General features: G+C 45.8%; 2 protein-coding genes across 6 annotated transcripts in view; one reads left to right on the forward strand and one right to left on the reverse strand.

Annotated features, from left to right (window-relative positions):
- Positions 1-1,508: 1,508 nt before the first annotated feature.
- On the reverse strand, positions 1,509-50,745 carry LOC309542476 (TGF-beta-activated kinase 1 and MAP3K7-binding protein 1). 5 transcript variants are annotated; one of them, XM_082241294.1, is made up of 13 exons: positions 50,263-50,741; positions 32,457-32,694; positions 26,910-27,055; positions 12,068-12,204; positions 11,619-11,772; positions 11,326-11,412; positions 7,952-8,090; positions 7,508-7,621; positions 5,409-5,520; positions 5,152-5,296; positions 3,650-3,872; positions 3,074-3,230; positions 1,509-2,148 (listed from the first exon to the last, which is right to left on the reverse strand). In XM_082241294.1, the coding sequence occupies exons 1-13, from the start codon at positions 50,359-50,361 to the stop codon at positions 1,941-1,943; spliced, it is 1,959 nt and encodes a 652-aa protein (XP_082097420.1). In that variant the 5' UTR covers positions 50,362-50,741; the 3' UTR covers positions 1,509-1,940. The 5 variants fall into 5 exon arrangements, with proteins under 5 accessions (XP_082097420.1, XP_082097419.1, XP_082097421.1 ...); XM_082241293.1 differs by lacking the exon at positions 50,263-50,741 and adding an exon at positions 49,882-50,067; XM_082241295.1 differs by lacking the exons at positions 26,910-27,055; positions 32,457-32,694; positions 50,263-50,741 and adding an exon at positions 15,100-15,233.
- Positions 50,746-70,086: 19,341 nt separating this feature from the next.
- The window catches only part of RPL3 (ribosomal protein L3), a 7,723-nt gene continuing 6,180 nt past the window's right edge, over positions 70,087-71,629 (forward strand). The window contains exons 1-2 of the mRNA XM_082241350.1: positions 70,087-70,232; positions 71,281-71,473. Of these exons, the coding sequence (XP_082097476.1) occupies positions 70,230-70,232; positions 71,281-71,473 (196 nt within the window). The 5' untranslated portion in view covers positions 70,087-70,229. The remainder of the gene's footprint in view (positions 70,233-71,280; positions 71,474-71,629) is intronic.

Raw genomic sequence — 71,629 nt, forward strand, 5'->3', positions numbered from 1 at the left:
GCACATTGCTCAAGCCCACTTCCCCCCTTGGGCTCCAAAGAATTCGCAAAGGGATGCTTGGCTCCACCCAGCTGTCCCTGTACCATTCAGGAGAGGCAGTGGAGCGGATTTCTCACCAGGACTGAGTCAGCGAAAGCAGTCAGAGGCCGTGAGCCAAAGCGTTGGGGCTAGTCCAAGTTTAGTAAGGTGCTGCCAACTGCGTCCGCATGTGCCACTCGCAGGAACTGCCACCCACGCAGGCACTGAGGGCATGTTGCTCTTGCACATTGCCACAGTGTGGGAGTCCAGCCCACTCGTGTGATCCTGACCCTGCGGCACGTGCTGCTTATCAGAATATTCCTGATCCCAGTCCAAAAACACCCACTCTCCCCAGTGTTCCAGGCAGGTGTTGCTAAAGCAACCTCCAGCCTTCCTGTAAACTGCATCGAATCCAGCTTCAGCATATTTTGCTAGTGCCACTTCCTGGCTCTTTCTCCTTCTGGCCTCACCTTTCTGCGGGATTCACAAAGTTGGTTTGGTTTTTGTTGCAGTTAAATTTAGCTTTTTTCCCCCCGCGACACTTCCACATCATCCAGTAACAAAAGTTCTCTGGGCAGTTACAGTACAGGAGGTGCAGGAAACCTGCATCTCTCCAGATGTTGCTGGACTACAATTCCCATCATCCCTAACCCTTGGTCATGCTGGCTGTGGCTCTTGGGGTCAATTGATGGCATCTGAAGGGGTGCAGGCTAGGCACCTCTGCAGTAAAGGTAAGAACCGTAAAACACAAAGAATAATGAAAATCTAAGATTCTTTAAAAAAACCAAACACCTTGTAAAACAAACCAGAATAGAACCAGCAAAGAAAATTAACAGCAGTTTAGAAACTCTAAGAAAAAATTAAAACTGTTTTATTTATAATGAAATTTATATCCTGCTCTTTCGTCCAGAGGAGCCCAGGGCACTTGGTGCCATGAAGTCTACAACAGTAGCTCTCTGTTGCCGTTTTCCTGTTAGCATGCATGCATGGTGGGTCTGCTAAGCTGCTTTCCCAGAAGGAATTCTTATGTGATGACTGTCTGAGAGCAACAAAGCATTTCCAAAACCTGTTTATGATGATGGGAAAAAACATGCCACTTCCTCAAAGGAAGTCAGGAGAATCTTCTGGACACCCAGATAGGAGGCAGAGAGGTTAGATCTGGCTCCAAATCTTTCTAATGTTGCCTGTTTCACCCGACACTGATCTTCGATACAAAAGGAAGCATTTAACAGTGGCTGTGGCATCTTGGGTACCAAAGCAGAAGACAAAACCCCCACCTTCCATGTTTGTTTCTAACAACTGGAAATGACATTTGGATCACCTGTAGATGATGCATTAGAGGAGCTGTCTGTGTTTTTTTGACTGTGCATGTTTGTGTCTGTCTGCCTGCCCTGTTCCATCTAGGTCTTGGGCCCCAAAGACAACTAAAAACATAGGTAGCTGAGGTTAATACCATTTCTTAAACTCACATCACATAAAAGGCCAGAGCGTTTGCTATAAGTTACCATTTATTCTGCAGAACAGAGGTATCTTTCATCGACTTAACACATCAGTATCATGAGGCACACCTAAATCTCCAGCAGCAGCTTATATGCACACAAAGTACCTCTCCTGCCAGACATCTGAGTTGTCATCTTCTCCGCAACAGAGCAACTGTCTGTAATACTGGAGGTGCAGGAGAGGTTGGTCACAACCCTCTCTAATGCCCACAAGGTTTCACAGTGGAAGGGACCTTTAGAAAAGGGACGTGTTAACATGCCCTGACAAGTTGAAAAGAAACAAATGCTATGAGCAACCAGTCCCAGCATTAACCTCATCCCTTAATGGCAGAAGGTGGGCTGTCGGGCGGTGAACTGTTCCTGCCTTGCCAGGCTCCATTTCCCCCCACCTGAAAGGGGTTTGGAGGGATTGGTCTCTGCGCATTATTGCACGGTGAGTGCTCCCTGCTCACTGTGGTCCATGTTCCAGAGGCGGTAGAATTCTGCAAAGTCCACGTAGGGCTCCACACGCCCATCTTCATCCGGCTGGAGGGAGTGGGAAGGGCGAGAACGGAAGAGGCCCCCATCTGAGCTGGAGCTACTACTCTGGGTGTGAGTGTTGGTAGACTGGAGGGTCACTGTTGGGCTTTGACTGCAGGGAGGGAAAGAGAAGCAACCTTCAGTCACCACAAATGACACAGCAAATGCAACCTGAGGCCTCTCCCCTCAACTCTGGGGAATCTGCAGCCCTCCAGTTGTTGTTGGACTACAACTCCCATCATCCCTGATCTTTAGCCATGCTGGCTGGAGCTGACGGGAGTTGCAGTCCGACATCATGGGGAGGGCCCAGGTAGACAAAGGCTGTTACAAAGCATCACAGACAATCCCTGTTGCCTGATGTGAGCACCTGTATCAGTACACAAACCTGCAAAATGCAGGCTTGAGGCACCCACTGAGAACATCTTTAAGTGTGAAGAGGGCATTAAAAATGTAAACGCATATACAGTCTACCAATAAAAGCCTCTCATCTTGCACCTGTGTGTAACACAGAGAAGTTTCTCCTTTCTTATCCAAACCACTTCTGCTTTTTTATAATGATGAAGAGGAACTTTCAGCAAATACTGCTAATAGATTAGATTTTTCATTCTACAACTATACTGGGTGGGTACTTTTTTTTTTGCATGCTCATATTTTTGTCCCTATCCCTGAACAGCCAAAGGAGGTAGCACTTAAAATCAGCCAAGAGCAGTACCATTGCTCTATTTTTCTGGGCAACCCACTCTTTCTCTGGGGAGCAGCTAAAAGGCTTGTTCTTAGCTGAGCTTTGTCCGATATGAATGACCTGGTTATGTTTTCAAGGGGGAGGGACAGAACACTCTTGCTCATCATCTAAAGAGGGTTTCTGAGATTAGGCCATTGGACCACAGACTGCCTGCCCCTACCATACGGGTTTAAAAGTGAAACGGCTAGTAGGCCTCCACTGCTAGGCCTAAGAAGCAGCTAACAGGGGAAGTGGAATGTTGCCTCCAGCAAAAAGGAGGGCAAAAGGACACCTGGTCTGAGCAAGGGGCACTTACTTTGTGAGGGTGGGCGTGGCTTCATCCAACGTGGAGCTACTGTGGGTGCCGTTGACCATCTGACCTTGGGAAGGCATGACAAGGGATAGTGTAACACTGGTCTTGCTTGTGTTCTGGGCACTGGAGTACGGCACCGACACAGGATAAACTCTACCTCCTGAACATGCAGAATAAAACATTGTAAGCACTAGGAAGGCCAAGATTCTCAGAAAACTCCATACCTCTGTCACTCTACAAGTGGGAAGAATTTCCTGGAGCATCAAGGACAAAGATCACTCTCCAAGACAAGGATGGTGAATCTTTTCTGACTCATTAATGCTCAGTCATCTCCAAGGGCCACATGCAAATAAAGAGCATGGCCAATATACCCAAGCATCCATACACACATACAGAGAGAGAGAGAGAGAGAGAGAGAGAGAGAGAGAGAGAGAGAGACTACAAATACAGCACCAACAAGCTCACCATAAATGCAGGCACACCTGTCTGCCTATCTATCTGTCACACACACAGTTGGACGGAACAGTTTTGATCTGCCTTGCGCCCTCTCCCATACAAGCACACTGACCTCCCCCATACCTTGCGTCGGAGTCAGTGTGGGCTGGCTCATCTCACCCAGCGGGTACCCGAAATTCCTCACCAGCAGCGACATGTCCTCATGCCGAGCACAGAACTTGGACCGTTCCCCACCACTGGCGTATGTGTCACAGTGAATGCGCTTCACTCGATCCACAACTGCTTGAGCCACGGAATCCAGTGAGCTCTGTTTGGCAAACTCTGTGGCAATCATGGCTGCAATCTCCTAGAAAGAGAAAGAGTTGTCAGGGGTGGGGAAACTGGAGCTGCTGCTTCAGATGTTCTCCCAGCCATGTACAGAAGCAGGCCCTGCGCAGCTGGGCTAATGTTTAAAGGACCCAACCGCCCGGTTGACTGGGGCAGGTGTCAGCCATGGAAGTGGCATCCTACCAGGTGGAGCAAGTCTGTGCTGACTGATTCCATGGGGAAGAACCATGCAATGTGGCCCTGACCATGTGCATGGGCCCTTCAAATATTCTCACAGAAGCTGCTTGGAAGCTTCTGATGGATAAGCATCTCCCAAACAGCTGGGAGAACATCTGAAGGGCACCCAAGTAATCAGCCTTAGGGGAAAGGCTGCAAGACGTCACCCTCTAGGGTGCCTTTGTTCGGCTACTTGAAAGATGCATTGTGCTTAAATGGTGAAGGCATTCATTGCATTCCTACAGGAGGCTTTCACGTCCACCCTTGTGGGTTGCAACTTTTACATTTGCTTTTTGGGGGGGAGGTTAAAGCAGCATTAAATAAATACTACGGAGGACGTTCCCTGTCCTGCAACTGGAAGTGAAGGAAAGGAGAAGCCTGCAGTTTTTTATGGTGGACTTGAATGTAAGGATAAGAACGGAAGATCAGGAGTTGGATCATGCCAAAAGCCCAGCATTCTCAAGGTGGCCAATCAGATGCCTATGGGAAGTCCAAAACGTTCTCCCCACCTGTGATTTCCGGCAACTGGCATCCAGAGGCATCCAGCCTCCAACTGTGGGGGCAGAACATAGCCTCTGTGGCTAGTAGTTATTGACAGACTTATCTTCCTCCATAAATTTGTCTAAACCTCTTTTGAAGCCTTCCAAGTTGGTGTCTGTCACTGACTCCTATAGAAGGGAATCCCATATTTCCGCTATTGGATCAATGTTCAATAGATGCAGTAGGCAGACCAGAACCTAGTGGCAGAGCCATTGACTGGGGCAGCGGGAATGGAAAGTAGAGGGAACATTTTCTGCAGGAACATGATTTCACTTCCCTGAAAAAAGTTGTCCCTAGGAATCCTCTTCGCCTCTCCGGCCTTCTCCTGCACAACGGATTTTATGTACTTATAACTATTAGCCTTGCCCATCTCTGTAGCCTAGGGCTACCCAGAGGGGCCTATGAGCACAGAGAGCTCAAACACTCTGCGGTAAATTTCAAATCTAATGATGGGTGCATCTCAGTACGCTGTTTAGACACAGTCAACCTGAAGACCTGCACAGGATTCCAAGGCCAATTTAAAGCTGCTCTGGCACTCTTACCTGATTGGCTTGCCCAGGCCCATGAGCTGCTTCCAGAGCTTTGTAGAGCCCTTCTGACATCAGAACCAGAAAGCCCGTGACTCCATCGAGTGGGTGCCCTCCGTGGATTTCAGGCTCTGCTATGATTGGCTTAGATTTCGCAGCACTGCAAAGGGAGAAGAACTAAGTTAGCACTGGACAGAGCGACAGAGACAGCTATGTCTTCAAAAGCAAAGACAGGAAAGGAAAGTAAGACCAAGTATGGGGTCTTGCCTCACCTCAGCAGTTCAATATCACTATAGCCATATTTGACTTTATAATCCCCAATGCGCCGGGTGCTCTCCTGCCCGCATATGGTTCCTACTTGTTTTATTTTTGCTGCATCCAAACCTGCAGATAAAGAATCAGCTCACTGACTTCAGGGCAGATGCTAAGTGTGTCCTATAGTTACATTCCAAGGCAAGAAGAGGAAGCCCACCCCACCCTCAGCTAAACAGGCATTTTGACTGAAACAAAAAGGGGATGAATGAGGGAAGACAGAATAAACTCAACTAAGGAATGGAGGACAGTGAGGAGCGTTTCATCTGTAATATATTCACACAAGAAAGGAAGTCTGCACACGCATTCAGAAGTGGTCAGGGTGCACTGATGCAGCCTGAGATCTTTTACACTTGGCAAAAACAGAATTAGACAGCCAGCCAGATGAATCTCCACTGCACTCAACTCTACTGTGTCACAGCACTTCCTTAGAAGAAAGAATCTCAATTTCTTTAATAGGCACTGGACTCATAACTGAACTTGCTATGAGAACGATTCAGTATCAACCGCCATCTTGGCATAAGCTTTCTTTGGGAATCCAGTGTAGGATAAGTTAGCCTCAGTCAACAGGTAGATTTCATGTAATAATAATAATTTTATTTTCCTACACCCATGTCAACAGAGGATTACATGTCCTGCATCTGACAAAGTGGAATCTAGTTCATGAAAGCTTATGCTATTAAAAACTCATTAGTTTTTAAGGTGCTAGAAGAGTCTGCTTAAGTGCTGGCTCTAGGTTTGGGAGGGAACATGGGCAAGACACTCTTCACAGCCCCCCTGTTACAGTGAGTTTTGCAAATCACCACCAGTTATCACAGCTGCTGCTGCAGAAAGCCAGTAAGCAAGCAAGCAGTAGCATTCACAGCTCCACTACAGTGTGATGCAGGTGTGCTAGTTGGCTGCAATGGTGAAGAGAAGAAAGTTTGGAGAGCTCTCCTTGGTGAGCCCCCTATTGCATCATGGGCCTCAACAGGATTTCAGTTTGGACAAGGATTCCAACAGAACTAGTCTCATTACCGTTTGGTGAAAAAACTGATGCAGATGGCCAAGTATTTTGAAGAGTAAAAAACTTGATTAGGGCAGCGAGTAAGCCACTGTCCTATTTTGAAGCATGCACCAATTATTAGCAGCTCGCCCTCTAGGGGGCAGTTAATGCGCAACAACCCATGACTGTTACTACAGTGGATAAGGCATGGGAGGGGGGTTTTTTTGCAATCAATGCTTGTGGGCAACAATACATACCACTCAGCTCAGCATGAAAGCCAGGGTGGTTTGGAGAGCCTGCACTAAAGAGGTTAAGTTACTCAAAAGCCACAGTTTGGGGCCCTCTTTGTGTCAGAGGCAGAGCTGTAGTCAGTGGGCTGTTGCAAGTAAAAAATGGGGTGGGAACTGTTGGTAAAAGCATTGGCTGTTTAATTTGTACAGATTTTTTGTTTGTTTTTACCTAGAAAGTTAGTTAAATTGGAAATATTAATGTTTGTTGCTGTAGTTTTGCTTGTTTACCTTACAACAGAATTGTTTAGTTGCTGTTTACATCTATTTATATAATTTTGAAATTTTTGTATATTGTTTGTCAGTTTTTATTTTTATTATTTGTTCTGACTCAATTCCCCACCCAGATTCAGTATGAGGAAAAAATAAGAAAGCTACCTCATCCCTCAGTTATTGATCATTTCTGATATCCAGCATGTATTCCCTGTTATGGGGAAGAGGAGACATTAACACTGTAACTTGGTCATTTAAACACTCCTGTGTTTGGTAAACACAAAAGCCACCAATGATAGTGATGTGCTAGAGAGGTGGGGAATTCACCACAAAAGTCTCCTCTCTGGCAGCCTTTTCTCTATTGCACGGCTGAGGAACCCATGGGCCTCCATACATTAAGGAACTGCACCACCCATCTTCCTTGACCCTTGACCACACTGGCTGCGAATGATGAAAGTTCTGGCCCCATAACATCTGGAGGGCCACAGCTAAAGCCCCCCCTGCTCTGCTGGCTCACCAAGGCCCGTCCTCTCCCAGACTTACTTCTCTGCTGCTCCAGGAACGCAACACTCACCCAGCTGGGAAAAGCGGAAGAGCTCATCGTCATTCTCTGTGGTGTGGTCCATGTTGAGTTGTGTCACTTGCAACCCGTCTACTGTAGATTTGCACAAGAGTGCCCTGTTTGTTCCTGTGGAGAAGGAGTGCATTTTGTAAAAGTGGAAAGGGGGACAAGTGAGGCACCTGAGGAAATACATACACTTATTAAGTGCAACCCAGTACTACCCCTCTCCAGCAAAACCTAGAAGCAGTGCTTGTCAATGCCAGCGTCTCATCTCTCCCGCTTCCCTGTTGTATTTACCCAGGCAACTAGGTTCAGCGGCTCTGTAAGGATGTCAGTGAAGCATTACTCTTGTACAAAGCGGCTAAAGTAATCCAGATGCAACTGCTCTAACTCTTCATCCTTAAGTGCTGTGACCAGGAGTGCCCAAATCAAAAACGGCATTGAAGAGGAACACACCTACATTGGCGATGTAGAGCTTGTTGTTGAGGATGACTGCCACAATAGCCATGGCCCCTCCAGAGATCTCCTTTTCTACAGCCTTCAGCCGTTCCATGATTTTCTGGTACTGGGAAGGCAACTGGTGATGGGGCACCCCCTAGAATACAGGGTTGTGGAAGCCTGTGTAAAAATTTATCAGTGCAGCATTTCTGAAGCCTTCTCTAGACATACCAAAAACATTTGATCCCACTTTTTGCACATCTCCACCCCAGGTGTATAGATACCTGCCAGCTTCAGGCATCTGGTGAACTGGGCACTAGTCTACGAAAGCTGGTCTCATAACAAATGTAGTAGCCTTTAAGGTACTGCAGGAGTCTGTCATTTCCACATTAAAACAGCTGTACAGCATCATGACAAGCTCTAGGCAGATGACTCTTAAACAGGCATAGGCAAACTGCGCCCCTCCAGATGTTTGGGACTACAATTCCCATCATCCCTGACCACTGGTCCTGTTAGTTAGGGATGATGGGAATTGTAGTCCCAAACATCTGGAGGGCCGCAGTTTGCCTATGCCTGCTCTTAAATAATACAGAACGTAATTCATTGAACATAGATCAGCCACTCCTTAAAATACTTTCATCAGGGTTGTGAAAGGATTTTTTTTCTCGCCATACAGGCACGCTTTATAGGTGAAGTGGGGACTAAAATTCACTTTAGTGATTTTGAAACCAGGAAACCAAAGGAGTGGTATCCCTTCTGTATTATTCAGCGAGCAGTACAAGGATGCAGTTTAGTGCCTATTGTGCAAAATGAACAGATGAGGTGCACTGCACTGTTTCTCACCCCAGACTGCAGTAGCCACATCAACTCTGGCCGGTCCCAATTTTAACCTCTCTGCCATTAAGTGTTTCCGAGACCACCACCAATTCTTCAAAAAGCACCAATGAAGGTGGGAGTTTGAAACATGAAATGCTGCAAACGGGACTCAGTCTGTTCTGCTGCCACCTGCCTCCCAACACACACTTTCAAATTTGTTCAGCAGGCTCCAAGGTCCTTCCAAGAAGAAAATGCACTGTTACCGCTTCCTGAATTCAATGACGTTTCTATTATTATTATTATTATTATTTATTATTTATACCCCGCCCATCTGGCTGAGTTTCCCCAGCCACTCTGGGCGGCTCCCAATCAGTGTTAAAAACAGTACAGCGTTATATATTAAAAACTTCCCTGAACAGGGCTGCCTTAAGATTTCTTCTGAATGTCAGGTAATTATTTATCTCTTTGACATCTGATGGGAGGGCGTTCCACAGGGCGGGCGCCACTACCGAGAAGGCCCTCGGTGCTGGATCTCAGTGTCCGGGCTGAACGATGGGGGTGGAGACGCTCCTTCAGGTATACAGGACCGAGGCCCTTTAGGGCTTTAAAGGTCAGCACCAACACTTTGAATTGTGCTCGGAAACGTACTGGGACCCAATGCAGATCTCTCAGAACCGGTGTTATGTGGTCCCGGCAGCCACTCCCAGTCACCAGTCTAGCTGTCGCATTCTGGATTAATTGCAGTTTCCGGGTCACCTTCAAAGGTAGCCCCACGTAGAGCGCGTTGCAGTAGTCCAAGCGGGAGATAACTAGAGCATGCACCACTCTGGCGAGACAGTTCACGGACAGGTAGGGTCTTAGCCTGCGTACCAGGTGGAGCTGGTAGACAGCTGCCCTGGACACAGAGTTAACCTGCGCCTCTATGGACAGCTGTGAGTCCAAAATGACTCCCAGGCTGCGCACCTGGTCCTTCAGGGGCACAGTTACCCCATTCAAGACCAGGGAATCCCCCACACCAACCCGCTCCCTGTCCCCCAAAAACAGTACTTCTGTCTTGTCAGGATTCAACCTCAATCTGTTAGCCGCCATCCATCCTCCAACCCCCTCCAGGCACTCACACAGGACCTTCACCGCCTTCACTGGTTCTGATTTAAAGGAGAGGTAGAGCTGGGTGTCATCTGCATACTGATGAACACCCAGTCCAAACCCCCTCTTGATCTCTCCCAGCGGCTTCATATAGATATTAAAAAGCATGGGGGAGAGGACAGAACCCTGAGGCACCCCACAAGTGAGAGCCCAGGGGTCTGAACACTCATCCCCCCCACCACCACTTTCTGGACACGGCCCAGGAGGAAGGAGCGGAAACACTGTATGACAGTACCCCCAGCTCCCAGCCCCTCTAGACGGTCCAGAAGGATGTTATGGTCGATGGTGTCAAAGGCCGCTGAGAGATCCAGAAGAACTAGGAAACAGCTCTCACCTTTGTCCCTAGCCCGCCGGAGATCATCAACCAGCGCGACCAAGGCAGTTTCAGTCCCATGGTGAGGCCTGAATCCCAATTGGAAGGGATCCAAATGGTCCGTTTCCTCCAGGCGTGCTTGGAGTTGTTCAGCAACCACCCGCTCAATCACCTTGCCCAAGAATGGCAGATTTGAGACTGGGCGATAGTTGGCCAAATTGGCCGGGTCTAAAGATGTTTTTTTAAGAAGCGGTTTAATGACCGCCTCTTTCAGCGGGTCTGGGAAGGCTCCCTCACAGAGGGAAGCATTCACCACCCCGCAGAGCCCATCGCCCAGCCCTTCCCGGCTCGCTTTTATCAGCCAGGATGGGCAAGGATCAAGGAGACAGGTGGTCGGTTTCACTTGTCCAAGCAGCCTGTCCACATCATTGGAGGTAACAGATTGGAATTGATCCCATGTAACAGGGCCAGACAGAACTCTAGCACTCTCCCGCCCTGGCCCTGCTCCCACGGTGGAGTCTACCTCCTTCTGAATCTGAGTGATTTTATCTGCAAAAAACTTTGCAAAAGCATTGCAGGAGATCTTGGGGTCCCTACCAGGCCCCGGTGGTACAGGTGGTTCCGATAGATTGCGAACCACCTGAAAAAGTCTCCTGCTGCTGTTTTCTGCAGATGCAATGGAGGCGCCGAAGAAGGCCCTCTTCGCCGTCGCCATTGCCACTTGGTAGGCTCAACGTTGAGCTCTAGCCAGTGTCCGGTCTAATTCAGAATGAGTTTTCCGCCACCAGCGCTCTAGCTGTCTCAACGATTGTTTTATCACCCTCAGCTCCGGGGAAAACCACGGGGCTGTCCGGGCTCCATGCAATTGGAGAGGGCGCTTCGGAGCCAGACAGTCAATAGCCCTGGTTAACTCCACATTCCAGCGTGCCACCAGGGAATCAGCTGAAAGGCCATCAACTAGGGATAAAGCATCCCCTACCACTCTCTGGAAGCCAATTGGATCCATTACGTGGCGGGGGCAGACCATCCGAATCGGTCCCACCTCCCTGCAGAGGGGAAGGGTTGTGGAGAAGTCCAGTTGCACCAGGAAGTGATCTGACCATGGAAGAGAAGTTACCTCTGGCAGCTGGGACTGGAGGCTGGCCTTCTCTGCTAGTGCATCATCAATGGACTCCAGGAAACTCCTTTCCACCACATCAAAAGCCTGAGGAGGCCCAGAAGGTAGGCAACACAAAAGTATGTATTAGAACAGAAGCTTTGAACTGCTAACTACACAGAATCTCCCAAACTTATTTCTCCCTGCATAAAACATCAAAACTTCGCATGTCTTACAAACCACTCAGGAGCTTTTAATTACAACAAGAAGTACCAATTTATGACTGATTTTTTCCAAAGAAAAAACTCCATTACCTGCAGCAGTATTCTGCGCACATCAGCATCATCATGGTCTGCATTCAGCTGGCCCAACAGGAGCTCTGCGGAGAGTCTTTCCCCCACAAAATTGGTGATCCGGTTGCCATCATAACCATTGAAGACCCCATAGAGGTAGCAGTCATTTTCACTCCTGCCAAAGAGGGTCAGGATGGGAAGGGACAATTAAAGGCATGGCATTCAGCCTGTGATCTGGGAGTAAAAACCTGGCCCACAGGTCATTCAATAAATTAGCAGTTTCTAATGTGATGCCCTGCAGATGTTGCAGAAATACACCTCTCATCATCATTGACAAATTGGTCATACTAACTGGGGCTGATGGGAGTTTGGCCTCCCCTACAAAAAATATTGCTGGGTTAAAGTGGGCTTGTTGAATGAATGCCATTATTTCTGTTGCCCTGCTCCACCCAAATCTACAGGCTGCTTACCTGAATTTCAGCCAGTTATCCTCTAAGGGGTGAATTTCTGTCCCCTTTCCATCTGTGGTATAGGATCGGTTAGGAGCTGAACCCACACCGGAGAGCTGGCAGAGAGGCAAATCATCTGTCCAACTTGGTTGCTGCTCCTGGATAACAGAGTAAGAAAGAAGCCCCAATGAACTTCTTCCAGCAAAAGCCACAAGGATAATGACTATACATCAGCTGAAGAGTTAGCCTCCCAATTAGAGTGCTACTTTAAGATAGCTGACAATCTCTTATTGAGTCCCCTTTCCCACTTGCAGCTGATCCCTTTGTTGCCGTTCTTTTTTATTCAGTTATATACTTTATTTTACCTGCCCACACTTCTCCTCCTGCTACTTCTTTGCTAACTCAGCTTCCTTGTCTTCCTTCACTCATACCTCTCCCCACAAATTAAGCACACACAAAATTCATTTAGCATTAGGTTCCAAAAGATATGTGAAACATATTTCAGATACATAGCTGGTTCTGCAGAGCAAAGCCAGATACGTTTGATGCATTTTAATGACTGTAACTAGAGAAGTAAAGCTTTCTTGCCACATAAATGCTTCTCTGTGCATAATTCGGATTATTTTGGTACATATTTCTAAACACTTTCCTTGTGCCTTCTAAACAGCTGCCTTTCAGGACACCACAACTCTTGTTTACAGAGCAGCAGGGGATGTAAACCAGCTCTCTCTGCAAGGGGAAAGGGTAACATTCCTTTCCCAGTACAGCAGGGGTGGGGAACCTTTGGCCCTCCAGATATTGCTGAACGACATCTCCCTTCAACCCTGACTAGCACAGCCAATAGTCAAGGCTTATGGGAGCTGTAGTTCAGCAACATCTAGAGGGCCAAAGGTCCCCCACCCCCGCAGTAGGGAGCTTGTACTATCCCTCTGTACTTATACATGGTCTGTGGAAGAAGTGACATCACTCTGTCCTTCTACAGAACTATGGGACTACAAGGGGTCATCCAGATATCAGTTTCCCCAGAAGCATCATAGGAAGAATTTTGTACAAGAGGTACCTGTTTTGCATGGGTTTGGAGCTACTGTCACTGATTTTGCACAACCGTTACTCTCTCTACATACTAATCTTTTTAGTACCTTTGGACCAGCAGTGATTGGGATGCAGAGTGGCCCAATTTCCTGCTCGCATGTGGATATTTGGCATGTCATTATGCTGGTCATCCATGGAAAGACTATGATTTGCTGAGGAAAGCCAACATCTGAAAAAGGTCTGCACACCCCACTAAATGAACACATCCCACCTTGTACTGTGGCTGACCAGGGATTTAAGAAACACTGTTTTCCAAGGCCCACTAAATCCAAAAGATCTAGCCATGAGACTCAAAAACTGCTTGCCAAGGTACATGTCAGTCTTCTATCTAGCAAGCCAATGAATGTGTCCCCGCTTTCCTCCCTACATCTATTGGGAAGGGGGAAATCTCCTTAGTTCATTGGCTCTCCAAAGTCCAACTAAACCCTGTAAGGATGGCAGTGAACATAAATTTGGGCTCCCTGATCTAGGTTCTGACAGACTGCCATACATAGCTGAGGAATGCATTCAGTCTGGTGGGCCACACTGGGTTGGGTTGGAAACACCTGCACAATTCTCTCTGTACATTCAGGAGACACAGAGTCACACATACATTTGCTTTAGGATCAATATTTTAGCATTAATCCACAAATTTGAAAGAGGGGCTCTGAAAAGCTGGTACAAAGTTGGACAGGCACCAGTACACAGATATGCTGGGGTACCCCATGCAGTCCTCAGGAACCCTACTGTGATCCTTTTCTGGAGTGTAGACAGATGAGAGGTCACAGGCAAGGGGACTTGAGCAAAGCATATGGGAATGGTGAGGACCAGGAGTACTAAATAAGCACATCTTGTGGGCATCATGCTTTGATTTCAATTCTTCTATTATGCCCTCCTTTCCCTACCACAAAAAAAATGAGGAAAGGAAGAGCGAATTCCCCTCAAGGAGACACCTTCTGCTGATCAAAACATCAGAAATTGTGGAAACCACCTCTCTCTGCTCCTCTCAGATACATATTGACAAATAATACAACCACAAACTTCCTACCTGGGGACCATTAACTTCTGACATACAACGGTGTCCCCCCCCCCCCGACACAAATCTTGAGTTGCCAGTCTCAAACCCCAGGCTGAGAAAATTTTCCCAGGGGCAGCTTTTCCTCACCACGGTATGGCAACTGGAAAAGCAGCAGCCTCTGAAGAAATTACTTCTTCTATGCAACTCAACAAGCCCTTTAGGAGTTTGGCACTGGCATCCTTACACCCATCCTACACTCTCTGCAGCTAGTGGTGCTAATGATGATGGTAGAGGGAACAGGAGAGGGACGGAGAACCTGTCCCCCTGCCTCGCCCATTTTGTGGGGACCACAGCTCCCATCATGGGCCATGCTGGCACTGGGGATGGAGGGGGTGATGGGAGTCCAACAACTTCTGGAGGGTCATAGGTCTCCCATCCCTGGAGCCGGTTAACCAGAAGCAGAGGAGAGCAGAACTTATATCACCGTGTTGCAGAGAGTGTCCGACGAGTGCAGCTTTTTTTCAATGCTCCCGTTGTGAGCTGCACCTGTCCCAAATACCTTCCCTTGATCTCATTATTAAAGGCACAAGGCGCCCTGTTTTCCTTTGGCTCTGGCAAGAGAGCAACACGCCTCTTTCTTGGCACCTGGCCAGGAGACAGGCTGGTGGACTACAGCTCCCACCATACCTCTCCATGTGGCATTTTGGCTGGGTCTGATGGGAGCTGGAGTCCCAAAACACCTGGAGGGCCACAGGCTCCCCATGCCTGCTTTGCACAGATACACGAACCCGCCTCTCGCACCCTCCCTCCCTCTCTCGCTCGCAGGCTACCACCCTCGCCTTGGGCTCCCAAGACGGGAGCCGCCTCCTCGAGAGGGGAGCCCAGGGGCCCCGAGCCCTCCCCTTGGCCCCGGAGAGCTCCCGCCCATAGCGCCCCCCCCCCTAGAACAGGCTCGGCTGCTCACGCTCTGCAGGAGACTCCTCCTCGCCGCCGCCATCTTTACGCAGAAGCAACATCAACCTCCGCCCTTCCCCTGGCAAGGGAAAGGAGGAGCAGGCGAGAGGAAGGGGCGAGAGCGTCCGTCGGGTGGACAGGAAGCGTAGCGTCGCGCCAAAAAGAAAACACCAAAAAAACTCGGTCACAGCGCCCCCAGGAGGACGGAGGGAGGCACCGCAGGCGACTGACTCCCATCTTCTTCCCCGCTTGATGGAAGTCGTTCTGTGTCAGGTCAAAAAAATGAAATTGCAGGCGTTCCAGGGGACTCGGCGGGTGGGTTGTACGCGTATTCCGGGGAGAACATAAGAGGAGCCCTGCTGGATCGGACCAAAGGGCCCCCTAGCTGAGCGTCCTATTTCCCACCCTGGCCAAACAGGCGCCTCTTGGGAAGCCAGGACGTGAGCTCCATATCCGCATCCTGCTGCTAGTCCGCAGCGGCTAGTATTCCAAAGGGAGGCCTCTGTGATCCTGGAGGTGGCAGAAGGACTGCCGTTGAATAGCAACAACCACTTCTCCAAGCCGTTCTTGGAAGGGGGTGGGCTATGGGGCAGAGAGGCTCTCGATGGTGATGAAAGGGTGCGGTGGGCAACAATGTGCCAGTTGCCTTTGGCATCTTAATTACACACACACACCCGAAAACAAAGAAAGTTGCCTTATAACGAATCAGACCACTGGCTCAGTGTGCAGTGACTGGTTGTGACCCTGAACGTAGCAAAGGCATAATCTTGAATCTTTTGCATGCACTGAGCTGTTGTAGCTGTACAAGTCTGTCCCATATTTGTGGTGGACGTCATCAGTGGTGAAGTGACTGGCTGCGCTGTAGCTCCGCCTATGCACCATCAATATGTGGGGCACTACTTCAGAGTGTCCCTGCCCTGAGGAGCTTACAGTCTTAACATTTAATACAGGAGGAAGATGGAAGCAGAGGAAGAATATAAGCTTATTTCGATGATGGATAATTAGACTTGACAACAGAATCCGTAGGGCATGGGAGCTCTCTCTCTCTCTGTGTGTGTGTGTGTGTCTCCTGGTCTTCATGGAAAAAGGTAGGTTTAAGGAGCAGACAGTGGTGGCACAGGCAGGTGATCTAAGAGGCAGTTCCACCCATACATAATGAACTCAGAAGCATCCAGTACAACAAAGCCTGGAATTGAGAATTTGTTCTTGTGCAAACTCATGGTTCATATAAAGTTTACTGCACTCAGCTACTTCACTTGGGTTATATAAGTGTCACCTACTGGGAGATCGAAAAGTTTTGAGCTGGCGAAGCCTACGCTACTCTGAAGCTACCATGGTTACCTGTGTCCTATGCAGCATGAGCCTAAGCTGGTGTACTCAGAACCAAGCCCTACTGATGTAAATAGGGCTTACTGCTAAGCAACTGTAGAGAGGGAGATTATATAAAATAAATACCTAAATAAATCAACTTATTGCCTGCCCTTCAATATTAAAAACAGTTAGAACAAATTAGTCACAGGAATAAGGTGGATTCAGAAAACACACATCAAAGGCCAGGGTAAAGATATGTTACCTCAGCATTCCCTGAAAGCTGTGCAGTGAAGGCACCAGAAGCACCTCTGTGGGGAGCAAACAGGGGTTGCCACAGAGAATGATGCCCTTTCCTGGGCCACCACTTTCCGAACTTCTGGGGGTAGTGGATCTACCAAGTGGGCCCCTTCCGCTGATTTTAAAGCCTGAAGGCAATGCAGGGAAGGAGGCTGTCTCTCAGATATTTGGGGCCTGAATCATTTAGCATGAGCACCATGAATTATGCCTGGAAACAGCCAGCCAACAGCCAGAAAGAAACGGGAAGAAGTGTGGCCTGATCTTTTGCATGCTTATTCAAACTCCCACCGAGTTCAATGCAGCTAATTCCCAAAATAGGTATGTACAGGACATCTTAATGTCACTGCTAGCGGCATTAATCAGCAGCAACCATGGACTATATGGGAAGACTACTCATTACATAGCCTTAACTCATGGCTAATTTTTAGAAAGGGGTAGGTGGCACTCAAATCTGTTTATACCAGCAGAGTATGGGTTGTTGGGCAGATCGACACTCTATATTTAAAGCATATTCAACACACATTTAAAGCTTGTGACTTCCAAAGAATTCTGGGAACTGAAGTTCCCCCTCACAGAGCTACCATTTCCAGCACCCTTAACAAACTAGTGTCCAGGATTCTTGGGAGGAAATCATGTGCTTTAAATGTATAGTGTGGATCTGCTCCAGAGTTAAGAGAAATCCACTTTGCACATACTCAGAGGGTCACTTTTCAATACTTCCTCCTGTTCCAGTCAAGGGAGCCCACATGGTGCTGTCCAGATGTTATTGGACTTCAACTCCCACCAGCCCCTTTCTGCATGACCAATGGCTAGGGATTGTGGGGATTGGAGTCCAATGTCATCTGGAGGAAACCATATTGACTAACCCAATGCTGTCTACTTATGCTAAGAATGGCTCTCCGAGAGCAAGTTCTTCACTGGACAAGCTCTTTCAATGGGAAATCCAGCTGTGAGAATTAAGAAACTCTCAGCCCCCTTAACAAACTATAGTTTCCAAGAATGTGGGGGTGGGCAGTGGAAACACAACCATTACAAGTGGTGAACCAGTGCTTTAATTATACGGTGCAGATGTGTGGAAAAACACACTGTACAAGGTTTTCAAATGCAGATATAAATGATCAATGTAACGTTTAAACCCAGGGGGGAGAAAGCATAACACCACCATTACAGTTGTTTTTGAATGTAATAACTTTATTGATAAGACACACCAGTAGTTACCACCTTCACTTTTTTTAACCACAAATATACAGGACGTCGTAAACACAGGTGCCAGGGTGGCAGGGTTTATGTTAGTTGAGGGAGACATACTGGAGGAGAAAATGGGCCAGTTGGGGTAGGGCTTGTAGTTCACTGGACGTTTTGTAGATCCTGTATGGAGCAGGCCACCCTTTCATTGTCACATATGTATGCATATACATATGCATAGTTTTATATTATACATATATAATATATATACTATACAGAGGCAGTAATGCTGTAGATGAGGGCTGTAGAGACCCCACGATGTTATCAACGCCCCAGGAGCAACGAGAATGTCAGAACAAGTCTTTGTGTGCGTCGCATGAGGCAAAATGAACTGAAGTCTATGATTTCGTATTTTCAAATATGTTCCAGTTTAGATTCCTAAGACCAGACTGCCTGTCTAGGCATACGAGGTTCTGCCCACGTGTATGTGAAGCTATGGGGGACTGGCAGCATCCAATAGTGAGTCTCTCTTCCATTATTCCCAAGACGTGCGAGAAGTGAATGAAGTAAGTTCATATGCCTAACTGGAGCTAAAAGGAGACCTTATTTTTGCTGCAATGGCTAAGGAACTGGAATGACACCGAGCTGGTTTGCACTCTTGGATATTGGTGCATCTAGAGATGGGTGTGTGGGGCACTTAAAAGACTACAGTAGACACACAGAACTTCCAGTAAACACAGATCTCAAGCCAGTAGGTTCAATAAACACTCTTGGTTTTGATGCCCGCTTGGGACCCAAAACACCTGAAAGGCGCACTACCGGGCTGGTGGTGGGCCACATTTGGATTGGTGGGTCAGAAGTTGGACAGCCCTGGTTGACAGTACTGTTTTGACAGGGAGATGTCTCATGTGCTTAACAACATTTCTCTCAGTGTGCATGGCTTACATTCCATGAGTCTGAGTAACTCAAAGCTGTAGGGTGCATTCACACTACAGAAGCATCATGCAGTATCCAAGCGCAATGAGAATGGGTTTTTAATAGCAACAATTTAGAACTGCTTCACATTTGACTCAACAGATTATGTCAAGCGTTTCCCATGGGAAACACAAAGTGTGAAAGGCAGGTACGTGTTGGTAACACACACACACGGGGATGTATCAGGAAGCCACACTTGATCCCAGCTCCCTGCATGTCCACTATGTGCAAGTGACACTCATTGGTCCTTCACACTTGACATGTTGACTGAGGGAAAAACTGGTATAATTCAGTTGCTCTACAAACTATGAAATGGTTTGCAGTAATCATACATGGCAAATATTTATGTGCAACACAGTGCTAGACTGTAGCTTCACAGGATACAAAGGTATTCCAGCAGCATAATCAAACACCAATCACTGGAGTGCAGTTTCTGGGTATCCAGAATTAGATGCATGGAATGCCTGGCCCACTGAAGGATGCCCAGACGGGCTTGCACAGCATGATAACCAGCATCACCACACACAGTTTCTGGCTATATGGGCACTCTTTGTGCAATTAAAACTGCTGTGAACGCACCCAAAACAATTGTTCTTGCACCAATCAGTTAAAACAGAAAATATACCAACAAATACTAACTGGGAATCACCAAAGAGCAAGGAGAAAAGGCCAAGATGGGCTAGGACAGGAGTAGAACCTAGTTTTCTTTCCAGGTGAAAGTTTTATCACACATGGTAACAACAATTCTACAGGTGTCCCAGCACTAACTGCAATCCATGGCCTTACATACTTTCTTCTTGGACTGGGACTCCCTGAACTTGACATATTCCACCAAAGTTATGTGCAGGGTATTCTCGTAGTTTTGTGAGTGTGTTGTGCATAACCGGGAAAAGCATTTCTGTTTGGTCTTAGGAATCTATCCATATGTGGCAGGGAAGGAGATGTAAAAACAATCCCCATTACACAAGTTAGGATTCGGTTTTTACGTATGTAGTTTAACACAGTCTTGGCCTATTCCCCAAGGCAAAACCCATTTATAAATCTGCTAACGGAACAGATGTTGAGAAATGGACCATCTCCCTTTCCACTCCCACGTGAAAAGCATGCAATGGACTCCCATAAAACTTTGCTGCAACACTGGGTTCCTCCTCCCTCCCTACCCTCCAATCCCATGTTTCTCTCTTTCCCTCCGGGGGGAGAGATGAAGAAAAGACCTCTCCTTGACCACAGTTATAAAGAAACCCACTCAGTAAAATACCCACCCACCCGCAAGCCTAAATATTAGGCCATCCCAATAGAAGAGGAACTCTGGGATGGAGAACATTTTCCCCTCCCTCAAGCCCTGTACAATATTGCTTTCTCTTGGGACCATAAAGCGAGAGACTTTGTTCCTCTTTGTGCTTTATGAGTAACAGGCTAGTATACCCCTTGTCTCACTCCCTGCCGGCTTCTAGCCACACACAGTATTTAGTGGATCTCTAGAAAGGAGGTACCAACAGAGGGGATCTAGAGGCAATTCCACACACCCACACTCACACCAACATGCAAACCACACACCAGAGGAAGACCCATTGCCACTACACTGGCTCCTTCCCATTGCATCCCTTGAGAGACGTCCCATGTCTTCTCAATTTAAATAACAACATGCTATTTAAAGGAAGGCTTCTCTCTTGATGCCACGGCTGTGTCTTTTTCAGTTATCTTTCTCCTAGCTGGGTCCTGGCAAAGTGAAACAGTGGCCAAATGACATCTGCTTCAAACACTGTTCTTTGCTTACGTTTTTAAAAAATGTATGGCAGCCTTTTCCAATTTGGTGTCCTCCAGGTATTTTGGATGACAACTCCCATCAGCCGCAGCCAGCACTGCGTCAAAAACACTTGGAGGGCATCAGCTTAGAGACTTGGCTACAAATTGGTTAAACCAACCTATTCCTGTCATGTTGGCAAGGCCAACTACACGTACGTTAAAGACCAAGATTGTGGGAGCTTCATAAAATACAGGTGACTGCATCTGATGCTTTCAGCAATACGAAGACCCAAAGCAGGCTTCTCTTTACATAGGAGAAGGAACATGTAGTATTGGAACTAGTGTGGCATATTCAGGTGAGCACTGATTCTTCATTCTGGGCTCAGAGCTATGCACTCCCTGCATTCCTGACAGGTAGTGCTCTGTTCCCGATCTCTACATTGTAATGCTACAATCAAAATGTTCTTCAGTCCTGTTGTGTGCCTTCCTCTAGGATATATTTCTTACCAGTCAACTGCAAGACATCCTAAAAACTGTTTTCTTTAGGCTGGCTCTGGGAAAATGCTTGTCACTGGGGCATGATGATGCAACGAGAAGTAGGCAAGCATTTCTACAAATGGATGATTAATAAGTGAGGAACTAGTTGGTGTTTGCTAATTATGTTCCACAGATGATTTTATGCAGCCACTGTGGCTCTGAGCACATATAAAACATTCTTTTAACAAGATTGCCTACTTCTTGTTGCATTACGATACTCCACTGGCAAGCAATCACCCAGAGCAGACTAAAACATTTACAGGGCCCGTGTAGTGCCTTGGTTTGTTATGTTCTGGTGTAGAAATCCATAGATCTCATCCTAACTATATAGTCCTTAGCTTGCTAAGTCTTACAGCTGACCAGCAAGGAAATTATCTCCCAGGATGCTGAAAGCATGAAACTCTTAAGGTAACATGCCTGAGCTACAGAGCCACATGAACCGAGTGCCAGCTATCAGGAACCAAGAGATTAAGATTCAGAAGGCAGCAGAGAGTCTAGGGCAAACAAATGGCGCCACCCTACTCACTTTGGGTCACTTTCCACACTGTATTTCCCTATTTGTGTGAAAACACAAATGGCCAACACGGCTTTTTTCATTTTCTTTTTTGATAATGCTGAAAGTATCAGATACATGTAAAGAGCTATGGGAGGTTTTTCTACCAAATGTTTTAATGCATAACTATCTACAGACTGAATGATTATTCATCTGATCAGGAATAACAACTACAAGAAGCGAACGGGAGAGCTTGTAACTATTTCAAATAGATTAATTTAAAATAAGAGAGTGCTTTGATGTCAATGTGCTTCCACAGATGCTTTTAGAAGCAAGGGGTGTGTTCTCTTTGTAGCTCTCTCAACCATTTATTGAATGCTTAGCTCAGGCAGGGTTAAGGAAGATGAGCATTACACATTGCAGGCACTTTCACTTATCCCACCCAATCTAGAATATTCAGGCTCTAGTTTACTAACACAACCAACTGTCTTTTCTCCCAGCGTGGCAATGTGTTCACCAAATGGAAACTCTGGTTTCATTCTTCTTGAGCACAAAGATAGCAGGGGTGACAGATGGTTTGCTCAGCCCTGGAGCTAAATTGGCTTCCCTCTTAATTCCAGGAAAGCTAGGGAATTTGTCCAGTGGAAGAGACGGTCTCTTTATCCCACTTGGCAAAGGCTGCCATGGTTGTAAGCTTGAATAGCCCAGTGTCCATGCGAGCCAGTCCCATTAATTCTTTCTCTTCCATGATGTTGTTCATCTCAAGGATTGCAGTCACAGAGGGTACTTCCATGTGACAAGTTAACATTTAGGAAAGTAGCCTTCCCCAGACTAGAGTCCTCTGCATGTTTTGGAATATCCATCATTGCTGATCTTTGGCTATGTCGGATGGAGATGTTGGGAGGTGTAGCTCGTAACATCTGGAAGGCTCCAGGTTGAGGAAGACCCTACAGTAGATAATGTCTGCTTAACTACACTGCACACCAAGTAAATTATAGAATCATAGAGTTGGAAGGGACCCTGAGGATCATGTGGTCCAATGCAGCTGACCCTGACATCTTAACATGGCCCTGTGTTAACTGATGCTTTGCATGTGGCCTGCAATGAGGTTCTGATACACCTCTTTTTAGAAGTTCATTATATGTGTATGTGCAAAAACACCTTTAGGATGTAATCCAATAGACACATTTTTTCAAAAGTAAGCCTCCCTGAATCGACTGAGGCTTATTTCCAAGTAATCGTGTATTGGATCAAGCTGTAGGTGTGGCTTATTCTCCCTGATACTTTGTACAGAAGGACAAATTCCATATAAACCGAGAGCAAAAATCAACTTTGGAAGCAGGGAGCTTTCTAATGAGCTACAACAAAGCTACAGTAATTTTGCTCAACTGAAGCTTGATTTACAACACGGTGAAGATGGGTTAATATTTTATGGGAATTTTGGCACATTGAACCATTTCTGCCAGTGCTCTGATGTGTCCAGATTACAAATAATCTAAGCCTTTTTGCCAAGATCTTCCAAACCATTGTAGGTAGCTATTTTCCCAATTGAACTTTGCTCTGCACTATGTAAGCCTATGGCAATCTCTCCCATGTAATCGCCTCTGCCCTGGATTTGGGATCCCATTTCAGTCTAGTCCAACCCTGTGTTGAGTCATAAATGAGACACAGCTGGAGTAACATTTAAAACTATATGTTCCTTTAAAACTACATGTTCCTATGGGTTTTGGTTGTGCTGGAAAAGTTTCCTTGCAGACTTCCTCGCAGGCTCTCAACACTTTTCCTCCATTAAAAAAAAAACCAAAAAGCAAATTATCTCAGTTCATCAGACCACGTGTTAGCTTGACATGGAATGGGTAGGGAATTATATTCCTCTCCCGGGAAGAAAGAGCTGCCTCATACCCAAAACAAATGCTCACAGCCACTTGGTACTTTTTCAACTGGGATTAACTTTGACCTGCACTTTGCTCTTAGCGATGCAGTCGCATGATACCTCTGCCACAGGCTCAGACTGCAGTTGGGTGCTCCCAATGGCTTCTCCAAAAATGCAAGCTGAGCGAGCATCCAAGCACAATACGTGCTTATTATAAAAGCCTTACATACCCAGTTAGAAAAAACAAGCACTCTTATCGGGGTCAAAACGTTTGTGAAATTTAGCGAAGCAAGTATCCTTTTGTAGCTCAATACTGTCAACTCTGGCAAGGAATGGATGTGAATCTTTGTAATTTCAGGTAAAGGGCAAATCACAGTCCTATTTGATATCACTGATACCACACAAAGCTTATACATCACTCGCCCTTGCATGCCTGCATGCTCACTCACTCTCCCAGGTCTGCCTACCCGTCTAAGTCCTGTTCTCTCTTCTCACTACTTACACACAGACATGTCAACCTCGGATACTACCTCAGCCAGTCATTCCCCCCCCCACTTGCCCTGCAGCCGTGCTTACCCCCCCCTACAGAAAAGGGTGAATTCCTGCCCTCGGCAGCTTCTCCTACAAAGAGAGGGCGACATTGCGCTGCAGAATGGACCGTAAAACACTTTGCAATCAACAATTTGGTTTGGGTGGCGAATTCAGAAGTGGGGAAGAGGTGTCAGGGCTGTTGCTTCTCCCCACCCACCCTGTTTGTTTGTTTTTAAAAAACAAGAAATAAAAACCAGAGACCCTAGAAGGCTGGAGAGCGGCCAAGAGCCCCTCTGACTCTGATGCACCTGTCTCTTGTTTTGCACCTTGGCTTGTTGGTGGCAGAGGGGAGCGGGCAGAGGGGGAGGGAGGGGGGAGGGCTCCACCGGCTCTCAGTAGTCCTGGGCTTGGTACCCCTGTGCCTCAGCATCAAATGCATCTGCCGAAGGGGCCTGTTGGTATGTCCCCAGGCTATCTATAGTGTCATCCTCGTTTGTGTAGGGAGCGTAAGGCATGCCAGCCTCCTGGCTCGGGTCCGTGTAGTCCTGGGAGAAGAGGGCTGAGTCGGCGCCAAGCTGGTATCGCTGGAATGCCAGGAACGACTGGCCCACCTTTAAGGGAGGATGCGGCAGCGCGGGAGAGGTTTCCGGAAGGGAAAGAGCATTTGGGGAGGGCAGGGGGGGGGAGAGGAAGGGAAGCATACCGAGGAGAAACAAACAGAAGTCGGGTTAGTAGTGGTTAGTGCACAAGACATTAACTTAGCGCATGAGACACACTGTAATTAACAAGTTAAAACGCAAATACATCCTAAAGCAAGAAGAAGATTTGGCACACTCTAGAGAGAGTACAAGTTCAGGAAAGAAGCCACAGAGAGAGAGCAACTGGGAAGAGGAACTCATTTCAGTGGGAGATGTTTTGGCAGAAGGCTTGCTTCCACAACCTGTTGTATGTATCTCGCTGTCGTCATGAAAAAGTCTGGCAGAAGCAAGGCAGCACTAATGTGGGTGCTCCAATTCACCACACGGAAGGCGGCACCTCTTTCTGGGATTGGATGTGCTTGTTTAGTGCACACAAGGCCTCTACGAAGCCTAGGTTTGTTGAGGGCTTCAGCCCAGGCCAATTTCCTGCTCATTAAAGGGGGTGGCAGAATCAGTGCAGGGCTGGGTAGCCAGTTTGGCAGCATCAGCATGGGAACGGCAGCAGTGGCTTGGGGGGAAAGATATCTGATTTTTCCAAGGACTTGCCCTGGGTGACTACGGGTTAGGGATCGGAGGAAGACTGACGTTTTACACACGCACACACAACTGCACGGCCATTCAAGGCAGCTGTGAAGAGGCCCGGCTCCATCACTCAACCTTCATTTGTGCAATGCTGTTTGGCAAATCAAAGAGTATGGGAGGTGCAGGGATTGTGGCTCTTCAGCTGCCCTCGGACACAGGTCACATCTGCACCGTAGGTTTAAAGCACGCTTGCTCCACTTTAACGGCCATGGAGAATCCTGGGAACTGTTGTCTGCTAAGGATGCTAGAAATTGTAGGTCTGTGAGGTCAGAGCCCTTGGTAAACCACAACTCCCAGGATCCTTTGGGGGAAGCCATGACAGCTAAGGTGGTATAGGAGTGCTTTAAATGCCTGGTGTGGATGTGATAGTCAGCTTGGAGATTGTGCCCGCAGAAGAGAGAGCCAAGAGGACATGAGGAGAAACAGAAGTTTGATTTCAGCGGTGACCCATCGTGGTTAAACATATTAAGACAGGACTGAGGCAGAGAGAAAGGCACATGGTTGTTATTTGGCATTAGTTATTTGGGGAGAAGGCACAGCAGAGAAGGCACAAAAGAGAGAACCCTGAACAGTACGCAGGTGTACTTTGAACTATTTAAGAGGTAGGGGATAGGTGAAGCCCTCCACAAAGGGGTGCTGGTGGTCTCTCTCTCTCCCCCCCTCTCTCTCCCCTCACCCCATCAGCTGCACAAATTGCGTATCTTTTATTCCTCTTTCTCTCTTATCTTCCTTCCTGCCCCTGAGATCAAAAGTCAGAAATACTTTCACTTCAAAATTTCCTCCCCGATATGCCCATTTTTAAAGGGGACTGGGATTAGGGGAGCACTGGCGGGGAGCTAGGGAACAGTGTGTTGTATTCTTCCTGAAAAGTAATTTCTCCAAGTCTCCGAAAGGCCAGAAAGGTCAGGATGCCCTGTAGGGAGAGAACAGGAAGGAAGAGGTGGGTGGGCGTGAGAGAAGAGAGCTGGTGAAGGAACATAACCAAGGCCCTGGAACTGAAATAAAGACTGCCATGGAACCAAAGGGGAAGGGTGTCTAAGGTCTCTTTGGCAGAGGGGAAGGGCTGGGGTGCCGCTGGAGGGCCTCCTTTCGCTCTTGGCATTATCATCTCAAGGTTGAAAAAAAGCATATAGTTGTCAAGGGCAACCGACCCCCTCCCTTCATCCAGAGGCAGCTCACCTGGTAGGGAGCAGTCACTCTGCTAGTTACCTGTCAGGTGGGCTGCTGACTGGAGGTCTGCATGGTGCAAATCCAGCAGGCTCATCTCATGCTCTGATGGCCTCCCTGCCATAGTTACTTGGGGTGCCGTTTCTGGCTATATCTTTTCTTTGGGTTTCCTATGTGGTTGTGGACTGTTAGGTTTCAAAGAGATGTGGGCAACTAAATGTATGGGCGGTGAAACTGTCCAACGTTTGTTTGTTTTTCCGGCCAATGATTATTTTGGCTCGTGAGGTGACTTCCTAGTTGGTGGAGCTGGAGCCTGAAATGAGGGAACTGCATTGCATCTAGTAAGACTGGAGGTAGAGACAACAGGAATGGTCTGCGAATGGCCTCCATAGCTTGCTAGCCAGGTCTGGACCTGTATTACTCACCCAGGTGAAGACGGAAAAGAGAGAGAACGTGATGGCTGCTCGGGCGGCATCTGCTCCTTCGTTGAAGGGGTTGTTTTCTTTCTTTGAAACACGCCATTGGTCGGCCAGGAAACAAAAACTGACGAACCAGAGGAAGGCCCACAAGCCTGTGAAAAACCACCATCAAAAGAAGAAGGAGGACAAGGTTTAAGTGAGTTTGAAGGTGTTGTATTCCCCCAGCCAACAAATATCCTACCAGAAGGCTTGGACTACCACTCCCATCAGCTCAATGGGAGTTGCAGTCAACTGATGGGAGTTGTAGTCCAAAGAATCTGGGGGGTATCTTGTTGAGGAAGGCTGCCCTACAAATCTATTTTGCATACTGGGACAAAGTCCAATTGAGTAGCCTGCTGCAAGGGCATTTGATATGGAACTGCAGGTTAAAAGGCAAAATTATCACCTTCTCAGTCTCATAGTTCCCTTATAACATTTAGTCCCCAACTTCCCTATACATCTAAAGCAGCATCGTATCACTTTTCAGCAGACGTGGCACCCCTTGCCCCAAAGAATCCTGGGAAGTGTACGGTAGTTTGTTAAGGGAATTGAGAGTTGTGAGGAACCCCCCCCCCCCAGTCCCCTCATAGAGGTACAATTCCCAGAGTTCCCTGGGAAGAGGGAGTGACTGTTAAACCACCACAGAGTCGAGGCAGGGTATAAATGTAATAATAAATGAAAGAAGTGAGGAAGTGACATCCTCTGGAGCAGGGGTCAGCAAACTTTTTCAGCTGTGGGCCAGTCCACTTTCCCTCAGACCTTGTGGGGGGCTAGATTATTATTTGGGGGGGGGATGAACGAATTCCTATTCCTCACAAATAACCCAGAGGTGCATTTTAAATAAAAGCACACATTCTACTCATGCAAAAACACACTGATCCCCAGACTGTCCGCGGGCCAGATTTAGAAGGTGACTGGGCCGGATCCAGCCATCGGGCCTTACTTTGCCTACCCATGCTCTGGAGTGATGAGGGAAGGCAGTTTCGGCAGCAGTGAACTCCCTGCACAGTGGATATATCCAAAGGAATTGCCTGGCATTTTGTCCACTTCTCTCAGCTCCCTTTGCTTCCAGAGAAGACAGCCTTATGCCAAAGGAGACATCTGTCCATTTATTCCTGAGGATCCCTTGCCTGTAGTTGAGCACTTCTCCAGGACAGCCAGGGTTTCATCTGGCATTTGAGGCGCCACCTTTTCCTCAGGTTTGGGACCTGTTCAGCCTCAAAGTAGGAGGCTGATCTCACCCTTGTGTATGGATGGCCCTTCCTTGGCCTATTTGTAGGATCCTGCCTCTTCATCACCAGATGACCCAGGGTTTGCTGGAAGGCTGGGTCCTTCTGGACCTCCTCTAGCTGTGAGATATGTCACCCATTACCCTTCTCTTTTTTAAAAAAAATCCCCTTTGCTTACAGTACTGCTGGGCAAACTGCAAAGCACAGTGCAGGTGACACCCCAGCCACCTGCCATCTTTATTTGCTTAAAAATTAACATGTGCATTATTTATTTATTGCAAATCTGGGTCAAGGGTCCAATGCACCATCCCCAGTCTTTAAGTACCTAGTAAGGCCAATGCGTCTGTCCACTTAATTCATCGGGCATCAAAAAAAGAAGCCTCAATTGCTCATTTATTCTTGAAATGCAGCATCTCTGCAGAACTGAGCCATACAATTAAACATTGTATTTGGAAGCTGAAGGATGAACAGCTCCAAAATCAACTGCAGCAGAACTCCAGACTGCACACACAGCTACTGGACTCTTGCCAAAAGCCCAGGACTTGCTTGTTTGTTTTAAAGGAGAAAATGTGTCATTGAATCTTTTCATACTTTTGAATGGTCCCTGGTATGACCTGGTTGCTGGGCTTTATACCCAGAAGAGTTGTACACGCACTAGGAATGCACAGAAAAGCAACACCAGGAAGCAGCAAGTAAGAAAGAAAACCACTCTAGAAATATAGAAACAGAGCCTTGTGTATGATGAGACAGACAATGGGCTGGACTTGCTAGCCTGCTTGATTTCAGTGGATCTACTCTACGTATTACTAAGTCTAGCTCCAAACCAATGTGTTTTTCAAAGCACTGAAGGCAGTTTAGAAGAGCGGTGGCTGCCTCACTCCCACGTCCTCCACTGGTAAACAGGTTTTGCAGGTTTTAGTATTTCAAAAGAAACATATAGGCACACCTTAAGACAAAAGAAACGTATAGGTACACCATTATAAGTGGAATCTCTGAAACCACTTTCAGTTTCCTTCCAAGCTATCTCTGTCTCCAGTCTTAAAGTAGAGACTACATAATAATAATAAAGCTCAGCATTCATATTGTTCTTGAGAACATATGAAGTACTGCAAGGGGTATCCAGCCAACTCACTCAGATTAAGACCAGTGAAATCAATATGGACTTGTTTAAAGTTCATAGCAGAGGCCTGATTTTAACTGGGAACTTCTTAATTCAGCCTCTTATTAGCTCACAAGCAAGTGTACTTACTTACTTACTTCCAAGTAATGATGGCTAGGAGGATTGAGCTATTAAGTTTAAAATTTGCTTCCGTTTATTACCCTTCACTGTGTCCGAGTGCTCCGTACTAATATAGTCTCTTCCTGGCTGTATGCTGCCTAGCTGCACTTAGGAACTTGCTAAAGGGAAAGAAAACTGTCCCTGGATAAGCTTGCAAACTTAATTACCAGCAGAAAAATGAACCAGCACTGAGCCAATGTCCCTTTCACGCTGACGTCATTAACTGCAGGAGAGCTAGAATCCAGTTTATTGAATGAAGAGGATGTTTTAAGAAGGAGCGGACAATTTACTTAAAGGACAATAAGTGAAACAGTTTGTAACATTAATGAAATAATGTGTGTTGCCTGCTGGCACTTTTGATTTATTTCTCAAAAGGCACCATCCTATGTTGGAACCCAAATGCTTTTTATAAATCAGTGCTCTGTATTATTATCATACCTAAGAAAGACATGGGCATTGCCAAGCTCCTTCTGGTTTCTTGGAAAACCCATAAGGCCCCCAGGCAGATTACAAGAATATATTAATACAGCATTAAAAACAATTAAAACAATTTACATCAGGAGAATAGGGTGGGCCAATGTATATCTGTCAAAGGCCAGGATAAACTGAAAGGGGTGTGTGTGTGTGTGTGTGTGTGTGTGTGTGTGTGTGTGTTCATGTATAGTCCTTTTCTCTCTCTCTCTCTATATATATATATATATTCCCTTCTTTTTATATAGACATTTATTTAAAACCATGTTTTCTTTGGGATTCACCTCTTGCAATGAGAGTGTTTATCTCATTTTGTTTAATGCCCTAGAGAGCTTTATATTCATAGCTGGAAGTTGTGTGATGGAAGGCCTAAGAGGCGGAAAAGCGCTTTTTGCAGTTTCCAAATGGCAATCCAGGGAACCTTGAGGATTCCTGGATCTTTGTCAGCTCTTCACTGAGAAGATCAGTAATGGCAGGCTGGTTTCTCTGAAAGGTAACTTGCTCACCACTACCAATTTCCCCCTACAATGCACAGCCGGAAAGAAGCTCTAGGGTCCAACCCAGTCCAATGGGCATTTTTACCATGTTGTCAGAATCACCTGCCTATTTGTATGACTGATGCTCACAGAGACAAAGGATGGATGAATCATAGCAAGAACTCATGCACGAATTAGAACTAGGCTTAAGAGAGAGAGAGAGTGGAGCAAGGAGAGGCATACAACAGGCTAGAAATAATAATGAAATCACAGATGAAGAGAGAACTGGAGGAAAGCATCAAAACAAGAAGCTCTGCATTAATTATGGAGGGGATGGGAGAGAAAGAGCAAAAGCCAGAGAAGCCAGCCATACAAAAGATGATGTGGTTATGAGCGCAAGGATTTTCCTCCTGGCTCTACAACCCTCCGGCTGAAAATATTAGGTGCGCATAAGCTGCTCCAGCTCTAAAACCTTGGAGCGGTTTTCTGTTCCACTTCAAGGATCCTGGTGGCTGCACTGGCAGACTATTCCCTGTGCTGAGAGAGAACTGCCATCGCAGCCCTAGGCTGACTCTTGCCTCTTTGCTCCCCCATTGCACTTGCATTTCAGTTTGGATCTTATGGTTCACAGGAAGCAGAAAATAACTTGGGCCTTGCTATGAGAGTCAGGAGTTTGACAGTCCTTCAGAGCCCCCAGAAAGTGCATGGCACACTGGTTTCAATGGTGCTTTAATTTGGTGTATTCGAAAGTGACTTTGGATTCATATCCGTTTTGATTAGAAAAAGCTCATCAGCAATTAGGAGGTAATTCTGCAACCCAACGTACCACCACCCTGCACTTAAAATATCTGGAAAGCTGCCATTCTCATTTCTGATTTTGTCCAAGAGCTCTCACACAAAATATGAAAATGCTAACTGGGGCGGGGGATGAAATAAGGAGAGGGAGTGATTGCAAAACCTCTCGAACTACTTTTATTCATTACAGAAACAAGCCCAAAACTAACATGTAACTCCCCTGTAGGTCATTTTGCCTTTCTCTGCAGGAATTATTTGTGTACTCTTGCTTACATGAACATGACCAATCAATGATCATTTTGAGGGTTAATCTTGGCTCACTGGTGACCTTACTAGTGACAGGTGCAAACTACTGAGCCTAAGACAGTCTTGCCAACTAGTGTAGTGCAGCGTGAACTAACATTTTGCAGTTATTCTGCAGGGACAGATCCTGATCTACGTGGGCATCATTTAAATCAATTTGTTCTGTACAGATATCGATCCTTGTCCTTGAGCACGGAAGAAGTTACACTGCAGGTCAAGTGGCTTATCTGAAGACAGGCCAGCCAGGACATGAACCAACTTGCCCTTCGTTGGACAAAGAACATATACAGAACTGGTCAGATAAATGATAAAATAGGAAACAATTACATAAATAGGAATGTATGGAGCAGTTTTACACTTGAGACCCTTGGACTGACAGCAGCCATCTCAGATGTTTGGGACTGAACCTAGGACCTTCTTCATGCCAAAGCTGTGTCCTATCATGGACAATTTTGCCATCAGGAAAGGGCTTTGGGGCAGAGATCTAGGGCCTCATTCAACAGAATGAGCACCTGATCCCTTCCCAAATGCAGCAGTGTTGGCTTACCCTATTTTGAACCATTAGCATCTAAATGGGAGGAAAGGACAGGACCATAAAACCAGTTAAATCAAATCTATAAATTACCTAACTGCCTCATTCACCACTGAACTAGGGGTCTTCCCCAACCCGACTGGGTGAAACAGGAAGAAACACCAATAATAAAAACTGGAAGGGGAAATGAAGATGATGGAAAAGAGGTAGAGGCATTTCCAACTGTGGTGGCTTATCAGCAAGTTTATGAAATAAGACAGGCCTCTGTGCAGCCCAATCCTAGGCATCATTACTAAGCCCCTCTGTGGACAATGAAACATACACTCAGCAAGCGTGCACAGGACTGCAGCCTTCTTCACAAAGAACCAAGGTATGAACACAACCATCCGTATGGAAACCCCTGCGGTACTGATCTGCTGGAGAGCTCACCAGAAACACCAATATCAGAGAGCACAGCTTTCTTGCGGTCCTTGACGCTGCTGATCTGTGGAAAGTAGACATCGAGCGCCAGGTAAAGAAGGCAGCTGAGGAAGGCAAGGACTCCCACGGTGATGCCATAGTTGCAGGCGTTCTGGTTGCGATTGAAGATGCAGTACTCTTCCTTTTCATCCGGCCGGTTGATGTAGCCTTCGTTCACAATGCCGCCAAACACAACGATGGAGAAGAGCTGGGTGTGGGGAGGCGAGAGAGGGGTTTAGAAGATTTCACTCTGCGTGCTGGGGATACAAACCAGCCAGGCAGAAGCACTTGTAAAACCCAACTCATTTCAATGGAAGATTTATTCAAAATCATTTCTAAAGCCTTTAGTATTTTCCCCCAGTCCCTACACCAGGCATAGGCAAACTCAGCCCTCCAGATGCTTTGGGACTACAATTCCCATCATCCCTGACCACTGGACCTGTTAGCTAGGGATGATGGGAGTTGTAGTCCCAAAACATCTGGAGGGCCGAATTTGCCTTTGCCTGCTCTACACAGTACACAGTATTAAAAGACAGCTAAGACAAAAATGCAACCTAAAATGAACAAAACAGCCTGTAGGACAGGAATTTGGAAGTTTCAAACAAGACAGGGTCTGATCTTATGGTGGAGGGAAAGCTTGGGCAAAGTTAAGCCAAGCTAAGACTTAACTATGCTGCAGTGTGTGGCTGGATTGTACCCCAGGTGTTTTAATGCACTATTTTAGAAGCTCCCTAGATCTGAACAGCCCCTCCTTGCTTTCAGCCATCGCTGGTAGCTAATCCAGCTGGAAGATGCCTGAGAACGGAAGCAGTGTTATTTCTAAGTCACCCAGAACTAGTAATTCGCCACCACCATTCAAGCACCCACTCAGTCTTCCACCTGCCATCTCTGCAATCTATTTTCCCATCTGTTAGCTCAGTATTCCTGCCACCGCCTACTTTCCTTTGCTTAGCCGAATATTACGACTACTACTGCTACAGTTCTCCACTTCCCATTCATTTATTTAATGCTGAAACACACGGCAACTATTGCTGTGTGGTTTTTTGTTTTTTAAGTCTGCCTAGCACTGGAAAGGCATCAGCCTCAGCACCGGAAGAGTCTCTGTGGGGACAGTTACTAAGTCAGGGCAGTGCCATTGAAAAAGCTTCCACACAGGCCTCCAATGGCCTGACATTTGATGGGGTGGGGGAAGAGGACCCATCTGAGGAATGTCTTAATAACAGGACAGGCTTGTTTGGGAGGCAGTGGTAACTTAAGGTAATCTGCTCCCAAGCTATTTAAGGCTTTTTATAAAGATTAAGACCCAGAGTAGTAATTGTAAAACTGGGGAGGTGTTCTACCTCCCTATCTGCAGTCACTCAGCAATCCCAGTATACAGACAACCTGACTGTACCTCTGGAAAACGTTCAGATATAGTTTTGCAAGCATCGTAATCATGGAGCTGTCAACAAGGTCATCTATGTGCAAACATTTTGCTCTGAAACATAGGCTCCCTAAAATCATACACCAATTACCCCCATCCCTTGGACCACTTGAAAATTGCTGATTGTTTTGGTAGACTGCTTAATGTTTTTTTCTTCCTTCTGCCTTCCAATGTGCTGTGCTAGATGCTGTAACTGTATTGTTATTGCTTGCTTTATTTCTTATATCATATATTTTTGAAATACAATTAGAACTCCATAGAATTCCGTATCAATCCGCTGTCCTTTAAGAACAGTGGAGGGGAAACGTTTGGTGTTCCATTGATGATCTAGGGCAAGGGGGTTCTGCAATTGCAACTTCTCAGTGGCATCTCTGAAACTCTAGAATAAGTTCCCCACGGAGGTGAACCTTGCTGCATCGCTGCTTTCATTTAGGAAACAGGTAAACACACACTTCTTCCACCAGGCCTTTGTTGGAGAGGAAATGTGAGGAAGAATATCAGAATTGCAAAATAAGGTGATTGCTGAAACAGTTCTTATTTTAATAAAAGAAATTAAAAATTGTCCAGTAGCACCGTAAAGGTAAAGGGACTCCTGACCATTAGGTCCAGTTGCAGACAACTCTGGGGTTGCGGCGCTCATCTCGCTTTATTGGCCGAGGGAGCTGGCATAAAGCTTTATACAGCTTCCGGGTCATGTGGCCAGCATGACTACGCCGCCTCTGACGAACCAGAGCAGCACACGGAAACGCCGTTTACCTTCCCGCCGGAGCGGTACCTATTTATCTACTTGCACTTTGACGTGCTTTCGAACTGCCAGGTTGGCAGGAGCAGGGACCGAGCAACGGGAGCTCACCCCATCGTGGGGATTCGAACTGCCAACCTTCTGATCAGCAAGTCCTAGGCTCTGTGGTTTAACCCACAGCGCCACCCGCGTCCCTTAGACACGGTCCCTTAGTAGCACCTTAGAGACCAACTAAATTTGTTCTGGGTATAAGCTTTCATGTGCATGCACACTTCTTCAGATCCCATCTGAAGAATACCATCAGAGGTGCTACTGGACAATTTTTTTCTTTTTTTATTTTGACTGTGTCAGACCAACACGGCTACCTACCTGAATCTAGTTCTTATTTTAGTTTGTCATTTTGATATTTTACATTATGTATTTTGCTTTGAATTTGCAAACTGCCCTGTCAACTGTTTTTTTAAAAGTTGGTATAGAACTCCTTAAATAAATATGCCCAAAAGTACTTTAAATGCAGAAAGGAACAATCCGAGGTATACCTTGATATGGAAAGAGTCTATTTCCAGAACCCAGACAAGGCTTCTCAGAGCTTACAGAATCCAACACTACTGATAATGGTTCATCCACACCTGAACTAAGAAGTCAGAATTGCTCCACTCAATTCTGGACTGCGGTTTTCTTTCCTTTTCTATTCATAGAGAGAAGGGAGAAAAATTGTGCTCCCCTTGAAGCTGTCTGCCTGAAGCAACCGTTTTCTAAACCCTGTTTCTAGCAATGAAAAATGATCTGGCCACATCATAATAATAAAAAAAGAAAACTTCTAGCTATTGATTGGGAGCAGAATGAATTGGCTGTCTGCCTCCTGACCCGATCAATGCACATGGGAAAGAAGAAAAACCCTTCTCACAACACGCACCGGATCAGGAACCTGGTGAAAGTGAATACTGTACATTGTGAAGACTTTAAATTCAGAAGAGGTCTGGGGAAGAATGCCAGTGTCCAGAAGATGCCATTTTAAGCATCCTTTACCATTTTAACTGCCCCCCATAGCTTCCTTACTCTGCTTGCCAACTCTTTTGGAAAATACTTTGCATATCCATCTATTTCCCTAAAGCAAACTGTTATGGTGAGGTACAGTGGTACCTCTGGTTATGAACTTAATTCGTTCCGGAGGTTCGTTCTTAACCTGAAACTGTTCTTAACTAGAGGCGTGCTTTCACTAATGGGGCCTCTTGCTGCTGCTGGCACACGATTTCCGTTCTCATCCTGGGGCAAAGTTCTCAACTCGAGGTAACTCTTCCAGGTTAGCGGAGTTTGTAACCTGAAGCATTTGTAACCTGAGGCGTTTGTAACTCGAGGTACCACTGTATTCTCCTTGCATTGCCACCTCCAGAAATCAAGGCCTGCAAATGTGCGATTTCCCCCCTTCTGGCCCCAGTACTGCACAGTAAACTGAGCAGTTAGCGTAGATGAACCTTCTGAGTGCCATGTGATGCCTGCAGCATGATACCCGTTTGGAGCAGGCTATTAAGCCCTCCTGAGTATCATGTGATGCCTCTGCAACTCAGCCCATTAATGTTCCTTGAGCCCCATGGGAGGAACTCTTGTCATTCTCCCTCGCCATCCTACTATGCCCATCTTGTTTTTCAGTTAGGCTCTGCATGCCTCTTTGCTCCCAGCCCTTAACTCACCATGATTCCCCGTCAGTCACGAGGCTGCTACAATATCTCCCTTGCTGAAATTTTATAAATTGAGTTATGAAAAGGAAATTGTTCTGTTACATAATATTCCTCGCTGGATTTATAATCAAATCTACCCCGGATGGAACAAAGCAAAAGCTTTTCTTGCATTTGCAAGACCACTTGCCAAATATAGAGAGAGTTCCAAGTTCACAGCAAGAAAAACGAGGAAGCTGCTGGCTACAGATTATCCAACTCCCATTTCATTTCTATTCAGCCATTCACAGCTGCAAGCTTTGGGTACCTCCAGAGAGCCAGGAACGAGATTATTTCTTCCTTTGCGTATTCTTATTTCTTACTTCATTTATAAAAGTAACATTATTTCTAGCCTAATCCCTTAGGCTGGGATAACAGCCATTTTATCAATATAAAGTAATATACTCAATCATACATATACTGTAGATTTAACATTTAATGGTTAACACATCCTTATAGCGTTTCCCCACCACTGAAAACAAAATGTTTAAAAAGCTATAAATCCCTTCTGGGTGATACCCATGCTCAGAATTTAGCAGATCTCTTGGAAAACAAGTTTCAGACTCAAAGAGCGGCTATTAAGCAAGTAATGTTTTAAGGGTGATGAAAGTGTTTGGTAGCAGTTCAACAAAAACACTTTTATTAGAAGCAAGGGTATTGTTGGGTACTTAGAAGCACTTTGGGCAAAGGCCTTGAATTTCCATAACATTTCCATAAGCCAATTTAGATGTATAGGGAAATATAGATGTATCTGGGAAATTAAGATGGTGGGCAGTTTAGGGTCTCATTAGCATGGTGTCCAGCCACCCTACAAGCAAAGTAAAAATTATTTTTATAAAGGAGAGGGGAAAGGAAGGGATAGGAAATATGGGGCCCACCACAGAAGATCTGGGATCTGGGCCACTCTCTAACAACATTTACAGTCGTACCTTGGTTTTTGAACAGCTTAGTTCCCTAATGTTTTGGCTGCTGAACGTTGCAAACATGGAAGTGACTGTTCCGGTTTGCAAACTATTTTTGGAAGCCGAACATCCAACAGGGAGATTCCTGCAGTCAATCAGAATCCATGCTTTGGTTTTTCAACGTTTTGGAAGTCAAATGGACTTCTGGAACGGATTCCGTTTGACTTCCAAGGTACGACTGTAGTATCAAAAAGACCTCAAAGGCATATACACCAAAAATATGCTAAAAAAAGAAGCTTTTATTGTTATCATAAAAATGCTGCTGGATTAACTGTTTTAAGAAATGATGTTATCCATTATGCACACAGAATCAGTCGGAGTGCCCCAGCAAAGCTTCACACACGCTTCTCTGATAATACGTCTGAGCCATCACCTGGAATAACCTGTGAGAGAGAGGAAGCGAGGTCAGATTCCAGCCGCAATCCTGCTTTTCAGATTTCTTAAGTTACTCCATGCTGTTAGGTACACATTTTTTAGAATAGAAAGAGAGCAGAACCAACCCAAGCTATGCTTTTCAGAAACGTCTATGCTGCATCCATCCAAAATTGTGCCATATGGACTTTGAAGATAAGAGGATTCCGTATTACACCCCCAGAGACATGCTTGGTGGCAGAACTGCGCACGAGGGCCAAGAAACTCAAACAGCAGGAGCACGCTGGCCAGTTCACCACACGTTACAGTCACTACTGGAAATACTGAGGTAACTTGTGAGTGGCATACACTGGAGTACGTGCATCGGGGCAGCTTTGATCCAGACACACATACAACAGCCTTCCGAGTTATGCAACTGCTGCAACAAATGCCAGCGTGGAGCCAATGGGCAAGACTTCAGGGCAAAAGTCTGGGGTTCCACGCAGCAGAATGTGCAGAAGGAGCCCCAAAGACAGCTGGGCTGCCTTGCAACATTTGGAAGGAAATGAAGTAACACACATTGGCACTGACTGAAAACTGTCCCCTCCGCTGGCGAGACCATGAAGTCCAGAGTCAAAAATTACTTGGCTTGCACCACTATGTGGAACCACCATAGTTCACACGTGGGGCTGCCAGGAGAAGGCAGGGTTAACGCAAGTTCCATTTCTCAATCTGAACCATTGCTCTTCAAAGCAATTAGTTGTTTCAGATATATTTAAATACCTCCTTAGTATGCCCCTCAAACAGGCAAACAGTAAAAACATTTCACCGCCCGCAGAGAGCAAGCGACTGAACTGCAGCAAACTGATAAGGATGTGAACTGCGGCCTACTCTCCTTCCACTGTTTGTTCCTTGCCTTTGAATGGTATTTACAAGCTGCTGCATCTGGCCCCTATCCCCTGCCCACTCCCCCAGCTTAACTGCTGATCCCACAGCATTAGCTGGTTTACCACCCGCTGGAAGAGATCAGCACCAATGAAGGAAGCACACAGAGCCATTTCTGTTCCCTTGGAGACTCATTTGGAACCAAGACTGGATCCCACTGCGGCCTAGTCTAAGGCTACGTTAACAAAAGCAGCTGCTTTACTCTGACCCACCCCTTGCCAACCTGAGACCTTCCAGATATTTTGGGCAACTCCCAACAGCTCTAGCTGGGACAGGTGTGCCGGCAGGGGCTGGTGGGTTTTGCAGCCCAAAACATCAGCAGAGCACTAGGCTAGGAAAGGCTGTGTTTAAGCAATCTTTATCACACCTAGCCAGAGAGAAGAAGAAAAAACAAGGAGGGAGCATGTAAGGCGGTCCGATCCCAAGTCTGCTCTTGTACCTTTAAGAGTTGCTCAGAAGAAGAATTTCTACCAGGCAGGACTTCTCCTATGATTGCAGCTCTAAGATGGAAAAAGGCACAGCGGGGGAACTGTTCTTTCCATGCAAATCTGGAAGAGACAAGAGCCCTGTGGACCTGTCAGCCTTGGGGAACAATAATAATATCCCTCTCCGCAGAAGAGATCTCAATTGCGAGTTGCAGGGAGGGAGCAGAGCGCAGTGGCAGAACACATGATTTGCACGCAGAAGGTCCCAGGATCAACTCCTAGCTTCTCTGGTTTGAACGACCAGGAATCAGGCAACTGAGAAGACCTCTGTCTGAGTCTCCAGAGACTGGCTGCCTGGCTTCCTTCCTTCAGCACAGCTAACATCCTGACAGACTGAAATGTACGGCCCAACCCAGTGGGCTAGATCACATGTGAGGAACCTTTGGCCCTCCACCTGTTGCTGAACTACAACTCCCATGGTCACTGGCCATGCTTGCTGGGGCTGATGGGAATTGTGGTTCAAGATTTGGAAGGCCAAATGTTCCCCACCCCTTGTCCAGATGTACAACAGACTGGCTCAGTGTAAGGGAGATGTTAATGTCCCACAATTCTCATCATCCCTGACCACTGGCCACACTGGTTGGCATTGATGGGAGCTTTAGACCAACACATCTGGAGGGGTTTGCTCTGATGGCTCTACTGCTGCTGTTCATAAAACCTCAGGGAAGCTTCACAGAAGTTGCCTCTATACCCCAGGATAGCTCCAGCTGGTGGGATGCAGGAAAGGCATATATTTCTCAAAAGCACTGCAGTGTTTTTGTCAATTGGCTGACTTTTGTGAATGGACAACAGCACAAGACATATAGCTGGCAGAACACTTTGCAGGAAAAATAAGACTGCAGGTACGTTCCATTGTTGCTATGGATGCTAATGACCCATACACCTGCCTTGGGCAGTCCTCAAGGATAGTCATTACCTGGAGACCTGTCTGCCTGATTTGACTAAAGCAAGAGTCTCTCTCAATCCCCCTGCTTTTGTGTTGATAATTCCAAAGTCAACGTTACTCATGGATCAGAGTTTGCTTTGCTGCTCTCTCTTTTTTAAATCAGAGACCCATCAGCTCTTATTGCATCTGATGGCAGTCTGGAAGCTGATCTGTATTTCTGATACAATGCTAAATGGTGTACAAGGTTCAGACACTAAGAGAGCTCTTGGACCTTAAAAGTTTCATTTGGGGTAGGTGTGGGATCTCAGCAGGCGTGGTTTCTCCTGTCTCTGCAGCACTGCAAAAAGCAGAGCCTAATGAACTCCAACAATGTACCTGCAACTCAGGATAACACTTACTGAATCTGATGGAAATATACTTTAAATCCATGAATCCTTACGCCTTGACAAATTTGTTGGCCTTTAAGGTATCACAAGACAACTTGTCATTTCTGCCTTGTGTGTAACCAAAGCCCTGGAGGAATCCTGAGCTCTGGACCCAATAACCGTATGCTGGAGAGATTTTGATGCCATTACGAGAGAACAATGACTTCTCTGCTATTTATTTTTTCAGACAAAGTAGGAACTATCCTAGTGGGTATATGAAGTGGTATTTGTCAAATACAATGATCCTGAGTTTTGAATGTTCAAGCTTTCACTGGGGAATATTTTAGAACTCTCAATTTGGTGTTTTTATTCCACCTTTCCTGCAAGAAATTCAGGATGGCAAAAACAGTTTGATTCCCTTCTCATTTTATCCTGACGTTATCCCCATGAGGTTGGTTGAGATAAAACCTGGTCCAAAGCTTTCTGGCAGACCGGAGACTCTGAATCTGGGTCTTCCACTCCTCCTCTTGGACTCTAACCATTGCACCACAGTGGCTCCCTTGCTCCAAAAGGGTGCTCCACTGCCACCCACGCCCCAGTGCTCTGAAAACAATTCAATGAAGCAGCCTTCCCCAATGTGGTGCCCTCAAGATGTTTTCAGACTACAAGTCCCATCATCCTTGACCACGGGCAATGCTGACTAGGGGTGAGGGAAGATGTAGTCCAACAACATATGGTGGACAGCAGGTTGGAGAAGATGCCCTGGATTGTTGCTTAAAACTCACTGGGATCATTGCATTGCTTAACAATGCTTGCTGAACCCATCAGAGTCACTGGGTTGTACACAAAGCTCTACAACCCTCCAGAGCAGATTTGGGTGGGTGGGAGCTACAGAGAGGAAAGTCCTGTTCCACCAACAGAAGTACCTTGCACTAGCAGAAGAGACTATTGCCCACCACTTATTCTCTTTACTTTTGGACTCATGGTGCCTCCCTCTTCCATGTGACGTCATTCGAAGACATACTTTGAATATTTGAATTTTCCTTCACATAAAGGGGAAGTTCATGAGGGCGGTATGAAGGCTTACATTGCTTGGAATGTCCGACAATGTTTCTGTTACTAACAGGGCAATCTTTTCCATGTCTACTCAAAGTAAATCCTATCAAGTGCAATTTGACTTAGATAAAGGTTTCTTGCATGCCACCCCAACCTCTGAGTGGCACAAGATGCCGGGGGTTCCAGGCGCTTACTCAGGGATTGTGTTTCCTTTTGGAATGAGGCACAGCGGAGACTGCAGTGTCAACAGGTTATATGGTTCATTTGCACAACCTGAGCCTACGATGGAAGGCTTCATACCATTAACACCCCAAGAGGGTCATGCTTTCGCATAGTCACAGCCTTGGATTCAAACAGAAATCAGGCATGGCTCTCTCTTTCTCTGCTCTTCCAGCTTCTAGCTCCCATAACTCAACTCTCCACTCTGGCCTTTTATCTTTCTAACTAGCTGACACTTGTAGAAGGGAGAGGCCGACCCATTTGTTCTCTAGCACAGAGCCACTCCCTTTGTTCCCTTAATGGCCCATACTTAGTGGGCCACTACTATGCTGGCTTGGCTATTCCAGCAATTGTGCTGGATCCAAAAATTAGAAGAGGGGCTCAGGCATACTGCCTATCCCCCCAAAAAAAACCCCTCGTAACAAGTGCATAGGATTGCAACCAAGAGGTTCGGTTTGAATGCAACAATCTCACAACGTTAACAAACATTCTGTGTTTCTGCATATGTTGCTTGAAATAACAAGGAGTACCTTTTCTGCCACAACTTGCTGCAAGCTCACATTTAATTCACAGTACAGCTGCCACCTCCAATCTTTCTCAGCATTTAAGCTTCATGCATGAGCCCTTCTCATTTCGGAGCACTTTCTCTGCCATTTCCCGAAAACAAATACAGCATATCCCCATTTGTCCGACGATTCGTCCCTCCGTGCTATTTCCCTCTGCGCTGCAATGAAAGTTCAGCTCTGCTCTATTTTATAGACAGCTTGCAAAGGTCTTTTTACATTTAAATACTTCCAAGTGAAAAAGGTGGGCTTTAAATATGGCTTGGATTATATTTTTTGAAAAGCCCTATTCTGCAAGCAGATTAAAAAAAAACCAAAAAAAAAAAACCTTAAACAGGCAGCAGCTTGTTAACAATCATTACCATACAATTATTATGATTTTCCAGACAGCCATTTTCCTACTCACATGATGCAGTCCCTGTCAAAGAACTTTTAAATTAATGCCCAGAATAAGATCTCCTGAAACAGCACATAATGCTATAATAAAATGTGAATGTGTAACCTATAAAGCTACAGCTTGCTCAGTGCCAGATATATTGATGTACCCAGAGACAAATTGCAAAATGGAGGGGACGGGAATGATTGCTGTAGATCATGTGACAAATAAGGCTGCCAAATCTTTTCTCCAGCAGAGCTCCCATGCCTTTTTTACCACGTGCAAGGCAGGTGGAGGAACATTTTCCTGATAGTAATGGGGAAAGCACTATGGGGGAAAGCTTATCAACTCTGCCCTTTGCATCACAATTCCAGGCTTCATAATTACCGGTAAGTTGCACAGTGTGGGGCTTATTCTCAGGTAAGGCTCCATTAACACAAAAAGACAAAAACCCTCTTCTGAAGATTAGGGGCCATGTTGTGTTTTAATAGAGGTTGGCAACATGACAGCCACAGGTACAAAGGGGGCCAACGAGGCCTTCCCTTGCTCCCAGAGGGTTCCCACCCCTGTTGAAATTAAGCATGAAGGATGTATCCTGTTGTAGCCAGTGGAATAATTGGCAGTTTCTGGGGTGCCCATGAGAGTTTCTCTGGTTTGCAAATATGCACCAAAAGGTTGCCAACTCCCGCATGATTTGAAGCATAGCTTCCCCTGTTACACGGAGTTGTCTTATGTGCTAGCTTCCTTGAACATATGCCACTTCAAAAGGCACTGCATTCAGAAAACAAAGCTGTTCAATTAATATTAAAAGGAAGGATTGAACAAAGCTGTTCAATTATTATTAAAAGGAAGAGTGCAGCTGTTGGTGAACAAAGAGCTCCCCAGGCAAACTGGAAAACCTGAACCACACGCAACAGGCACACCTCACTACAAGGATCTTGCTAGCCACTTTTTGACTTCCACATTCAACACTGCAGAAAGGAGGTTTGGAAGGCAGGCCTGTTTCTACCTATCACTTCAGCCAATATTATTCTGCTTGTGTATAGCCTTGCATGCAAAAAACGATTCGGAAAGATAAACAATGAAAACTTGCCCTCCCAGATAGCTTCAAAGCAAGAGTTGTTTGCTTTAGTCTGTGTGTGTGTGTGTGTGTGTGTGTGTAGCCTTAACAGGAAGGCTACTGGGAGCAGTGGTCTACCACTGGCCATGAGTATTCGCATTTATAAAAGTTAGTGCCGTAAATAGCGGCTGATCTATTTGAGGCTTAGACACAGTCGCTTGCCTGCTTGATCACCTTCAGCAAGGTAAGAATTACCTCCAGGTGACGAAGCAGAGAAGCATTTGCAAATGTGAAAATGTGTTGGTTATTTTACTCTTGTTTGCTGAGGCCATGAATGTTCTACAAGTGACTTATGAAGTAAGTGGGAATGAGCAGGGTAGCAGCTTTTGCAGGCTTATCTGGAAGGCAGTTCCAATTGGTTGTACATAAGGTGCTAATTCACTAAAAAGAACCACCCTCAGTTAATTAGGCAGCACTTCGTTATTTTTAAAAAAGTTATTTTAAATATATATTTACTCCTACGCAGTAAGGCATGTCTCTACTAAGGTAATTCCTGCTATGGCGTAAATGTACATCATCAAAAAATGGGAGGGTTTTTGTTTTGTTTTCAGAACTATTTTTGGTCATAAGTGGACTTGTGCAGATCTAATTCCCTATTAAACCAGTGTTTCCCAACCAGGAGCCATATGGCCCCCTGTGGGGCCCCAGGATATTCCAAGGGGGGCACAGGTGAAAATTGCATAAATGGGGGGGGGGGCACAGCACAAGGCTAAGTGGCCACAGAGGGAAGTGAGAAGTGAAGGGGGGAAACCACATTTTTTAAATAAAAAAATCCTGATTGGCTGACTATTTGCTTGGCCAATCACAAGCGGGTAAGGGGATAGCCCACCAGGGCCTAACACTCCTTTTTGCCATGTGCATTTCTTGGATCGGTGCCTTTAGATGTTGCCAATGGGTGCTGGGCCCGTTGGCAGTGCCAGCCCAGTTCTGCAAGGCGCAGGATGAAATCCACCACAGTGCCTAGCTGAGCGGGGTCGTCTGGTGCAGCTGACTTGCATCTAGTAAATAACTAGGTGCCTACTCAGAAGAAAGCTGCACTGAGTTCAGTGGGCCTTACTCCCAAGTAAGGGTGTGTGGGACTGTAGTGTTTTATCTAGGCAGCCAGGGCTCCTACAGATGACAATATCTTTTTGCACCAGGTCAGTGAGGATCACCTGCTTTTCAAAATTGTCCCATATATACAGAACTCCCCATGTGCCTTTTGGACTGTGTCTGTAGGTTTCACCCTCTGTGTCAAATAACTGAGGCCAAATAAGTGTTGTTTACTTTTTCTAATACATGGAAGATGGATCTCCCTTGGGAGGCTGTGGACTCTCCTTCCTTGGAGATTTCTAAGCAGAGGCTGGATGACCATCTATCTTGGATGCTTTAGCTGAGTTTTCTACCTTGGAGTCCCTGCCAGCTCTATGAGCTATGTTTTTCTGCTTCAACAATATTTCATTATGTTCCTTTTTTTATGTACTGTACCCGTAATTGTATTTTGTATAAATTATAAAAAATATAAATAAAACAAGTTCTGTTTACAAATAAAACATTTAAATAGCTACCTTATTTACCTGATAGGCATCGTCAATATTTGGGGGGGGGCAGAACCATTGATTTGTATTGATTTTTACTTATTGGGGGAGCAGCTGCCCCCTGTATTCCCCCTGGCTACACATGGGGGGGGGGAGCACAGGAAGGAAACAAGGTCAGAAGGGGTACATGGTCAAGAAAAGGTTGAGAAACACTGGATTAAACTAAAACCTATACAGTTAATAAGGGTATCTTTCACGCCCAAATATAATCTCACCTCGCATTCAGAATGCGCAGGTGTAACAGAAGACAGGTTTCCTTTCTTCTAAAAACCATTTAGGATATTGAGCCCTACTTTCTGTGGCATCTTATCACTCCAACAGTGTTAGTACCATCAGCATGGTAATATGTCAAGGCCTGATCATTTAAAGATGCCGCCTGAAACATATTTATACTTGGAAGTTAAGTCCCATTGAATTCAATAGGGATTCCAAACACAGTTCAAATTGGACTGCTGGCACCAATGACACCTCACAGAAGAGTGGGGTTATTTTTGTATTCCTGGTCATGGGCTTCTAAAAGCTGCACTGCATCTGACCGGTGTAGCATTAGGGTTGCCAAATGACCATGAAAATCAATTTGGTCTGCTCCTGTGCAGCTTGAGGTGCAGAATAAATCCCAGCGTTTGCATGTTTTCACATGATGGAGAGAAAACGCTAACACTTTTTAAATATCTGCACACCAAGCTACTGCTAAAGGCACAGCTGCAGTGGCTGGTTGAGAAACTGGCAACTCTGCAGAGCAGCTGTGAAGTCACTATTAGCTCAAAATGCCTTTAAATCAGTGTGCAGTCTTTTTTTGCAGACCTTTGCCCAGTTACTTAGTCCTAAGCCTCACTGAGCCCAGTGGTGCTTAATTCCAAGTAAGCATACATAGGGCTGGTCTGTTACTGTTATTTTCTGTCCCGCAATCTTTGCCCCCCAGATTCTTGTGGAGATTTGAGCTCTACAATGGCATTCTAGAAAAGTGCCAGGAATTTCAGAAACTCTTTCCTGTCTTCTTTTAGACACTACCGTTTCCCAGCTGGAGATTCCCTAACTGTGGATAGAATGGGCCTACAACTCTCCCAACTTCTGCATCCATATAAGTTTCCATATAAACAAACAAGGCTTGAAACATCAGAAATCTGCAAATCGGATGCGTCTGCACATCTGACCATTGAGGTATCTCATTATTTTCCTTTGAGGACTAGGGTTAGGGCCACACTGGGAATCTGTATGGGTTGGCTTGTTTTGCTTGTCATGAAGCTCATCTCGATGTTGGAATGCTGCAGGTACAACCACAACTGATCAGTATATTGTACCTACATGGCAATGTATTGTTCCAGAAGCCCCAATAGTGAACACTCCCTTGCAGTTCATGAAGTACATCTGGAGGTTCTGGGACTTGAAAAAAACTGAACTTAGTTCTTACCTTCCTATTTCTGAGCCATTAACACAGCCCTCCGGGTGTTTTGGACTACAACTCCCATCAGCCCCAGCCAGCAAGACGGTGTTTACCTGGCAGGCACCAAGTTAGAGACGGCTCCATTAGCAGGCATTGCCACTGCATTTTCAGCCTTGCCATTATTACCATGAGGATTAGAATATGGCTTTTAAAAAACAAGCACCTTAAAGTTATAAAATGTTGCTGCAGTAATTGGGGGGAGGGGGGCAAAAATAATTAAGTTAAGAGTCTGAAAGTTTTGGAGACAGCATGGAGGGTACAAATTCTATTCTGGCCACCACTGCAATATACTTGAGACAAAAAAGGGAAAAATAGGTTAATTGTGTGCCTCATCTGTTAAGCACTTCAGATTTGATGGAGAAAAGGGGGGATTTATTTTACCATGTAAAGTTAATGTACCGAGCGCATCTCTAATGATAGGATGGGGTTCAAACATGTACAGCTATACATTGCCTAGAAGCAAGCCCCACTGAACTCAGTGGAACTTGCTCCCAAGTAAGCATGCTTAAGCTTGCATTTAAAGTGAAATTGTAACCTACAGTATAGGAGTGAAAAACGAGTGAGAGGCACATAGACTGAACTTTTCCCATATGGGAGAGAAGAACATTCAAATGTGGGAGGAATGAGGCTCTAAGTTTCTCCATCTCTTGACTTGCTCAGCTAAGCCAGTACTCCAATTCCTGAGATTTTCATGCGCATTGAAGTAAGCCCCTTTAATTCAATGGGACCTACTCCTAGGCAAACATGCACAGGAATGGTCTTTAAGAGTTTCCGCTATTCTGCAACTCACGTGTTTTTACAAAGCAAAGTAACACACTATCACAAGAAATAGAAGGGTATCAAAGTCGCTTCCAAGGTCAAGGTGAAGGAGACAGTTGGTGGCTTTGGGGAAACAGGAGGACATCCAAGAAAAATTTGGATGCTGGGTTTCTTTCTGCAGCTGGGAAGTCATCTGATTTCGTGAAGAGAGCCAATAAGGTGATATTCTGAAGCAGAAAGAAGCAGACTGCAGAAACCCTCTCTCTTCTCCTGTACTTGGAAAGCCCTGCAGTAACAGAATGAAGTCACAGCTTTAAAGGGGAGAACATTCTGTCCCAGATTATCAAGGACAGAAGTGTCCCATCTAACGTCATGTCAATCATAATTGGGCCAGCGCTGTCACCTGTGCTCTTTGCTGCTTTGCCTCATTCAAGTGTTTGCGCAACAGCAAAAAAGGTTCTTCCACCACATCATGTTGAATTTCACTGGCGGATGTGTGAAAGCCAGGAGATTATTGCTAGAATGTCTTCCGCCCTCTGGTTCGAGCACTAGCATACAGCACTGCAAAATGAGCCCAGGCAAACACACCAGCCAACCATATTAATCCCTTCTTCAGGGCACTGCTAGTAATTCTGCAGAGCTCCTTCCTCCTCCTCTCATCTCCAAACATTTCCCCCAAGTCACATGCAGTCAGGCAGCACAGGAAGGGAAGGGGCACCAGCAGTCGACAGAAAAACAGGTGGCAAGCACACTGGTTGTGCTTGGGGAGGCTGCAAACTCTCTTTTTGCACAAAAGCAACAACTACCGTATTTGGAATATGGGGAGGGGGAGAACCTTGAGAAAGGTGGGATATAAACGTCAAAGATAAATGCTGTGCTTGCAAAAGGTAAACAAATAATGGGTGAGATGAACAAAACACTTCAAGGCAACTTCCTGGGCTAACCTTAATGCAGGGGTCAGCAACCTAAGGCCCATGGGCTGGAAGTGGCCTGCAGAGGTCATTTGACCGGCCTGTGAGCCGCCCCCAAACTGAGTTACCTGCTTGCGCGCTGTGCTAAACTGGCGCAGCGCAGTGCTTCCGCGGCACCGAAAATCGCGTCTGCGCAGACGCAGAAAACCATGTCTGCGCAAGCGCAGGTGCTGAAAATCACAGGTGCCCATGGAGGGATCTCCATGGCAAGATAAACCTTGCTGACCCCTGCCTTAATGGCTGCAATAGGAGAGCTAAACTCTTCCTACACCATCATCCCTCACAACAAGAGGTACCCTGTCCCTATCCAACATTTACTCTCCCCCTCTCTCTCTTTCTTGGCCTACTGGGGGAGGGTGAGAAGAAGGCATCTCACCTCCAAGATCTGCTTTACCTCGCTGTGTCCTCCTTCCCTCTCTCCCTACAGACTCCCACAAGAGACAAATCTCTCTCCCCCGCCCTCCAGCTTATTGTTTGCAGCCTGCTCCCTTAATCCCAGTGACCTTCTTGCAAATGCTCCAGGCACACACAGGCGGCCATGGCGAAAGTGTCACAAGATAAGTGACCCCCCCCCACCCCGAGGGAGCCGCACAGTCGAGAGAGCAGCCTTCCTTCCCTCCTCTTGCTGACGGATCCCATCAACTCGCTTCCTCCATCACACATGCACGGCGTTACATAAAATTTGCTACACGGTAAAATTGAAGGTGGAGCGGGGGGAGGGATTTGGAAGAGGAGGAGGACACCACGCATTTGCACCCTCTCTCTCGCCCCCCATTCTCTGTAAATGAAATAAGAAGGAACCAACTGAAATAAATTAAGGGAAGGGTTAGGAAAAGGGCAGCTGAAATTCAGAATCACTTTTGCAGTTCTCTCGTCCAACTGCCTCACCATTAACAGCTCCTCGGCGCAGGTTAAGGGAAACTCTCCCATTTTCTGCATGTTTTGATGAACATTTAATAATAGTAGCGTCAGGCTTACGAGGCTGGAGGACCGGCTTAACCATTTCCATCAAAGGAAGCCGGCAGTAGTTTTGGAGGAGGAAAGGGAAAGAAACAAGCGAGAGAGGGAGGCTCCAATACAGAAGGGGGCTGGGAGGGCATGTTTCCTAGTTTTCCAAACGCTTCACCCGGAGAGATCTGGGCAATGGAGAGGGGCGGGGGAAGGGCGCTTACAATGCCATTTTGCACCTTGCTTGCCGGGCTAGCTGTGTGCTCCACAGTCTCCACAACACAAACACACACAGAGCACCAGTTTGCAAACACTGCCGTCCCGCACGCTGACTAGAAGTGGCGCTGCACAAGAGACGGAAAACGGAGATGGAAGAAGCAAGCCGAGCTGGGGGCTCCATGACAGCGAAGACACGGCCTCGCTCCCATCTTAGAGGTCACTTTGGGCAGGCGGCGATGCAGGATTCCCCCCCCCCAGTTGCCCGGCACCTCCACCCCGCGATCTCCTTCGCCCCACGGGGGCAGGGGAAGCCGAGAAGTCGGTCCCCCAAATCCAAGCACCCGGCGCAGGGCTTTCCTAATCTTCCTTTCCACGATCTCGCGTGCGCGCGCGCTGGGAAGGACATTCCTCCTCCTCCTTAAAGCCCCGCTGAGTGTCATCTAAAGCTTGCCCTGGGTGCTCAGTCAGCAGGATAGGGATCAACCCCACAGCCAAGCCAAGCCCGCCCAGGGCTCTCTGCAGATCTCTCCCTCCTCGCCAAAAGGGCTTCCAGACGTGCCGATTGCTTTGCACGTGTTTTTGTTATTTCCCACGCCAATGGCCTTCTTCCCTCCCCCGCGCGGCCAGGGAGGCGTCCTCCGAGTCCTTACCCAAGAAACCATCCGGAGGATCGTGTGAGGTTGCCGGATGAAGGTCTGAGGGTCAAAGGCGCCCCCGGCTTTGCCCGCTCCGTACGCGCCCTGTTCCATCCTGGGAGCGACCCCGGGGCAAGACCCGCCGCTCTGCTGGTCGCTCTGTTGGCAGCGAAAAGTTTATTGCACTGGCGGGCCGGGATGCTTAGAAGAAGGGGAAGCGAGCCAGCCCGTGCTGCCCGGCAAGGAGGCGCGCCGTGCAGGGGCAGCCTCAGCGGAGGCAGTGCCGCAAGGGTGGTGTGCGAGGCAAGGGAAAGGCTAGCTGGGCATGGCAGCCCGCGCTCCGGCTCGCCTCTCGCTCACCGCCCCGCCTGCTCGCCTGCCTGGCTGGCTGGCTGGCTGGCGATGGAGGAGAGAGCAACACGCTCGCAGCCAGGGCACCAGTGGCAGGCTTGGGCTCAGCGGCAAGCCAGGCGCGCTCCCGTTTTCGCGGCAGTCATGGGGCTGGCGCGAGCTTCGGGGGAAGAGAGCGCGCGCGCCTTCCTGCCCGCGTAGCCCCGGCAACATGGAGGGCGGGGCGAAGGGAGCGGGGAGGGGTGGGCCTTTGCAGGCCTCTGGGGGCTTTTGCGCCTCAGAGACTCCGTGGCGGGGGGGTATATATACTTATACAGTACATGCTTCGCCAGACCTGCAGCCAGCGTCATGCCAAAAGGTGCATTGATTGAGCTTTAAAGCGTTTGCACACTTACATAGACGTAAACCCCCCTGAACCCAGTGGGAGACACCATTTGATTTTCTTTCATTCAGCTGCTTTTTGTAGTGCAGTGTGTGCTGATGATATTTGTTTATTAATACATTTTTAACCCAATGTTAAAAGATGGCATATTACTTCCCCTTCTCCATTTTATACTCACAACAACCCTGTGAGGTACCGTAGTTTAGGCTGAGAGATACTGACAGGCCCAAGGTCACCCAAAGGGCTTCATGACTAAATACTCTGGCATTCTGAACACTACCCCACACTGGCTAAATTCATAAAACTAACCCCATATTGAAGAAAAACACCAGTTCATATGTTGAAATTGTGTGAATAATATTTCTAATGGCTTGAAAGCTAAACAAGGAACAGCTATCTAGGGTAATTTCGTCTGGGACAGGAAGAAATCCCCTTATCTGCCTGGGGTCTCCACCTAACAGCCTGATCCCTTGCATTTTTACTCCAAAAGTAAGTTCACCATAATTCAATGGGACTTGCTCTCAAGTAAATGAATAGGATATTATTAGTGCTATTATAGTGCTGTCTGTAAACTAGAGCTTCTTTGGAAAAGGAGGGTTACAGAGCAATCCTGTTTAGTAAGTTAAATATTCACTTTTCATCAAAGATTTAAAAAACCCACTTGTTAAACTACTGTATTCTATTAAAAAAAAGTACGGTACTTGGCATTGCATGCTTGTGTGTTGCTTTTCTCCTGTGCTGATGTCACAGACTCTGTCCTGTACATCTTTGCCTATGACAGCAGCATGATGTCTGTATGTAGCAGGGCAGATTAGCTTTGGCTCAGCAATGCTGCTTAAACTTCTGATGACTTTGTTTTATGTTTCAGCAGGTACTTGCTGAGACACTTGGAAAAAAACAGTTTGCCAATTCTGGTCATGCAGCATTAAAAATAAATACATCTATCTTTTACATCTAGAGGACAAGAGCACTTTTACATCCTCCAGCTTAGCACCAGCTCTTTGAAAGGCCGCTGAAATAAAAGACCCAACAAGTGCTGCAAGTCTTCAGTACATGAAAATTCAATGGCTCTGGAGCTGCCAATAAAAATATGGTACTTTTCTGCATGCCTTCACGTTATGAAATGGGTCACCCACTGGTACACTCAGGAGACAATTTCTACCTGATGTTAGAGACTGTATTAATAGGAAAGACATATTTTGTTTGACTTGTAAGCAACGCACGTAATGGAAACTCTGTAAAGCGAAAAGGATATTGCAGGAAAGAGTCAGCCTTTCAATCTTATTACATTCAGAAAAGAATAATGAATTTCAGAAAGGCAGCTTTGGCAAGTTATACATACAATGTGCAACATGATTGGGGTTACATGGGCATAGCCGGGGGGGCAGCTGCCCCTACTAAACAATACAAATCAATACAAATCTGAGGTTCTGCCCCCCCCAACAAAAGCCCCCCCCCAACAAAAATCCTGGCTACACTTGAAAGGGACTTCAGAAATACAGACCAGGAATGAAAAAATCAGGCAGCAAAGTTTCTTAAAGAAAAAGTTTTTTTTATTTGGATTTTTGTCAGACAAAAAGCAAATAGGGTGCATTCAGGAAAATGAAGAATGCCCACCCCTCCTTGGGGGTAGCTAACTCATATACCTTCTTGCAAAGCACAGTTCAGCCCCTTGGCATCCCTTTAGCCAATGATTGACAATTTCCTATGGTCATTGATGCATATTCATTAAAGCTCAACCAATTAATAAATTGGTGTGTCCTTTCGGTTCCAAGTTGCCTATTCCACTAGGTGGCGCTACTGGCTTATAACCTATTTACCAGTTCCTGGAACTGGGCTTGAGCAGGTGTTTACTGGAAGCGCATCCTGTGGTTTTGACAGTTTCTCTAGGTGGTTAGCTACGTCCTGCTTGTCAGGGGTCGTTTCTAAGAAATGGCTTAACCTCAACTGGCAAACTTCCTGCAGGGGCAAGCTAGCTGCACCCACAAGCTTGCATGCTTGCTGCCTCTGCAAAAGGTGGCAAAGTGACAAACATGAGAAAGAGAAATAGTCTTTAGCTTTCTAAAATGACTTTATGCTTTTAGCTTTTAGATGGCTCTATAATATGGCTTCAGAGGTTCTTAGCCTGGCTCTCCATTGGTCATCCTGACCTTCACCCCTCCATTCCCCCCTTTCCATCACGAAAATGCTGACCGGCACGGTTCTCCATTTTCGCTTGATGGACCTATAGGTACAATATCATAGAGAGCCAGGAAATGTACACTTCTGTGGATACACGGGCCTCCCTCTATGACCCTGTCAAGTCTTCAAATATGGTGCTGGGGAACCACGTAGGTGGTGTTCAGAATCGTGACCTCGCACGCATACCCAACACTCAGACCTGTTCAGGCTCTTGGCCACAGCCGTGGTCATGTTCAGGAAGGTGTTCTCCCTCCACCCGGTGGCCATCTGAGAGGCGAGAACCATCAGGAGGCAGGGTATGATCCACATCCTGATTCAAGGGATGTTCGGTGCCCCAGAACAAAGAACTGTACCACCAACACAGAAATACCACAAAAGGGTAATACCACAGGCCAAAGGGATGGGGGCCCACGAAGGCTAGGTCATGTGGGCCTCTAACTCCTGGCCCTACTGAGGCGTGAACAGCATCTACACACAAAACGTTCCCACTCTACACAGGGAAAAGTGGCCGCCTGACACTGATACACTGCTAGGCCTCGGGAGCTATAGGGATGGCAATAGACTCTGTAAAGTTCAAAGGCTGGTCCTACTGGGTGGAGGTCACCTACGTGGTCTCTGACCAGGGCCTATGGAGGCTGAAGCCTGGGGTGGCAACCCTTATGCAGCCACAAGAATACCCTACCACATTCAAGGGTATTATGTGTGGAGTTACCAGGCCAGGTATTCTTCTGGGATTATGGGAGGCTCGAGCCACCACGACAACCACAGGTGGGGCTGCAGGATTTACTGGCACTTGTTCAGCAATTTCAATGCGCACCTGGTTCAGGCTCCCTCCCCTGCAATATTTGCATTAAGATAGGCTCCGTCCCATGCAACACCTGGATTAAGATTAGGACCTGGTCTACCAGATGGGGTTGGTACAGTGCTCTACCCCCTGAGTGACAGTTGGTTACCCCCCCACAACAGCAAGAGCGGTCCAGAACTCGATAGATTTCGACTGTCTCTGCAACTTCCCGTAGGAGCAGTACCCATGTGCGCTGGACAGTGGTGTGGAAGAGAAGCCACAGTGGGGTAGTGGGATGTTTCAATACGGCAACCTCATCAAACCCCTGTTCCCAATAGCCAATGAGCACGCCATTTCTTACCACTGGCAAGACGAACCAGTCATAGCAGAGGTCCGCAGGCCAATAGGGTCGGTATGGCTCAGTGGGGTCAGGACAATAGGACATAGAGCAAATCAATACAGAACATAATAGAGAAAAGGGGAAAGTCCTTGTGAAAGTCCTTGTGATGATCAGTCGCAGGATCTAGTTGCCCGTGGCCTAACGCGTTTCCGGTAGCGTCAGACACAAGGTGATGATCAGACGCGTGTGATGCATTCTCACCGCAGTTGGGATGGAGAGGAGGACGGTATACGGGCCTCGCCACTTAGGGATGAGGGGGTTGCGCTTCCACGCTGTCACCCGGCTGGAACTGGTGTACCGGCTCAGCGAGACTGCACGGTGTAGGCTCGAGGTAGTACCTGGAAAGGGAAGCAAACACACACGGGGACAGGAATTGCACTTGTTCCTGAGTGATGTGATCTCCCACCCGCCCCAAACTGGCGGGGATGTCTCGGACGAAAGCGGGTGGTCTGCCATACAAAAGTTCAAAGGGTGATAGTCTCAGTCTCTTGGTTGGAGCGCTCCGAATCCGAAACAAGGTAATGGGCAGGACATCTATCCAGTGTAGTCCCGTCTCCTGGGTCAGCTTGGCCAAGTGGGTCTTCAAGGTGTGATTCATAAGTTCAGGTTTTCCCGAACTCTGGGGTCTGTAGGCTGCGTGTAGCCTTCAGTTTATCTGCAGTGCCTTGCACACTTCTTGCACAACTTCATCAATGGAGGCAGGGCCATTGTCACTGCCAATACTTCTGGGGAGGCCACTGTCCAACCCGTCAGGGTGCAGACAAACACAAGCAGGTATTTGATGCCCCTAACTGGAGGTAGTTCAGTGAAGTCCACAATCAGGCTTTCCATAGGAGTGAAGCCCACGTGTTGTACGCCCGGTGGGGGAAGGTGGCCTTGTCTGGGGGTGTTCTTGGCGCACAGGACACACTTTTGGGATATAGCAGCAACTAGTTGAGAAAGGTTAGTGATATAGAAAAGTCTCCCAAGGTGTACTCTGGTAGCTGGACCCCCTAGATGAGTGGACTCGTGGTAATTCTTCACAATCACGGTAGCCAGATGTTGGGGCACAAAAACACGGTTGTCTGGTAGACGGAACCATCCCTCCTGGAGTGTTGCTCCTTCCTGGCGTGCCAACTGTTGTTCCTCCGGTGTGTAGCGTGGTTCCACATCGTCTGGAGTGAGTTGTGGGATGAGGGCTGCGTTGAGTGCTGGTGGAGGTTTCAAAACTGCTTCACGAGCTGCGTTATCTGCCTTCCGGTTGCCCCTAGTGACCATGTCCCGGCCTCTCCGATGGCCTTTGCAGTGCATCACGGCAATCTCTTCGGGACCCCATACTGTTTCCAGTAACGTCTCAACTTCTGGACGTTATAGCCTTGCATCCAACTGCCAATTGCAGGGCAATGCCTTTTGCTGTTGGACTTCGCCTCAAAACACAAACAACTCTTGGAGACTTTGGCTTTCTTAGAACTCTTGGAACGGCTTGCCTGGCTTGCACCCCCACTTCTGGGTGCTCTGCTGCCTGAGGAACAACTTGTAACTGCCTTCCTCTTCCCATATCTCAGCCTCTTTCCAGCCCACAGTCCATCACACAGATTTATTGAAGCGTAGAAACAGCTTCCCAAAACAGCCTCAGCCCCCTCTGGGCTTGGTACTTTTTCTGGCCATCCTCTAGCCCCCTCTGGGCTTTCTGGGCGTCCCACAGCCCCTTCTGGGCTTCCAGCCCCCTCTGGTCTGGCTGCCACTGTGGCCTGACATGCTGTCTTCAGTGGCTGCCACGCTACCCAGGGCTTCCTCCTTTGGAGTATTGCCAACAGCCAAGAATCAATGCTGGCCCTTAAAATGGCTAGGACCCTTTGGTCTCTCTAGAACATCAGGCACGTCTGCTTCACAAGCTTCCACTGCGCCTGCAGACTTCTCAATGGGTTGGGCAAAGCCTGTTTCAGCCTGTATACCCCTTATATTCCATAAGGGTGAGAACCGAATGGGGCACATTCACATGCATCTCCTGGCCAAACATGAACTTGCCTGCTTCTTCCACTAGTGTGACAGTGACAGCCCGCAGACAGGGTGGCCAGCCTTTCGCTGTGGAATCTAATTGCTTGATAGTCTCAAAGGCTTCTTGTTGGGCCGGTCCCCACTCAAAGGGGTCTCTTTCTCTTCCTCTGGTACTCTCATTTAGAGGTTTTGCTAAAATACTGAAGCCTGGGATCAGGATTCTGTAAAAGCCTGCTGCTCCACAACTTTAAACTTGTCTTTTAGGGATATCACAATCTCTGCCTTTTCTTCCAGTGACCTTCTGACAATTTCTAGATGGTCAGTATGTTCAGCAAGTTGTCTGGATAAATTAGCTAAATCTTCATCCCTTCTTTTGCATTTTGTAAAGTGAACTGGTTGTGTGAATCTTTCACTGATTTCAGCTCATTCACAAAACTTTGTTCTCTGTTTTTCTTTTAATTTTAGTAACTTGTTCAATTTCTCCTTTACAGAGATATGTTCATCAACCTGGGATTTAAGATGGTCTGTTCCCTCCTTACATTCTATTTCTGTTTCTTGCAAATTTTTAGCTGATTTACTTATTTGTTCTTTAAGCAATTTAATTTGTGACTCACACTCCATGAGTTTGTTGTTGTAAGTAACATCACAAGTATTGATTGCAGAATGAAGATCTTTAACTGTTTGGCTAGTCTCTTTGTTTTGCCTAACAAATTCTTCATTCTCTTTTGTTTTACTAGTGTTTTCAAAAATTTTTTTTTCTCAGCCAGTTATGATTTTATTGCACTTAACTGTTCAGAAAGTTCTGAAAGCTTTCTGCCTCCACTGTTCACACCTTTGGTTTGTACATCTTTCAGCAATTTCCCTGTCTTGCATTTCATACTCTTTGCATTTGATCTGACATTTCAGAATATTAATCTGCTCAGAATACACATTTGTATTTGAAATAATAACAGAAATTTCTTTGTCTTTCTCAACTAAAACCTCTCTGAGGTTGTCAAATTCTCTTCCATGCCTCTGGAGGTCTTGAATTAGTTGAGACCTCTCTTCTAAATGACTTGTGTTTAATCTATTAAGTCCTTCATTTGTCTGCTCAAGATCCTGTTACATTAATTCTATAGCAGCATCCTTTTTCATGCTCTTTTCTTTTATTTTCCTCTGTTAATGCAGTAATAACTGCTTACTGTTCTGTACACTCTTCTCCATAAACACTGCACTTCTTTTGGACATCTTCCCTCTCCAAAACCTGACATGAGGGAGTGACTTTGCAATGTTCAGTCCTGCATTTCTTCAACCGGGGGGGGGGTTGTCATCTACAACCTTCAGCCAGTTGTCTATATAGGGGATCTGGTCAGGATGTCCCCCCCTGGTCTATGCCATAGTCTCCGCTGAATCCTTTCTTGAAGTTGTTTAACATACATTGAAGGGGAATTACTGGACCTTTCAAGCCTTTCGAGCCTCCCCCTCCCATTTTCAGTATGGCCCTGTACAGCGTCCCCACACCAAACACTCACACATTCATTTCGCAACTTTTCTCACCCAGGTGCGGTCGCCCGACTGGGAAATGGAGTACTTGTTGCTATGACCCCAGGGGAATGCCCCGGGGTAACACACATACATGCACAAAATGCCTCTCTCGCCAGACGTTGTACCATACACTAACCACCCTGTGCCCCCCCTTTCTCTCCTTCCTAATACCAAAGCGTGGGTGGTTGGGTCAACCCTTCTCCTTAATGCCACTATCCACGCTGGAGATTTGATCAGGATCTCCCTTCTCCTTAATTAAAAGGAGGATTTCCTATCCCCTCAGGGCTTGTTGCCATGTACTCACCCCAGCCGGCTGTTCTCTGCCCTGTCCTCCCAACCTCGGCTCTTCAAATCCGTTGTCCTCTGTCCCAGGATACAGCAAGAGGGTCAAGTTGCCTTCTGTCCCCCTCCGAAGAAAAGGTTCGGTGTGCACCTGGAAGCCAGAAGGTCCGTTGACCCTCCGCCGTCACTGCCCAGAGGGCAAGGGAGCTGCCTCCTGGTCTCTGAGGACACTTAAAGTCCTTCTGATCCGAGTCACGGCACCAGAAATGAAAGGGACTTCAGAAATACAGACCAGGAATGAAAAAATCAGGCAGCAAAGTTTCTTAAAGAAAAAGTTTTTTTTATTTGGATTTTTGTCAGACAAAAAGCAAATAGGGTGCATTCAGGAAAATGAAGAATGCCCACCCCTCCTTGGGGGTAGCTAACTCATATACCTTCTTGCAAAGCACAGTTCAGCCCCTTGGCATCCCTTTAGCCAATGATTGACAATTTCCTATGGTCATTGATGCATATTCATTAAAGCTCAACCAATTAATAAATTGGTGTGTCCTTTCGGTTCCAAGTTGCCTATTCCACTAGGTGGCGCTACTGGCTTATAACCTATTTACCAGTTCCTGGAACTGGGCTTGAGCAGGTGTTTACTGGAAGCGCATCCTGTGGTTTTGACAGTTTCTCTAGGTGGTTAGCTACGTCCTGCTTGTCAGGGGTCGTTTCTAAGAAATGGCTTAACCTCAACTGGCAAACTTCCTGCAGGGGCAAGCTAGCTGCACCCACAAGCTTGCATGCTTGCTGCCTCTGCAAAAGGTGGCAAAGTGACAAACATGAGAAAGAGAAATAGTCTTTAGCTTTCTAAAATGACTTTATGCTTTTAGCTTTTAGATGGCTCTATAATATGGCTTCAGAGGTTCTTAGCCTGGCTCTCCATTGGTCATCCTGACCTTCACCCCTCCACACTCATGTGTGGTTAAAAATTGTATTAAGACCTTAATTTGTTGTGTTGCAAACTTATGTGGCCCTTGCATAGATTTGCCAGTTTTTACTGGCTCAGATCCTCTGCTTTTAATAGCATAATGACACACATAAATCCAACCCCCCCCCTTCCATTTATCACTAACAGGGGGGAACTTGGCCTGTTAAATGTCTGCATGTCAGGCCGCTGTTGATACACAGCAGCAGGGCCTATACTACAAGCCGGCAGTCCTATCCTTGCCATGTGATATGATTTAAGGTTGATCAGTACAGTAGCTTGAAACATTCTTCTGCTCAGCTACTAGAGGCTCTGACTAAAGTCCAGCTAATGATAACTTAATTCAGATATTTTTCAGAGCCAACCAATTTGCACAGTCTTTGAATTTAGTTAGCGACTATGATTCATATTGTGCAAGCATGCTGAAGTGCGTGCTTATTTGCTCAGCTCTTGGGCAATTTGCTTTAGACTTAGAGGACAACAGCATTCTTTTAGGGAGCCGTCTCACAGAAGAAAGCAACCAGAAGACAGGGAAAGACTGAAGATCAGTTTTTAAATTTAATTAGAAGTTAGTTTCCCCAAAAAGATGAAAAACAATAATCTCCTTTTCTGAAATGGGAGAAATTAGTTTTAAAACCAGGTGTTGACCAGCCAAAACAAAAGAGTTGGCAGGTCTGTTTTTGTGATTAGTAAAATATATGCTTTATTGTTCTGGTTAAAGGCTAAGCTATGCTACTTAGAATACTCCCTTTCTAGGACCAATGGTCAGGGATGATGGGAATTGTAGTCCCAAAACATCTGGCGGGCCGAGTTTGGGGATGCCTGGTTTAAAGAAAAACCTTAATCTTTGCCATCCATGACAACTGATAACAAAATGGTTCAAAATATACAGATATAAATCTGTATGTGTGCTAAGAGTAGGATGATTGAATTAAAAGTTTGGTTAGAAAAGTGGTTTCAAAGTGGTCAATCTGCACAGGCTTAAGAGAGCACACCTTGCATTCAACATTACCTTGCATTCGTGAAAAGAAGAGTTAATAATTCATCACTCATCCTCTTGTTCTCAATTTAATGCCTGTTCAGGTTGCAGTTCTCATCTCCTTAGCCAGCATTATACATAGCACCTTATCCCCCCCCAAAATCTGGTTTAAATTAGTCAACACAATTACCTCCAACAACAGACAGCGATACTGCTGATTTCTATCACATCTGTTTTTGTTCACTACCAAACAGGATGAGGAAGATAATGTTACACTGTTGTGTATATTTTATGTGTAAAGATGATAACCCTGTTGTCTTGACTCCTGCAGCCTTGTTTCTCTCCATGCTTTTTTTTCATTTCCTCTTTTGCTCTCTCCACCTCCAGTTGATAATATTTACAAAAGCACATGACAGTAACGTGCCTAGGATGGAGTCAGATTTGGCATCACATTGTGCAAAGCCTCTTACAGAATGTTAGATCATACTCAGGAGAGAAAAATGAAATATTTATAATAATGAAGTCATACTGTCAGTGCCTGAAAATCTTGGATAGGGATCTGGGTTTTGCCATCCCCACCTGAACCCACTCCAACTCCCCCAGAGAACTGGACCAAATTATACCAGAACTTATTTTTCTCTCCCCCTCAAACATCTAGCTAAGCTACCCCAACTCTTCTCTCTTCAGGTAGCCATGACTATTGTGGAGGAAGCACCCACTGTGGTCGTCTAACATTCAATAGAGGCAGTGTGGTGTAAATATGAAGAGTGTTGGGCCCAATTTAAAACCCCACTCGTCTATGAGTGGGTGACCTTGAGCCAGTCACTCTAACCTCCATCATAGGGTTCTTGTGAAGATAAAGAGGGATGCGGGACATCATGTATGTCAGTCACCCTGAGCTCCTTGAAGGAAGGGCAGCATAGAAATATAGTAATATTCTCCCTAGCTGCATACAAATGAATAGGAAATGTTACTGCTTGGTCACAGCATTTGTGAAAACTTTGTTCAGCAGCCTCATTTAGCATGGGAAAGGGGCTTCTGGAGGGTCAATATTGTCAAACCATTGGGAGTCAGAAACCCTTGACGATCTACTAGTGATTAACCTTCTGCCCTCCTCTTAAGCCCAGCAAAGAGTGTTTTGGAGTGGTTTCAAACATTACAGACCCTGAGACATCTGGGTGATTCAGACTATTTCTTTATTTAACTCCACTTATGAGTCACTTCCCATAAAATATATTGAAGTGATTTCAGTCCTAGGCTGAATTCCTGGCATTTCTGGGTGTTTGTTTAAGAAAGCAAAAAATTGGGTAGCAGGGTGATGTGAAAAACCTTTGTCCCAGACCCTGGAGAATCACTTCCGGGCAGAGTAAACAACACCAGGCCAGATCATGGACAAAAAGTTTGATATGATGAAAGGTAGTCTTGCATATTTTTGTGTATTTTGACAGTGCAATCCTCTGACTCCCAAGCTTAAGACTGTCACCTGAGTTCTCCCTGCTTTCAATAACGTTTGTGCTGTCATAATAATTGTTGCTTCAGAGTATGCAACTTCTCGAAAGAGTACTACCTTCTTAGACCCATCTAATTTCCCAGACTGCATTTCACATTTCCAAGACCAGAAAATGTGTGCAAATTGCCATAACGATTCACCATTAAGCATTTAGCCACACTTTTATTACCACCATTATCATAATTTGTCATCAGAGTCAGGATATGAACTACAACTCTCAAGAGGCTTGACTTTCAGAAGCACATTTTCTTCTTGGGATTCCTAGGCACTTAATAGTTCACATTTCCTTATTTGGTACAGAGCTGCATGAGCAACATAAATATGGAATTGAAGTTTATATGCCCCTGTATCCCAAAATTAGCTTTGGATTATTGCATATCATCACAGTGACCAGGATAAAATCCGAGTGCAGTTGCTACAGAAAGGACATTTCACCATTTAAAACAACTGTACATAAAAGAGGTTGTCTAATCTATCCATTTATATGATGGCCTTAACAACACTGTAGAACACGGAAAGATAGATGGCAATGAAGAGCACACAGGCTACCTTCACCTGCTTCAAAGTTGCACTTGTTTCTTGCATAGCAAAAGCTTTCCTCATTCTGATGTTGGTCTGGAATCTCACATGCAGAGGAATATTGGTGCCATCTAAACCATACTTGCCTGGCCCACTGGTTATGTGTTCAGTGGCCACAACAAACTTTAGTGCAGCAAAAGTCTGTGGTATGTCCTTTAAGATGGAAAACGAAGGGCCCCCAAAACGGGAGCACAAAGACATGCAGGGATGTGGGAGTGTACTGGTGATGTGATCTAAGATCTTCGCTTTGCAGGCTGAACTCAGTGTGGGTCTGACCAAGTTAAAAAGCAGGGTCAGTGCACATTTTGTTACTTTTGCTGTCAGCTGTAAAGCTTCCTGAACTCCATCAAGCAATCCCAGGAAGAGCGAGAAAATAATTTGCTTCATGACTGGTCGCAACACTGTCTGGTAGGTTTCATAGTTTTCTTGGAGGAAGGGGCTCAGGGAGTGGTGCAGCCTTGTAGATGAAATAGCTGGTAGACTTCTTTGTTTTAGGAACCCTAGCAACTCCAGAGCCCATTTGGCAGCACACCATTGCAAGACACCAGCCAAATAAAAACACAAGTACCTTGCAGCTGCCCGAGAATGCCATAGGATTTTAAGTGCTGGGACAAGCACTTCCTTCCAGAGCTTCCTGATGAGAATTAAATGCATGGCATGTAACATCTTTAGGCTGCAGTGCCACAAGATGAAGATCCCAGTCACTTGCACAGTGACCCAACAGAAGACTAGCTTGACTATGGTGGCCAAGGGGCGCAATAGCGGCATGTAGACTTTCACCAATAGGTAATGCATAAAGTAGAAGAGTAGCATGAGCTGGGTTTGGGGCAGCAGCCTCAAAGTCAGCTGCGCCATGTACATCACAGTTTGCTTCCCAATTGGCTGGTAAATGGAAAGCCGCTTCTCACCTGCCATTTTGTTAATGTTGACCCCTTAGAAGCAAGGCCATGCTCATCCCAGCACAAATGTCTTGCCTTGCTTTGCCTTGCCTCTTCTGACTTGAGCCATCTGTTTTTGGACTCTCCTTATGTAACTGGGTGATGATGACACCACAGTAGATTGCATCAGAAAGAGGGCTAAGTGTGGTTATGCTGGGGTGGGATTGCTACCTTGAGCTCCAGCCTTTCCAAACCATGAGCTTTAAAAACCCCCTCTAATGGGCAGGATTCAGACTACAACCCCATAGTGGGGTTCACAGATAAGAAGCTGGAGTGTGGGACTTCCGGTTCGGCGCCAGCGCTAATGGCTGCTCCCTCTCCGAACTCCGGAGAGAGGACGGCTCTGCGAGTTCGGGTCTGACCCGCTACGGCAAGCGGGGGACCCCTAAAATCACAGGAACGGAGCCTGTGAACAAGGAGATTCGGTGGGCACCTGAAGCGCCCCCCTTTACCGCAGAAAGAGCCTTTTTAAAGGCTCCGGAACGACAACGGGGAGCGCGGTGCTGAGAATCGCTACCCAGCCCGCAGGGTGAAGCCGCGTCGCCATTAGTGGAGAGCGCCGATTCCCTTCCTGAATAATCTGGACAAAAAAGACCCGTGAGTAAGATTGAACCTCTATTCGTGTCAAAACTACTTGAAATTAGGCTGAAAACGGGAAAGGCGAAAATTAAGGAAGTCTGCCTTCCCCCGACTGCATGACAATTAAAGCAACGAAAGTTACTGAGCTGCATCCATATGGGATATTGTCTTTAACTGCTTGAATCCGACATTTGGACTTTGACTATCCCCTCTAGCTTGCAGGGCAGAGGGGAGGAATAAGTGATTTTATAAGCTGCATGACCAACTTAAAGGAAAGGGAATTCTCTGCAGCCTTCAACCTGGCACAAACTGCTATTAAAACAAAGGAACACTGAACTGACTTGACTCCTGTGAAAGTAACAAAGTGGAAGTCTCATTGCTTATTTGTTACAAAGTTTTGGGACTCTGTGGACACAATATATCAGGGAAGGCTGGGACTCTATCTATTGGGAAAGTGTTGCAATATACATATAGAAGCCTCCCGATAAATTTGCTTTTTAAATACTCTTTGCCTTTGTTTGCGGACATTTTGATTTGCTCCCTCTAGAGGGTAAATTAAAAGTTGCTACGCTTTGGGACAGTGGAATTTTCCTTTAGGAGAAGGCTCTCGTGGGAAACGACCTTGGGATATGAGTGGCCCAGCAGACGAGATAAGCACGAGAGCCAAGACAAGGCAATATCAACAACAGCTACAGCAACACAAGAAAAGAGGCTCAATCTCAGGCATAACCCCTACAGTGACAACAGGACAAGAAAAAGGTACAGCAGTCTCCATGGATGCAGTGTCGCAAGCCCTTCTTAAGATAAACCAGTCTCTGGAGAATCTAACAAAGCAGACGGCTGAAAATACCAAGAAATTGACAGAGAATTCACAGAAATTGACAGATTTAACAACAAGACTTGACCTGAATACAGAATCTATAAACAGGCTTACGCAAGAAAATTCTGCCACACGTCAAATTGCGGAGGAAGCCAGAACTATTGCTGGAGAGACCCAGGAAAAATTAGAACCGATTGCCAGGAAGGTCTATGACCACGACGCAACTCTGGCATTGTGGGAACTACAAAGAAAAGAAAGGAATTTGAAACTACGATCAATTCCAGAGGACGAAGGAGACAATCTTACGGACTTTTTAACGAAAGAGTTTGCTGATTCCTGGGAAGATCTAGAGGAAGACGAATTTAAAATTACAACAGCATTTAGACTGGGCAGAAGACAGAACAGAAAGGCGCCGAGAGACTGTCTGATTACCTTGAGATCGAAGGAGGAAAGAGACAAAATTCTAAGACTGCACTTTGAAAAGGCCTTACAAATTGGGAACTCACCGATACAGATCTTTAAAGACATTCCTAAACATATTTTGGACTTGAGAGCTTCTTATAAGGATTTGGTTTACCTGTTGAAGAAGAACACCATTCTCTTCAGGTGGGAATTTCCACAGGGACTGTCTTTTGACTATAGGGGGAAGAAGGTGAAAATAAAGACGATACAGGATAAAGACAGGTTCCTGCAAAGAAATCAAGAAGATTTACAGAAAGGAACTGTAGACCCAATTGCTGAGCAAAAGAGTGTAATAGACATCCTGAACCTTTCGTTTGGACAGAATCTTCCACCACCAACAGAGGAGGAACAACAATTGGGAGCTGTTGGAGGAATACCAGAAAAATAACAAGATGGCCCTGCAATTCCTTAGCTGGAATTGTAATGGGATGAACAGTCCTTTGAAGAGACGACAAGTATTCCATATTTTGTACAGAGAACAACTGGACTTGATTTGCTTACAGGAAACCCATATAACTAGAGCACACAGGAGACTGCTTATGAATAAAAAATTGGGACAAGAATTTATTTCGTCGGACAAAGTGAAAAAAAGAGGAGTTGTGATTTATGTAAAAGAGAAGTGGGCTCCAAAAATGATGTTCAAAGATGAACAAGGAAGATATTTAGCGGTGGAGATTCAGGTACAAGGAGAAAAATTTTTGATAATTGGGATCTATGCACCAAATGAAGGTAAAGCAGAATTCTTCAAAAAACTCCATGAAACTTTGACGGATTATTTGGAATACAATATGATAATCATGGGAGATATGAATGGTGTAGTCTCTACAAACATGGACAAGACACAAAGACTGACACTTACTAAAGAAGGGAGACTCCCGAAGACTTTCTTCGAAATGACTGAGAATATGGACTTAATAGACATTTGGAGAACAAGGAACCCTCTTGAAAGAGAGGGAACCTTTTTCTCCCATGCAAAGATGACCTGGACCAGAATCGACCAAATATGGGTTACTAGTGGAATGGCTCCGAAGATTAAGAAGGTAGAAATCTGCCCAAAAACCTGTTCCGACCATAACGCCGTGAAGATGGAAATGAAATTTACAACAACTGGTCAGTTTAGATGGAGAATGAATGACACCCTATTCCGAGATAGAGAGATCCACATGAAGGCCCAAAAAACTCTAAAGGACTATTTTGAAATCAATCTAAAGGGCGATGTGGAAAAAAGAGTGATCTGGGACGCAAGTAAAGCTGTGATGCGAGGATTTTTGATTCAACAAAATTCAATAAAGAAGAGAAAACAGAATGAGAAAAAGGAAAAAAATTTGGAAAAGATAAAAGAAGGAGAGAAAAAATTAAGATCAAAACCAAAGTCCCAGGAGATTTTGAGGGAGATTAAGTTGTATCAAACACAATATATGGAATTGATGAACCAAGAGATAGAATGGAAAATAAAGCAAATGAAACAAAAGACATTTGAGTCGGCAGACAAATGTGGTAAACTTCTGGCATGGCAACTTAAGAAAAGACAGAAATTAAATACAGTCACAAGTCTAGAAGTGGATGGAAAAAATATATCTAAACCCAACGAGATAAGAAATTGTTTTGTGAGTTATTTTAAAAAACTTTATTCCCAAGGATTACAAAATGAAGAGGACATAGATAAATTCCTTAATAAATATGGATTACAAAAAATCTCTCATCATAGCAAGGTGGAGAATAACAGAACAAGAGATAGAGGGTGCCATTCAGGACATGCAATTGGGCAAATCTCCAGGGCCAGACGGACTGACTTCCAGATATTACAAATCTTTAAAGGAATGGCTGATACAACCGTTAAAGGAAGTTTGTAACGAGATCTTAGAGGGAAAAAAGGCACCCGAAGCGTGGAAAGAAGCATATATCTCACTCATACCAAAGACAGAGACTGAAAAGACTCAACTGAAGAACTACCGCCCAATTTCGTTACTGAATGTGGATTACAAAATTTTTGCAGACATTTTAGCAAAAAGATTTAAAAGAGTACTGATGGAGAAGATTCACAGAGACCAAGCAGGCTTTCTCCCAAAAAGACACCTCTCAGACAATGTTAGGAATATAATAGACATTTTGGAAAAGTTAGAGGTGAACATAAATACTAAAGCAGTTTTGATATTTGTGGATGCGGAGAAAGCCTTTGACAATATTTCGTGGAGTTTTATGAAAAAGAATCTTCATGGGATGGGGGTAGGACAAGGATTTGAGAATGGTATGGGTGCAATATATTCCGAACAAAAAGCTAAGTTGATTGTAAATAATGTAATAACTGAGGAACTTAAGATAGAAAAAGGAACACGACAGGGGTGCCCAATTTCCCCATTGCTTTTTATTTCGGTCCTGGAGGTGTTGCTGAACATGATTAGAGACGACCAGCAGGTTAAAGGTGTAAAGGTCGGAACCAAACACTATAAGTTAAGAGCGTTCGCAGATGACCTTGTTTTGACCTTGCAGGAGCCAAACACTAGTACAAAAAGAGTGTTGGAAATAATCCAACAATTTGGACAGGTAGCTGGATTTAAATTGAATAAACAAAAAACTAAAGTCTTAGGGAAAAACCTAACAGATATGGAAAAGAATAAGTTTCAAGAAGAGACAGGTCTGACGGTGGTTAAGAAGGTGAAATATCTAGGGGTTAATTTAATATCTAAAAACTTGAATCTGTATAAGGACAATTATGAAAAATGTTGGTCAGAAATTAAAAAAGATTTAGAAATATGGTCAAATTTGAGATTGTCAATGTTAGGCCGAATTGCAGTGATTAAGATGAATGTACTGCCTAGAATGTTATTTTTATTTCAAACTTTGCAGATTATTGACAAGATGGACTGTTTCAAGAGGTGGCAGAAAGACATTGCGAAATTTGTCTGGCAGGGCAAAAAGCCCAGAATAAAATATAAAATTTTAACAGATGCAAAAGAAAGAGGGGGATTTGCCCTGCCGGACTTAAAATTGTACTATGAAGCAGCAGCATTCTGCTGGCTGAAAGAGTGGATGCTCCTCGAGAATACAGATATCTTGGACTTAGAAGGTTTCAATAATGCATTTGGCTGGCATGCATATCTATGGTATGACAAAATCAAAGTGCATAGTGCCTTTAAAAATCATATTGTAAGGAAAGCGTTGTTTAATGTTTGGATGAGATATAAAGATCTGTTGGAAAACAAAACCCCTAGATGGTTGTCACCCTTAGAGGCTAAGGCCCACAAGAAAGTTAATATGGAGGTCGGATGGCCAAAGTATTGTGAGATCTTAGAACAGGACGGAGAGAAACTGAAATTAAAGAGCCATGAAAAATTAAAACCCAAAGTACAAGATTGGCTCCACTATTATCAAATAATGGAGGTTTTTAAACAAGACAGGAAAATTGGCTTCCAGGTGGAAAAATCAAAACTTGAGACAGAATTGTTAGAACCCAATACTAAGAATTTGTCAAGAATGTATAACTTGCTGTTGAAATGGAATACACAAGACGAAACAGTTAAATCAGTTATGATTAAGTGGGCACAGGACATTGGTCATAATATTATGTCTGCTGACTGGGAAAGGTTGTGGAACACTGGTATTAAATTTACGGCATGTAGTGCTTTAAAGGAAAATGTGATGAAAATGGTCTATAGGTGGTACATGACTCCAGTTAAGCTAGCAAAAATTTACCATTTGCCTGATAACAAATGTTGGAAATGTAAGGAAACTGAAGGTACTTTTTATCATCTTTGGTGGACATGCCCGAAGATTAAGGTTTTCTGGGAGATGATATATAATGAAATGAAAAAGGTATTTAAATATACCTTTCTTAAGAAACCAGAGGCCTTTCTCTTGGGCATTGTCGGCCAACTGGTGCCAAAAAAGGATAGAACTTTTTTCATGTATGCAACAACAGCAGCAAGAATACTGATCGCAAAGTATTGGAAGACACAAGATTTACCCACCTTGGAAGAATGGCAGATGAAAGTGATTGACTATATGACATTGGCGGAAATGACGAGCAGAATTCGTGACCAGGGAAAGGAGACTGCGGAAGAAGACTGGAAGAAATTTAAGATTTATCTTAAGAACTATTATAAACTTGATGAAGTTTAGAATGTCGAGATTTTACAGAGAGAAAGGGTTGCAGTAATATAAGATTAGATTAAGAAAGGACTATGATGAATTAGGATCGGAAAAAACATTTATAAGTTGCTATAAAATTTGGACATGAGGATGCAGAAAGGGGAGGTATGGGGAAGTCCGAGGAAAGAAGTTTATGAAAGGACATTTTGAAATTATATTTGTTTGTTTGTCTGTTTTTCTTTTATGTTTGTTTGTTATAAAAACTCTTGTAAAACCAATAAAAATTTTATAAAAAAAAAAAAGAGATGCATGCGTGGAAAAAAAAAAAAAAAGAAGCTGGAGTGTGCTTGGGTGTTGGGGATGCTGGAAAGAGATGGGCCATACTCAGTACAATTTCTGTGGGTCAGTAAAAGCACAGAGCATCAGTGACAGCAGTGCAGGGAAGCAGAAGGGATTTTCTGTAAGGAATACTGTAATTTTCTTCCTCAGTCTCCTCCTTCGTCTTTATTATACCTAATAAAATGTGTATATCACATGTCTGTAAATAAACAAACAAAACCACAAAGCGGTTCTGAGAAAAACCTCTTCCGACTTGGAAGAGGGGCTGCTGAAGAGATCTATGGAACCCAAAAGCTTGCATATTCAGCCATTACAAACTTTAACAGACGCCTCCAAACTAACACCATCTTCTCTGCTTTGTACATCCTACTGCTGTTGGGGGGGCGGAATATAGGTTTATGCTGGACTCCCGCGTCGTTGATAATCCTGTCCTTTCATAGACAAATTTAGGGCCCAATTTTCCGGCCTCCAGTATTATGACTAGATAGAGACACCCCTCCCTGATCCCCCATTGAAAGGAAGGCATTTGCTTCCTCGTACGCATGCACGAGTTTAATGAGGGACCTCTCGAAAAGCAGTCCTTCACGCGAAATCGCATATTCGGAGGAATGCAGAACCCTCCCGGCATCCGTAGCCTTTACTTAAAAAAAGAAGAAGTTATCGTTTCCTTTTGTCTCCTCGCGATATTTCGCATAGATTATTACAGTGCACGTGGGACCGATTTGGAAACGCATGCGCACGCGTATCGACTGGATGCGTCTGCGCATGCCTAGGAAGCGAAGGGATAAATAGCGCACGCGCGCCTTTCTACTTCCCTTCTACATCGGCTCGGAGACAAAATGGTAGGTGGTAGTTGGGCTTTGCGGGAAACATGCAATCCGCTGCCATCGGGTCAGTCGTGATTCCGGCCGCGCTCAATCCCGGTCTATCTCGTCTTAGGGTCTTTGTGGAAGGCATACCGAGAATTATTTGGGTGCTACATACGCCTCACTCCTTAACGGGGTCCTGGGCCTATTCTCATTCCCGATAGCTGCTGAGTTGGCCTAACGTGAGGTTGCCTGCCGTCATCTCTTACCTCATCTAAAGAAAGGGTGTCTTGAAATTGCTGAAACTTGTTATAGCTACGTAGGCAGCAATTCCATACTTAGGCGGAAGGCCCCATTGGGACTTACTTCTGAGTAGACGTGCATAAGATTCGTATTGTTATTCCGGAGTGCATTGGTAGCATCGCCCTTGCTAAAACGCCTTGAACATATTAATTACAGATAATTTTGTCAGGTCATTGCATGTGGTTGACTAGAGCAGTTCCACCAAGGAGCGTGGTCTGTCATGGCTCTTTATGCAGGAATGGGAGGGCGTGTGGCTGTCCGGATGTTGCTGGCTCCAGCTGCTTCTATCCCTAATCTTTGGCTGGGGCTGAGGGGCGATAGTTTCTTTTTATAGTATAATCTTTTATTTTATTTGAGGGACAAGTTGTACTGTACTTAGTAAATGCTTTATGCTTTTGTCTTAAAAACAAAAAGCCTCCATTACCTCTGGTTATGTTTGAAGAGTTAACTATAAAAGGGCCATCCTGACTGTATTTTTATAGAAATCTCTCATAGGGTGGGTTGGTTATTTAATGCAATATTGTGATCCTTGTGTACCTGTGTGAGATGTTGTATTGCCAACCTTGCAAGGAAAATAGGCTAGGCACGTTGCTTGGCATGCACTGCATTACTGTACACAACAGAAGCACACTTTAGTGTTGCTCCCAAGGGATTTATTATGGGCAAGGGAAGTTTCTCTCCCAGGGTGTTTAGAGCATTTCCTTGCCTTTCTAAGAACCCTGAGGTTGAGGACTTGCAAAGCTGTCTCCTACTAAGCAAAATGTCTTTGCCTCCCTTCTAGTCCCACCGCAAGTTTTCAGCTCCCAGGCATGGGTCTTTGGGCTTTCTGCCTCGCAAGCGTAGCCGTCGGCACAGAGGCAAGGTGAAGAGCTTTCCTAAAGATGACCCCAGCAAGCCCATCCACCTCACTGCATTTCTTGGATACAAAGCTGGCATGACCCACATTGTCCGTGAAGTTGACAGACCTGGCTCCAGTATGTATTTCTTCTCTTGGGAGAGAAGTTAAATTGATACTTGGCATTGATATACAGTGGTACCTCAGGTTACATACACTTCAGGTTACAGACTCCGCTAACCCAGAAATAATGCTTCAGGTTAAGAACTTTGCTTCAGGATAAGAACAGAAATCG

This window comes from Podarcis vaucheri (genome assembly GCF_965113315.1).
Source record: "Podarcis vaucheri genome assembly, chromosome: 10".
NCBI classification, from domain to species: Eukaryota; Metazoa; Chordata; class Lepidosauria; order Squamata; family Lacertidae; genus Podarcis; species Podarcis vaucheri.

What these genes read in the sequence shown, in the direction of transcription:
- LOC309542476 (XM_082241293.1), bottom strand. Translation starts at nt 50,052, where the DNA reads ATGACACTCAGCGGGGCTTTAAGGAGGAGGAGGAATGTCCTTCCCAGC. An exon ending in GGCCTGGGCAAGCCAATCAG is followed by an intron (nt 3,873 to 5,151) that starts GTAAGAGTGCCA and finishes TTCTCTTTCTAG; the next exon opens with GAGATTGCAGCCATGATTGC. An exon ending in GCCACGCCCACCCTCACAAA is followed by an intron (nt 2,149 to 3,073) that starts GTAAGTGCCCCT and finishes CCCTCCCTGCAG; the next exon opens with TCAAAGCCCAACAGTGACCC.